At 39.7% G+C, this 72,089-nt stretch overlaps 1 protein-coding gene across 4 annotated transcripts; it reads right to left on the reverse strand.

Annotated features, from left to right (window-relative positions):
- Window positions 1–17,072: 17,072 nt before the first annotated feature.
- CSNK1E (casein kinase 1 epsilon) lies at window positions 17,073–53,516 on the reverse strand. Of its 4 annotated transcripts, none has more exons than XM_063309485.1 (11): window positions 53,308–53,516; window positions 49,745–49,832; window positions 36,958–37,068; window positions 36,642–36,790; window positions 35,656–35,884; window positions 24,478–24,648; window positions 23,023–23,171; window positions 21,954–22,146; window positions 21,217–21,356; window positions 19,967–20,050; window positions 17,073–18,433 (listed from the first exon to the last, which is right to left on the reverse strand). In XM_063309485.1, the coding sequence occupies exons 2-10, from the start codon at window positions 49,818–49,820 to the stop codon at window positions 20,000–20,002; spliced, it is 1,269 nt and encodes a 422-aa protein (XP_063165555.1). In that variant the 5' UTR covers window positions 49,821–49,832; window positions 53,308–53,516; the 3' UTR covers window positions 17,073–18,433; window positions 19,967–19,999. The 4 variants fall into 4 exon arrangements, with proteins under 4 accessions (XP_063165555.1, XP_063165554.1, XP_063165556.1 ...); XM_063309484.1 differs by having other exon boundaries at window positions 17,073–18,527; XM_063309486.1 differs by having other exon boundaries at window positions 17,073–18,527; window positions 19,967–20,032; window positions 53,308–53,515.
- Window positions 53,517–72,089: the final 18,573 nt, after the last annotated feature.

Here is a 72,089-nt window from a genome sequence, read left to right on the forward strand (position 1 = left end):
AACTGACTTCCCCAGGTTCTTGGAAATTGCCTACTGAATTCCAACCCCAAAGCCAAATTATATCTTCCTAATGTCACAGTCCTGTCCCAAATAAACAGCACTCTCATACAGTCGGTTACAAGACAGTGTCTTGTATTGGCAGGTGACACAAAACGGATCAAAGATCAGAGTAATTCATGAGTTACAAGCAATGATAATAAGTACATTCCCCACCCCCACCCCATCAAAGAATTCTGTCTCTTTCTGTCTCTCATTTTTGGTGCGAATCCATTGATCTCAAGGCTGCCTGCTCTGATCTGTCCAGGATGCTGATCGCTGGTAATCCACACTCCCCTGTCTGCTGCTTCCCTCCCGTCTGTCCATCGAGTTGCGTTGATGGGCTGATGTGCGTTTCCTCTCCTGGTGCCTTGTGCAAACAAGTCAGTGGTGAAGTTGGTGTCAGGTTGGTGCCTGCAGGGGTTGCCTTCCTGACACGTAAACTGATTCTAACCCCGTTTATACAGCAAGTGAAGGTTGTATTTACACATAATGGCTGGTAGAACAGATTTCTTCTTCATGGAAACCCCAGTGTAGGTCACAGAGATCTCCTGCCTGCCTTATGCTGCAGCATGTTTCACCCACTCCCAAACCACAGTGTTTCCCACTGGCTTCCGAATAAGAACAGGGACTCGAGTTCCTCTTCTCTCTGGACATGTTCTTTCTGCCAAATCTTTTGTCAGCCTGCCCCTGATAGCCTCTCATGGGGCCCTCAATTCCATCCTTCCCTGGTTGTCCCATTTTATTCAGATTTCCCTCTAAACCAGCTCTCATTTGATTGCTGTCACAACCTTGGATTTCTCCTGATTGATTAGCTCTTAGTTCTGTCATTTCATTGGACCTTCTGCTTATTAACAGGCCAACATCTGCCTAGAGTTAGTTTTTGAATCAATTGCCAACTGGCTGAGATCAAGTTTTCAGTGCTCTGAATTTGTATATAAGGATAAGTAAGCCCCCCTCCCCAACCCCGCAGTATCTAGTATATTCTGCCCTCAGCATAAACTCTTGCACAATGATTGACATTTGCACTTAACACTAAGTAACATAATTATCAGGTGATTTGGGGGGGGGGTGCCTCCTGGTAAGTACCTAAACAGGTCCATTGCCATTTTCAAAAATGGTTTAGAATTGCCTGTTTCCTAGGGCTGAGAGAGAGTGACTGGCCCAAGGTCACCCTGCTGGCTTCATGTCTAAGGCAGGACTAGAACTATAGTCTACTCATTTCTAGCCTGGAGCCTTAACCACTAGGCCAGCTTTTCTCAACCTTTTGACCCTGGAGGAACCCTTGAAATATTTTTCAGGCCTGGGGGAACACCTGCACATTCAGGCTCAAATATAGGCCTGAAGTTACAAAATTATTGTATTCGCTTCATGTATAGGCATATATGCATTACCAGTATTCTTAAACTAAAAATAAAGAATGAAACTTACCTCTTTAATGTGAAGTTGCCTGAATTTGAAATAATTTTTAAATAAATCGTGATCTCCCAGGGAATCCCTAGTGACCTCTCATGGAACACTAGGCTTCCACGGTACCCTGGTTGAGAAACCTTGCATTAGACCAAACTGGCTCTCCATCAGATGATTAGTAAATTATATTCTGTTCACAAAATATAAAAACAAAATACTAAAACTTAATTTGATCAAGGACAATAAAACCAAACTGCCACATTGTGAATTAATGTTGAATGCTCTCTGAGTAAGTTTTTTAAAAAGTAGAATTTATGTATTTAGATACATTCTATTATCCTTGCCATGGGGAGATACAAGATGGGCACTGAAGCCCCAGCCCCAACCCCAGCCCCAGCCTGGGCTTCCACATTGGTATTTGAGATTATATCATTTAAATATTCCAGGTCCTGAATTCTCCACCTGAGACTCAGTTGGTTGCAGACATTTGGGAGTCTATAATATTCAAGCTTCCGGTATATAACACCTCCCACAAGTATATTTGGATGTGTAACATCTGCTATATTATGAACATTATATCTGCAGAAATATTGTATTCTATTAAAAAGAAAAACCTATACAATGTATAAAAAAGACTCGGATTTACACTCAAATCCCAGCTGTCATAAAATAATTATACGATATTTTTCAGTGTTATTCTCCTATTATCAAATAAGAATAACTGTTGCTGTGAAGACAAAATTAAGTTTGTAGAGCATTCTGCATGTTGCAGATTATATAAATAGGATCTGAAGAATAACAGATATTTGCCATTGAAGCTGTTATAATATAATATAATTATTATATTATAATTATTATAAATAACAGAATAGAATAGAATATAAGTGTTTTTCATATCTTTTAGAATAAAATTCCATTTTGTTCTGGAGACACACACATGCATAACAGATTTTAGCTGCTTTGAATAGTTTTATAGAAATAAGGAAGTAAATAGGCAAGGTACATAAGGAACAGCATCTGTGTAAGTGTCTGAAAGTGAATATATTCTGCTTTCCTATTAAAAGATATCCAGTATGACCACGTTCTTAAGCAGTGTTGTTCTCAGTGTAGATCTCTGAAGACTTTCATTCATACTTCCACTGGGTAAATTTTTCACTTGTCACACAATTTTGGAAATTCAGCTTTAAATACCTTGTTTGTTAATACTCCAACCTTTCACAAAGGCTGGGCCGGCCCAGGTTCCCTTTGAAGCTATGTAAATTGGAGATGGGCAACTATAACAAATTTAAATAAACAAACAAATAACAATAAATTCCTCCTCATAGTCCTCTTTCTCTCTTTCTTTCCTTACATCTAAATGGGACCTTTTCCTCTCCTCATATCCTACAGTCCCTTGAACATCCTTTTTCTCTCAGTTCTGCATTTAGGCTTAAGAATAAGCTTCCATTCATGTGAATAATGTCAGTTATTTTGTGCCCCAAGCTTAATTTTTATGTGCTACAGATGAAAAGCAGAGGCTGCAGGCTGGAATCAAAGACTCCGCAGGTCTCATTTCTTCTGTGAGCAAGGGTTTCCCGCTCTATATCTTAACCATCTTGGCTTTCAGATTTTTTTCTACCAATTGACTGTAGACAACAGGCTTACAATTACTTGGGTGGTCCCTGGGTGACTTTTTAAAAGTTGTAGGTACAATTTCCTACTTTCCTACTTCCCAGTTCTCTGATAAAGAGGATGCTTTCATGGTAGTAAGCATTTTTGGTACTGCAAAAATTGGTAGTCCACTAATTCATTCATATTCATTCATTCATTCTTTAAGAATTCTTCAGTACTGTGGTTCAGATTGGTGGCTTATTTTTCTTACAGATTATCAGCTCTATTCAGCTTCCAAAATGAAAACTGTTTTAACACTTTTACAGTATGACCCTGTACATGTCTCCCTGTGCAGTCTTACAAGTCTTACAGTCTCCTTGTAAGTCTGCAGAGTTCGGTGGGATTTACTAAGATGAAAGTATCCTTAACTTGTAGCCTGGGGGCAGCTCCACACAAGGGTTATATGCCAATTCAACAGCAATTCATAACCTCTCTGATTCCACAGAATTTACCAGCCAAGCTAAGTTATAACTGGTTTAGCTGCAAAATAACCAAACCACACACAAAAAACAGTTACCTTTTTGCAGTAATGAAAACTGACAAGAGTTCCCTCTATTTACACCACTTTGGAAGGGACCAGTGGGCATACAGGAGGCCAGGCTGCTTTGATTTTTAAAAAAGTTTTCTTTCCCTTTTGGGTGGAGTTGAAAGTTTGTTACTCCAAAGGAGTGGAAACATTGGAAAGTGAGAAAGTGTCCTTAACAGTGATTTCCAGTTCCTACAGCCTAAGAAATATGTATTTTGTTTATACCTTTGAACCCCTTTCCCCCACTTCAGGCACTGCCTATGACCACAGTCAGAGAAGTTGAAAAAAGCTCCTAGTTGCAGAGGAAGTGACTGAATTTCATGCTACCTTGATCATACTTAAGAGAATTTTTATTATAATATGAATGGTGGTTCAATAGCTAGGCAACTTCATCTTGTAACAAATGCTCAGGTTTTTAATCTTTATTTATTTTTCTTTTTTGTGGGGTAAATAATACAACTTTAGTTTCTTCAGGGCCACTGGTAGTTTGGGAGAGGTGCAGTTCTGTGCAGATTTCTCATTGCTTGGTTGGAGAGAGAGCATTAACTGGTGCATGATGTTCCCAGCATTCCAAGATAGTCAGGATGAAGATGATCAGCAAGTTCTCTTCAAACTGATCCAGAAGGATCAGAAATAGTGCCTCATGGAAATACCATTCCAACCATTTTCCTGGCTGCTTTTCTTGCTTATAAAGGTTTCTTTTGAATTGTTTCGTTTAATTATTTTAATTAAATGCTGCTCAATCTTTCAGTAATATTATTTTAAAAAATGTGTTGGTGGTGTGGGAATGTTATATCTAAGGTTTTAATAAAAGAGCCAGAATACCTTTTGATAATGCACATGTGGAATATTCTGCAAGCTATAGTAATTTACATACAGACAAATTGAAAAGATAATTATAAACACGCTCAGGCATGTCTCTTGCACAAAACAAGAGCCTCTTCCATGCTGGATGATCTGATGCACACCATCCTGCTTCCCCTGAGAAATATGTAATCAAGCCTAGTGGGTTAAGAATATTGTGAGTTTTTAAAATGCAAACCTCTTTTGCATCTGATTAGAGAAGTCTTTATTCTTAAAGAAGGGCTCTACAAAACTCTGTCAGAGATATGTAAACTACAGTTAGTGGATCTCTTTTGTACAGACCCTGAGTGTTGCCTTTCTTTTTGCTGCTGCTTCTAACACGCTAGCAGTTGTGTCTTTCTGTCCTGCCGGACTTAACCATGCTTAACTGTGAGGCAGCTACCTCAGGCAGTGTAGAAAGCTGGTGTGACTTTTCACATTCTATGTGAGACATAACAGCTGTGGTGACACATTGCTCTGGGTCATGATTTGTTTAGCCATGATGTGTGGGATAGATCAAAACAGGCTGGATCCATGCAACATGCTAAGCCAAAATTAGACAAAAGGTATTAGGGGTCTGGCATGATCTGTGAACACAGCCAGTTCTGCCAATTAAATGAGCCTGGAAAAGGCTGGGTCCTCACACCAAGGCTTATTACACTGAGACATATTCACAGCCTATTCAAACATTCATACTTGTATCCCTGAAGAGGTCTACTGAGGATTAAAATGTATTCAAGCAAACATTATTTCTGTTGTAAACCATGCTGGATGTGAATTGTGAGAGTTTTAGTCCAGCATAGCTAGAGAGTGCCAAACTGAAGAAGGTGCTCAGCTTTAGCTCTTCACTTCAAAAGAGATGCTAGATCTAAATCCTCAGTTGCAGCAGACATTTGCTTCCCTGAGAGAATGTTGGCTTGATGCCACTGAATGCCTGGAAAAGAAATCTTGCTAGAATGACTGGGAGACACAACTTATCAAAAGCTGAATACAAAGGGAAGTGAGCAATATGTTACAGATGCACTGAAATGTTTGTCTTTGATATTGCATTATGAAAATCAGCAAAATTCTTGGTGCAAGTTTTGACTTAAAGAAGCATAATGGATGGGACTTCATGCATCATTTTGCATCCTTTCTTCTATCATCCCTTAAACTCAAATAAACGTGTCCCTGAGTTTACTGTTTGAATAACAAATATGACTAGCAGGAAACTTGAGATTTGTTCTTGGCCACTGCTGTCCCTGCATCCAGCTCCATCCATCTCTCTGCATTTCTAAATAAGTAGGAGAACCTAGACAGCTTTGCCTGACAAGGAAAGCTAAGCAGAGTTGGCCCTAATGAGTACTTGGAAAGGAGAGCAACTGGGAAGCCTAGGGCTCTAGGCTAGATCAGTATTTAGCAACCTTGGCAACTTTAAGATGTGTGGACTTCAACCCCCAGAATTCCCCAGGCAGCATGCTTGTATATTTTCTCTAATTCAAATGCATGTGCCAGGTCTGTGAGGAATAGTACATACAGAAAGCAGTTCTAAGATGATTTTGAAAAGCATTTATTCATGTATCCATTTCATTTATTTATTTATACCAATGTGCTACTCTGTTTTTGGAGACTTCATGGAAATAATTATTGCAGAGGCATATGTCACATGGCAAAGGATTGCATCTGACCCAATCATGTGAGTCTTTCCCACAAAACTGGTTTCCGCTCCTCGCAGGGCGACAATGCCACACAAATGATGCACACAATCTGCTCAGTAGAGTTGTATGAAGCAGCATATGTTGATAATGAATGCATGTAATAAATACACGTGGGTAGAACATGCAGTAATAAGGGCTCCATCTGTGGATAAATGGTTTCCATGAAACTTGAAGAAATGTAAAAGTCTTTTAAGGTAAGAGTCCTAGCAGTATCAATTTTCTATTTTAGGCAGATAGTTAACAGACAAAAAGCTAAACATGTTTGGTATGATTTAATAGAATCATAGAGTGGGAAGTAATCTTAGAAGACATATAGGCCAACCCCTTCTCACTACAGGATCCATTAGAGCACCTCTGACAGGTGACCATCCACCTTCTCTTTAAAGTCTTCCAATGATGGAGAAGTTGTCATTTCATGAGGCAGTCTCACTGACTGATAGCTCATAAAGTCAAGAAGTTGTTCCTGATATCTAGCCTGAACCTATTTCCTAGTATTAACTAAGTTCTTCTGGTCTTGCCCTGTATGGCAATAGAAAATAAGTTCACTCCCTCTTCTATGCAATAATCTTTCTGATATTTGAAGACCACTGTCATATCTCTTCTAAGTTGTCTCTTCAGTAGACTGAAAACACACAGTACCAAAGCCTATCCTTTGTAGGACTTGTTTTTCAGACCCCTCACCATTTTGATAGCACCAGTTCATCTTGGGGGTGGCTAGTATCATAGATCTCTCCCCAGCAAACAAGATCTGTGCTCCTTGGATTTTATATTTTATAACTATTTTATTTTTATAGATCTATTTATATTGTAATTTATATGTTTTAATTGTGATTTTATTGTAAACCGCCCAGAGTCCCCTTTTCGGGAGAGATGAGCAGTGATAGAAATTTGAAAAATAAATAAATAAATAAATAAATAAATCTGGATTGGAATTTGTGAAGTTGGATTAAGAAACAGAAGGAGCGGCATGGGAGACAAGCTGTCGAGGCTGCAATATGGCATTGTCCTTTGGCTTTTTCTTGGTCTGCTAAGCTAGGAACTATCAAAGAAGATAAGGTTAGTCTGGCAATAATTTATATATGACAAACGCATGCTGGCTCCTGTTAATTGTAGCATGCCGATCCAATCACACTGTTTAATAACCTGTTTGAGGACCTTGCCAACTACAGATGTCAGGCTGAGAAGTCTGTGGTTCCAAGTCCTCCTCCTTCTTGAAGATGGGACAGCATTTGCTCTTCTCCACTTTTCTAGACCTCTCCAATACTATATTTTAATTAACCTCCTGTTATAATGAGTCTGGAATCTTTTTTCTTTAAAAATGGATCTTTTACTGCCATTTAAAAATACATCCACTTAAAATTGTTATTAGCCTTCCAAATTCCCATGGAGAGCCAGGATATAAATGGCAATTTTTCTGGTGCAACCAATTCTGGATGCTTTAAACTAAATCTCTCCCCATTGTTGAGATGCTATACCAGTAGGATGAGGAGGAGGATTTCCTGGTGTACACGGTCCCATCAGGCTGTACCATTGGAACAGGTGAACGAAATGCCTTTGTAAATGCTGCTTTGGCAGAGCTCAGAGCTGATGTCATTTTGAGTCACACAGCCAGCAAAGGCTTGCCGGAATGTGGATCTTGCCAAGCCAGTCAGTTGTTCCAGCGTCATCTTGCAATAGTGAGACCTATACTTCAGGCTTAATAAAAGAGACACCATTGAGATGATATGTATAACAATCAGGTGAGTGTAAGGTTGTGTAGTTATAAATATTAAATTAGTTTCAAAATATTTAAACTTGGGAAATACTCAGTTGGCAACAGCCTATCTCTGTCTCTTGCATGTGATACCTTGTCCTTGTTGGCCATACCCAGTTCAAGGTTCTACAGCCTCCCTAATCAGTTTGTACGCACCAGGAATTCTTGCCAGAACTTTAGTAAACTAAATCCACTTCTTCATTATTTATTGTATTTCAGTGTTTTTGTACTTGCTTTATCAATAAACATTCCCATGCAGTGAACAACTTAGATAAATAGCAACCAACACTGGATTATTTGGCTGATACTGTTGACAGGATTATTTGGTTGCTATGTCTTGTGCACAAGGAGTAACACTATATAAACATTCAATTTATGTAAGTCTCTTGCTCCAATCTCCTTTGCATGGGATCATGTGAATGTTTAATTATATTTGAATACCAGCAGTATATTTCTAAGCCTCTGCTCTCTGTCTCTTTCTTGCCCCACATCCTTTCGTAAGATTTTATCATGTCATGCCCAGTGTTGGGAAGGTGGTGGTGGTCTAGTTTGCTCAAAGTTTAGTGATTTATGATACTATTTTGTTCAACTGAAGTTGATTTTTACAGTTATATTTTACTCCATTGGTCATATGTTGTCATTAGCTGAAAGAATGGACTAAAATACACACATGCACACAGAAAGCATATTGTCATGGATTATGATAGTGGTGACAGACTGAGGCAGAACACAGAGATGCCAATTCTCTGGAAAGTGTGTTTATTTTAAAAGAGTGTTGCTTTATTACAAAAGAAAGGCTACCTTTGTTGAAAAAAAGCCAACCCATTGCTTTCGTACTTACAGTAAGTTTCTATAGGCTAACAATCTTCTAAGATGTATTCTAAAATCCCTGTTTATCTCCCTATTTCCTGTCTTACCATTTTTCCCTTTTATGCTTATTTCATTTATTCAATAGCTTTGTCTTTCTAGCTACCTGCCTGCTGTTCTTATCCACGTGTTTCCTCTCTATAGCTTTCTGGAGTCTTCCCTTAGTCTTCCTTTTATTTCTGTTCTCTACATTCTGTTTGGGTCCCTCAGAGCCATCTTAATTCTATTCCATGTCTTGTCAGGAGAGCTGCCTGGCAATCAGCAGCCACCTCAACATGGCCTCTCTGGAGACAAGCGGTGGAAGATGAGTTGTCAGCAGGGACTCAGCTGCTATGGCATAGCACCACAAAAAAGAAGTTCCAAAGAGCTAAGAATGGAGAAAAGCTGAATAAAGGGGAATAGATCAGCAAAGGGAGAGGAGAGAGGAGGGGAGGGGAGGGGAGGGGAGGAGAGGAGCTTGTCCCAGGTGAGTGATGGCAACAGTGTTCAGTGGTGTGCAGGATTTAGTGGCAAGAACTAAAGAGCATCAGCAAGACTGTTGGTGAACCAAGCAGCTCCAGAGTCTGGGCACAGGCAGCCTCTACCTAGAGCAGAAGGTTAGTGTTCAGAGATGGATTCCCACATTAGGCTATATAATGTGACAATCCTCTAGTTTTTGGTTTAGCACTACAGGGCCACTTAAGGTATCTTGTAAATTAATCCCATTCAGAGGGCTGAATAGATAGAATTCATCTTTTGTTTCTCCAAAAAATTCCTTCCTATATAAACCTTATTACTACAGGGTTGTAACAGGTGAAAAGTAGCTGGTGCCTTTATCATTCCAATAAGGGTCATTAGAAAGAGAGACACAGCCACTAGATAATTTTCTGATTTGATAGCTTTGCCCATGACATCAGAGATGGAGTATCACTGGACCAATAACATTCAGTCTCACAGCAGTGACTGGTCATGAGATTCTTCCACTTGTATAAAACTGAGACTAGTCCAAGAGGAAGCAGCAGTTGCAGGAAAGCCTGCCTAATAACATCTGAGCAAGAGAGCCAGTTGATCTCTCTCCAACCACCATCTTTTCTGCAGTGTAATATAAACCTGTGCTGAAACCTAGAATCTTATTTCAGCAGGTAATCTTAACTAAACTATACCTTAACAACTCTACTGCTTTTATTTCAAATTCTTTGTGCATGGTTATTGCCTTTTTATTTTTCCTGTATTCCCCTTTTCCCAATACATCAGATTTATTTAATTTACAGATTTAGCTTCATTAATTAATAAAGGGATTTCTCATTAAAACCTTCTCCACATACAATACCACACAGTTATACAACTGCTCTTGTGTTTCAGAATTGGCACAATGTTTGTTTAGTTTTGCATTTCTGGATTTTGGGCTGGAAGAACCAAAATATTTTTCCTTTCTATTTTTGCTAGGGCTGAGTAGAAGGGAAAGTCCTCAGCAGAAGAAGTAAGAACTCAAAGCAGACAGACTAGGGGGTGTTGGTACGTTCAGCCTAACAGGTGGCAGCCAATTATAATTATCTTTTATTAGGGATGCCTTGAAGAAAAAAAATTTAAATTATCCTGCCTCCCATTTCATTACAAGCCATAATATAATTGCTTTGTTTTTATCTTACTATGTTGTAGGTACCAAGCCATTACGATTATAATCATTGTATATTATTAATGTAAACTGTGAATACAGCCAATAGTGGCCATTTCTTATCTTTCATGGTGAGATCAAAATTTAGTTATAATTGTAATTTATGTGTTTTAACTTTGATTGTAAACCGCCCAGAGTCCCCTTTTTGGGGGAGATGGCCGGTGATGGAAATTTGAAATATAGATAGATAGATAGATAGATAGATAGATAGATAGATAGATAGATAGATAGATAGAGTTGCGGGGGTGGGAGCGGGGAGAGAAGACCAACTACAGTAGGCATGCCTTCTTGAGCACAAAGAAAAGGCACAATGAAATGTAATGAAAATAGCAAAATATCTGGAATTATAAATTGGCTGGAAAATTGGCTGCTCTATGGCAGCCTCTTGCTATCACAATAACTTCAATATCCAGTAAATATCCAGTGGCAGAATGGCCATTGTCATCCAGGAGTCTGGTGGCCTTTCAGGGCCCTGCCCTAGATATGTCCAAATGTGACACTCTCTTCATGAGGTTTGGCCGTGAGAATCAGTTGGAACCCCTGCTAGCTTAACTTTCTCCCTGCAGTGTAGCAGCGTCCCTGCCCATGTTTCTCGACTTCATGGCTGACTTAGCTGTAGAGTTCCCCAGGCTTATGGTGCTGGGGGACTTCAACCTGCCTTCTTTGGGTATGGAGTCAGAGGTGGCCACTATGGCCACCAAGAGCCTGGTCCACTTATTTAGAGCCCAGTTCACAGAGCAGGTCACACATTACATCAGCTTTTTGTCTTAAGGCAGTGGCATGGTGATCTGGGATTGGAGAATATTAATATCAGTCCCTTGCCATGGACAGATCAAACCCTTTTGGCCATGGATTTCCCTGTGGCCACCCCCCCCCCCCACTGCAGGGAGACAGGGGCTATTCAATTTGCCTGCCCCAGGCGACTGATGGACTCAATGTAATTTCAGTCAAGGCTCTCATCATGGCTTGGAATAAACACATGGCAGGGGCCTTGGCCTGGATTGCACCCATGTGGATTCTCTGTGATCGCAGGTCCCATAGAACTCCTAGGCTCACTGTGGAGCAATGGGAGATGGAGTGACACAAGAAATGCCTAGAGAGCTGCTGGCAAAAGATGAAGAGCAAAGCTGACCAGGCACAGGTAAGAGCCTTTATTAGGACTTACCTTGTGATGATAAAAGTAGCATAGCAAGCTTACTTCTCCATTCTTATTGCATTCATAGATAGCCAGCTGGTGACCCTGTTTCAGGTGACTGGGTCCCTCCTAGGTAAGGAGGAACCAGGGAAGTCCTTGAGAGGTCACTGTGAGGAAAATTTTTGGCATCTGTTGGATAAAGTTGCTCAACTTTGCTTGCTTTGGAAGGGACCAAGATATGTCTGAGCTTGGGAGAGTTTGAACTGGTTGATTCTGTGGAAGTAGATTAGGTCTTTGCTGCTATAAGTTCTAACACCTGTATTCTGGATCTATGCAGCTCCTGGCTGGTCAAGGCCTCCTGGTAGGTTGCATGTGGTTGGGACCAAGGGGGTGGTGCTATCTGCCTTGAATGGGGCAATGATGCACCCCTTCTCAAGAGGCCAACCTTGGACACGACAGTGTTGGATAACTTTCTTTGAATCTCCAATCTTCCCATTTCAGGGAAGGCTGTAGAGTGGATGATAGGCACTCAGCTTTCGAAGGCCCTGGATGGAGTGGTGCAATGGTACATGGGAATGACCTTGGGAGACAGGAGGGATAGCTGCAGACTGGAAAACCCATGTGTAAAAGATATCTCAGCCCACAGAAGGAGGGAGGGTGTGGGAAATGTTTCAAAAGGGACCCTCCCTAGCTTTCCGGAGAGTAAAAGGAAAGGAAGGGAGAAATACTTTCAGGCTTGCACTATTCTGTTAATGTAACCTTACAATAAAGATAAAGTTAGTACTCCTGGTTGTGCTTCTTGTTTGGACTACCTCGCAGGGCTAACAAGTAGATTATTTTCAGTCAAGGTTCAGGCCATCTACAGTACTGAGGTGACATTGGTCATGCTTGTTGACCTTTGGAGGGCTCAGGATGGGGAGAAGGCAACCATCCTGGCCCTTCTGGATCTCTTGGCAGCTTTTGATATCATTGACTATATTATCCTTCTGGACTGGGTTCAGGTGCTGCGAGTGGGGGGCGTTGTTTTGCAGTGGTTGTCCTCCTTCTGCTGTGGTCAGTTCTAGTCACGTCTGGGGAAAGGGTCTAAACCTAGGCCCCAGCAATGTGGAGTGCCTCAGTACTTGGGTCTCTCACCACTCCTCTTTAATATCTACATGAAATTGTTGGGTGAGGTCATTCAACCTCATGGGGTGCAGTAGCAACCCCTACCCTATGGAACTCCCTTCCCCCCAAGATCTGGCAGGCCCCCACTCTCCCAGCCTTCTGGAAGGCCTTAAAAATCTGGTTCTTCCCACAAGCACTGGAGTGAGGTGAGACTTGATTCCAATGATTGTGTTTGTAATTGTTGATGGGTTAATTAGGGTGCCAGGATTTGTTTTTGACTGTTGGTTTTATTATGGTTTTGTGAGCTGCCCAAAGTTTTGACACAGGGAATTCGAATGAATGAATGAATGAATGAATGATAAAGTTAAGGCATGAGCTATAGTTTGTGAATCCAGCTGTCCCATTCTAGTTTTTTTAGTATGCCAGTAATAGAGACAGAAGAAATTAAAATCAGTGTGTACTTCTTGCATGCCTAAAGCTACGCTAGATGTTAATTAATTCAAAGGGAATTCCCTTACAAAGCTTTACTGTGTCATAATATAAATCACAAAAAGAATTGGCAAAATTACACTTATAAAATACTACACATGGTTTCCCTGCTACATTCTAAATTTAAGATGATCATCCTCAAGAAAAGGTTAGACCAAAAAAATGTTATATCTGTAGCTCTATTCTCAGCAGCGAGACAATTTATTTTAAAAGGAAATTATTTGAGCAAACCACTACATCTTTCTTTTGGGTAAGAGCATAGGTGTATATGTATATATGCATCTATGTATACAGCATTTTTGAATTAAAAGGGATAAAAACACTACAAATGTACTTACAAATATGGTATAGGAAACAGTTTGTTCCCTGCCCTTTCATCCTCTCTCTTAAAGCTTTTTTATTTAATCCATTCAATCATGTCTGATTCTTGGAGACTGCCTGGATAAGTCCCTGCAGTTTTCTTGGCAAAATTTTTGGAAGTGGTTTGCCATTGCCTGCTTCCTAGGGCTGAGAGAAAGTGACCGGCCCAAGGTCACCCAACTGGCTTTGTGCCCAAAACTCACAGTCTCCCGTTTCTAGCCTGGTGCCTTAACCACTACACCAAACTGGCTCTCTTAAAGCTACTGACGCTCTATCTTGGAAAGCAACCCCAGCCCCAGGAAACACACTCCTCTCCTATACACCCATATTCCAAGTCCAAATTTGCAATAGATGAGTTCGCGATAAAGGCAGGGTTGTTTCCCATGTCACAGTTCTTGCCTCCACCAGCTGATCTGATGGCTGTTGGGAGTCTACAGTAGCAAGGCATTGGCTGTATGTGCCAGTTAAGTACAACCAGTTTTGATCTTTCCCTGCAGAGGCTGCATCTGACTAGGAATACCAGATTCAGGTATTCAGATTTTATTGGCTTCTGTGCCAATAAAATAATTGCTTCTCTTGCTATACATTGGTAATGATGAAACCTGTACCTATTAAAAGCCTCCCTTTTCTCTTTAGCTAATAGTTAATTATTCTTATACTTGAAACTGTGGCATAGTTCACATTAAGGCCAGCCAAAATACAGCTTTTTTTTTTTTTTGCTTAGCATGTTATGTGGACCAATTGTGGGTTATAAATTACTGTTCATGGTGCAGCATGAAGTAAACTCAACCAATTGTGGTTTATTCAAACCATAGTTAAGTAGACTGGACTTTAATGTGATGCATGAAGCAGATCAGTGCTTTGCTATTCCAGGTCAACTGAGCAGGAATATTTGAAAAATTAAATGGCTTGTGCATTTAATCTCTCCTAATTCCTAATTATTTATACTTCCAATCCCTGTTCTAGCTTCCCATCATTTTACCCTTGCTCTACAAATTTATTTTGAATGAAGTTCAATGTTCTGTTTCACTACTGTGCCAATATTACATTGTACTTTCTATTTCGCTTGGTGGTGGGTCTTAGTCTGTGTATTTTTTATACAAGTCTCTCAGTGTATATATAAGCATACTAATCAAGTCTGTAACACAGTAGCACAGAATGGTAAAGCACATAGTGCCCATTGGGACAGCACTTCTCTGGTGCTACACATGCCCAGAAAAGACCCAGCCATTGTATACTTGAAACTCTAATATAGTTCACACATTCAGGCCAGCCAAAATATAGCTTTTCCAGTTACCTGGGCAGAAACAGCTGCAGCAGCTTCTTCATAGTTCAGAACATTTACTGTTGGAAGTCTCCCTTTGCAAGGAAGCCTCCTTGTAGAGTCAACAGTAGCACTGAACTCTAAGTAACAGTTCAGTGGTGGGAAAGCCTGAGGGGAGTGTATTTTGCTAGCTGCTACCATTGCCAAGCAGCAGCACCCGCTAAGGGATTGATCTAAGGCATCAGAAGACCTCAACTCTGCTATCTATCTGCAGGGAACATCTGAACAGGGAGAAGAAACTTGGTACCGCTTTCTCAAGTGTAGGAGCAACATATCCAGGCAGAGGCACAGAATGTAGATAGCCAAGGGGAGCATTATAGCATAGGAGGGCATGAAGAGCCCTCCTCCTGCCCCCCCCCCCCATGGAAGACATGGGGAAGGGAGGCAAAATGCAGCTACATGAAAAGTTTCCAATACCATTACATATGAACAATAGCTTTGGTTAAATATTGGCAGTGGAAAACAGGCTAAACAAACCAATATCATCTGGTGATAAGAGCTTATGAGCATTTACTATACCGTGCTATTTCTGTACTGCCTTCGATATACTAGACAGTCAGGGCGAAAGAGCAAGCTGCACTTAACATCTGATGATATGAAGCAGCCACAGCAGATCCATCTCTGCCTTTCAAAGAATACTGTTTAAGTCGGTGGAGGGAGCAGGATGTAGGTAGGGCGCCTTTCTGGCAGAGGTTTTGGACTATTCAGACAGTGGCAAAAAGAAAATCGCTATTAACCAGATCTGACCGCCATGGCTGGTCAGACGTTATCTTGCCTGTATCTGTACGGCGTTATGGGGGAAATAACAAAGTTGTGTTGGATACACAGCTTTGTTTGCCTCAGCAGCACCTTCTTCAGACAGTAGTATGTATAGTCAGCAGGTTGGGATTCTTCATATGAAAACTGCCAGATTCAATGACATGAACATTATAAATTGCTTTTGTTCTCAGGAATTAAGTATCATACAGAGAGAGAGACCTACATTATTTAAAATAGTCCCAATTAATGCCATGCTGGACTGTATTTGTGGGTTAACCTTGGCTACGCGGGATTGTGGGTTTTCTCATTTTGTTACTTGTTAGCCTTCAAGGTAGGCAAGGTCAAGAATCAGAAGCAGTAGGAATTCCAAGAATAATTTTTATTGTTACAGGGTAGGATAAAAGAATCTTGAAAGCCTGTCAAGAGTTTCTCTCAACCCCATTTTATATCAAAATCAAGGTTATTTTTTTTAGATGTTTTATCCTGCCTTTATTATTTCTACAAATAGCTCAAGGTGGGGAACATACCTAGTACTCCTTCCTCCTGTTTTCCCCACAACCACCACCCTGTGAGGTGGACTGGGCTGAGAGTGAGTGACCGGCCCAAGGTCACCCAGCCGGCCTTCATGCCAAAGGCGGGGCTAGAACTCACAGTCTCCTGGTTTCTAGCCCTGTGCTTTAACCTCTAGACCAAAAGTTTCTTTCTCATGCTTTCTATTTTCTCAGGACTGAGTTGCCGTTTCTTCTCCCTTAATGTTGCACTGTGTTCTTCTTCCTTCCCAAGGTGAAATCGACATTCTTTTGCATTCATTATTTTGTTTTAAACCTTATGTTAGTCACCCAGAATCACTAATTTGGAAGCTGGACTATTTTATAATTTAAAGTTAACCAAAAATGAACGCATACACAATTATTTTTGGGAGGTACATCAGAGGTCAGAGAAGATTCCATCTTACACAAGGGACAGGAAGCAATTAAAGCAGAATTCCTTGATTACGTACAATGGAATCATATTAGTTTAAGAATGATACATTCTGTACTGCTGAATGAAATTCCAAGAACTATTTTTATTTATTTTTTATTATTTAAATTCTAAAAGGATCCCTGGCTAATGTATTCTTATTATTCTTATATAATTCTTATATTATTTTTGAGTTAATTTGGATTGGCTTCAACATATTCTGTAAAAGAAATGTCAATTTCCAGAATCTGTATTGAGTCTAAAACAAAGACTGTGCGGTTTGAAGCATGTACAAGTTGCTCTTCTGCTACACCAGAATCAATTAAGAAAGTGAAAGCTATATCTGTTTTATTTTTAGGTGAGCAAATGATGAACACACTCTTCTCAGTCAATCATTTTCCTGAAACTTGGAAACAGAGCAATGACAAGGCTGCACGTAAAATGATATTTCTTGCCTACATCACAACAAGACTGATTGCAGGGAAGAGAAAGAAAAGGCAGAAACTTCTATCACTTTATCATTTTCTACTTTATTACTTCAAATTAACAACCACAATAAAGCTCAAAAAAGTCCAATATTTACACAGGAAAAAAGTACAAAATTCCCACCCCCCAAAGTTCAATTTTTTGTTTTTTTGTTTTTGTTTTAAAATTACAAAGTAATAAAAAGGTTTTTTTTTTACTTAATTAAAAAAAAAGAGGAGAGAGAGAGACACAGTAAGCAGGGTAAATAAATTAGGGGAAAACAACAACAAAAAGCTGTGTGTTAAACAGAAGAATTAAAAAAAACCAAAACGCCAAGGCTGATCCACTTCCAAACATTCCAGACTGCCCAACATGAAAAAAAAAAAAGTATTCCAAGCTACAGGCTGGAGGACAGGTGATGATGGTTGTAATGCAGAACCAAAGATAGATTGTTTTCTTGAATAAAACCTAAAATTTTAAAAACAAGAATGGGGCAAAAAGGTAGAAGAAATCTCTTACTGAGGAGGGAAGGCTGTTTGTCCTTTTAAAATTGATGGTACAAGGAGCAACCTCTGCAATCAAGTGGCTTCTCCCCCCTCCCCCATCATTCACGTACCCCTCCCTTTTCCTCAACTCCATCTGACTCCTGCAGGAAAAATAAAAATAAAAATAATAAAACTAAACACACGCAAACTGGTTGCTTGAGAGAGAGACTGCCATCCCCTGCACTAGAAGCAGGTTACATTTCTACGCCCTTCACACTTGTTGCTGCCTTGCACAGCAGATATTGCTACCCACATCTACACCCTTAACACACAACTGCTGCTGTGCCAGTCCTGTTCAGCTTATTGGTATGCCTAAAGCATCCCTACTTGCCCACGAATGCACACACAGGGGCAGTGGTGTCCCCAAAAGAAAGAATGCCTGAATGCAAATAGCAGCCTTCGTCCACTGAATCTCCCCTGGAGGCAGTGCCAGCTTGCCACTGTGGCCAATTTTGAAATGAGTGTTAAACCACCTCCTGAAGCTCCTCGGAGCTGGAATTTTAAAGTCTCCTGCAAACATCCTCCTCCCCACCCAAGAACAACAGAACAAAGATGTGATTAAAATTATGTTGGAAACCATCTTTTCTTAACTAACTAGACTTTCAAAATAATATTGAATAAGGCTTCTTTTTTTTTTTTTTGAATGATACATATAGATGGAAAGCTGGGTGGTGGCCATGGCCTGCCGGCATGAGACGGGCAAGGCCTATGGAGAGGAAGCTGCACACCAGCAGCAAAGGTGTTCCTGCAAGGGTCCTGCATGAGTGACTTGTCAAAGGCAATTTGGTTCGGGAACACAGCCGATGATCTCAGGAAAGACAAGAATGCCAACACAGGGCAGCTCCTCTCCTTGTTGCTGGCGAAAAAAAAAGTTGGCTTTTTTGTTTGTTTTTTCCTTTTAATTTGTTTTTTGTTGTTTTGTTTTTTAAAAGAAAAATACAGTGAAGACACTGGAAAAGGAAAAGAAAAGAGTGTTAAAAAGTGTTTTTCCTCTCAGAAATTAAAACAGTGGATATCTTCTGATAAACCATCTGGATTAACCCTAAAGAAGCTACCACACTTCATGAAGGATTCCCCATGCCTGTCAATCTTGGGAACTTTAAGGGCTAAAAACTCTATTGAAAGAAGAAAAGCAAACAGGAAAAAAAAACATTCCCAAAGTGCTGGAATCTGCACTTAGTTTCTAAAGCTGTACAGCAAAATTTTAGAATTTATGTAATATTGTATTATTTGCAAGAAGTGCAGAGTTACCTCTGGCGCTTTAACACATTTTCAAGTTTGATCATTTCACTGTTAAGAAATTTTCTACCAGTTTCACAGTGAATATTTTTTAAGAACCAAATTGAAACAACAGACACAGTGTTGCTTGAAGTATTACTTTATATATACTAGCTGTTTCCAGCTCCCACTGCTTTGAAATCCATAGTTGCATAGATCTAGAGCTGCATTTTTAAGAAAAGGAACATTTCATTCTAATGAACATCCATAAAATTTGCAGCAAAATTAAACAATGGCAGTTCTCCTTAGTCTAGGGCAATGTTTCTCAACCTCAGCAACTTTAAGATGTGTGGACTTCCCCCAGCATACTAGCTGGGGAATTCTGGGAGTAAAGTCCACACATCTTAAAGTTGCTGAGGTTGAGAAACACTGGTCTATGGTCATCATGTACCCTCAGCCCCAAGACAAATATCCACTATCATATATATCACCTTACAACTGGAAGTAATACTTCGTTTTATTAAATCTGTACCTGCTTTTCTTTCAGGAACTTGAAGCAGTAATACAAGTTTCTTCCCCTAATGACTGACCTGATATTACACAGCCAGCCTTTAGTCAGGTGGGGATGTGAACCTGGTATCCCCATCCCTAGTCAAACACCATAACCACTACGCTGCATACCACCCAAGATCATTAAGAAATGTTACCTCACAATTCTTTAGAGTCAGCCTTTTGAGAATGTCCCTGGTGAAACAATGCCAGTAAGTGGCTACTCAGGACTGAAGCCTGCAGTTCCTAGCACTTACTCTGCCAGTGGACATCAGTACTTTTATGAAATCTTAGTACAACTAGACTTGCACAATTCCACAGCAATAGATTACCATGTCACACTGTCTCATGCACACTACTTGAGAGTACTGGCTGTATTATTAGGTAGGCATAGAACATTATGTTCCTTATTGCAAGGACAGAAAAAACAGCCAGGTTTTCCTGTCATGGGATTTGATCATTTGGGCCTTTCAAACAACCTGACTATCCCGATTCCATTTCCATTTCTACTGCACTGGGATTTAAGCAGATAGAAAATATGCAGACCCTACACGAGCCACCATTCGCTTGGACACATAACAATGCTGTCCTGACAGAACAGGCTGCCACAGCAGACACTCACCTAAGCAAACACTGGTCTGGTGGAATCCACTCTTCATTTCCCCAGGTGATCAAATGGCACACTGGTCTGCAAGTAAACAGAGAACTGGGTAGACTGCAGAAGAGGACCACAGAAAAGGTACACTGGGACTGCCCTACAGTTTCTCTCTCTTCTTAACAGGTGAACCCATTGTGTCTCCCCTCCCAAAATGTATCTCTCTGTCCTCACCCCGAGAAAGATTTTCATCCATGTATACATGGATGACTTAGGATGAATGCATTCTTTTTAATTTTTAAAATGATATTCCCAAGCTGACTTTGCTATTCTTGAATCTACTGGAAAAGATATTTTCATACTTAAGTGGCAAGAACTTAATGATACAAGTAAATCCACAAAAGAGGATCGTGACGCCAATACAGGTAGTCCTCGAGTTATGACAGCAATCGGGACTGGAATTTCCATCGCTAAGCGATGCAGTTGTAAAGCATGATGTCAGGTGACTGCATCGCTTAGCGACAGCAATCCCTGCAGTTCCCACTGCTGTTGTTAAGTGAGGATTGTGGGTCGTTAAGCATGCACCTCCTTGCTACTTCCTGCTGGCTTCCAACAATCAAAGTCAGTGGGGAAGCTGGCAGGAAGTTGCAGGTCCCAGGCCGCTTTACAGCAGGCTGGCAGGCAGGTAAGTGGCTGCTGTGGGTGGGAGAGGGAGCGAGGGGGTGCCCAGGTGGCTGGGAAGTCACAGTGTGAGTGTGGCGGGGCTGGGGTGGCTGCTGCTGGGTGGGGGAGGGTGCGCAGGTGGGAGAGACTTATCTGAGCAACTTGCGACTTTCCCTGTTGGCTTTCCCATTGATTTCGTTTGTGGGAAGCCCGAAGGGAAGGTCGTAAATTGTGGGACACTGCAACTGTCATTAAGTGCGAGCTGGTTGCCAAGTGCCCAGATCATGATCACATGACCACAGGGATGCTGGGATGGCTGGAACTTTGAAGACTGGTCATAACCACCACTTGTTCAGTGTCATTGTAACTGAACAAGTGGTCATTAACTGAGGACTTGTTCAGTTACGACAGCGTTTGAAGATGGTTCTTAGATTCCAAGGAAGCTGAGGGATCACGTATCAATAACATTTATCCCTCTTTTTGGCTGATCAGATGGACAGTTCAAGGGACAGTTCAATTGTGCCCTTCCCTGCCATGATCATTTTTATCAGAAAAGGCAGTACATAAATATTCTTTTTTTTCCCAGTGAAATAGGATTATCAAGAGAAACTCACCTGTGATGCTGAAATCCGTGACACTTCTTGCCGTCCTGTGAGGTCAGATGAGGAGATGTTGGCAGGGGCTCCTCGGTGTAACCTCATGCTGACCTTGCGTTCCCTGTCTACCCGTGAAATTGCCCTGGGAGATGTGTTTCCTGGCAAGAGGGAGAAATTGTTACTATTTATAAAGTTGATGTTTTGCCGAGTAATATAAAGAAAAGAAAGAGAAAGAAGAAAAACGAAAAAAGTAAAGTTAAAGGATTGGAAAATGGCCAAGGCATACTAAGGCTAACATTCTATGGACCCCGGGAGAGTGGGTTTGTTGGATTTCCACTCTGAGGAGAGGGAGAGCTCCTGCCTCAGTGGTGAAAACCCCACATCAGAAATCCCACCTTAGGTGCTTAGCTAAGAAACTGCTGGTTCTTTCTAATACTGGAAAGGAGATGGACTGGGAGGGATCACTGATCTTCTGCAATTCTTCTGTTCTTCCTCAACAGGTCCCATAATTGGGACTAATCTATACCAGATTTAGAACTGGAACAGATGTACTTTTTTAATGGTTTTAATAGGAGATCCCTTTAATTTTTTTAACCTTATTTATCAGAGTACTTTCCAAAACAGCAGGTAGGGTTGACCAATCAGGGTTTTAGATGAAAAGAAAGTACTGCAGTGTGCAATAGATGAGCATGGTTGGCTATGCCCCTGCTACCACTCAAGACCACAGGCTCGCATACCATCTTCTGTCCACTCACCAGACTGCTGGATGCGGGAGGTGGGTGTGGAAGCCATGGGTTCAGCGACATTGCGGAGGCGGTTAGCAGTGGCCCCAGCAGGAGGGCCAGGAGGCAGCGCCCGTGTAGCAGAACCCCGGAGTTGCCCCATCCTTTCCTCTCGCTCGTGCTCTCGCCTCTCCCGGTCCATATCCTCAGGATTCCGGGCTGCCCCCTGAAATATTATAACGTCCCACAATGCTTTAATAACTAAGAAGTATCAGTCACTTTATATGCATGCACAAACAACTGCAACAGCAGCTGAGAAAAATCAGAGAAGCAAAACTCCCTGATTTCTGTCTGCTGAGTCAGAGTCTATTTCGCAGAGCTCTCCCAGTCACGAGTGGGACAAGAAGTATACGAGTAAGCCTGCAACCATCAGGCCCTTTGCCTACACATTCAGCTTTTGCTGCACGTAAGTGTTTATCCTTTTGGTTTTGCTGTCCTAAGGGAAAAGAAATGTGGGCAAGCAATATTCTGTCTGAAGAGTGAGTAAAATACTTAATGTCTTAAAATATAGTAAGTTAAACTTGTTTTAATATGGTAACTACTGTATATACTTAGAAAGAAGTAAAATGTGGGCACTCCCCACTTTTCTGTCTTACCACAAGATTTGTGGCCACAGGCCAATAAGAAAATACGCAGGACCTGGATCTGTCTCAGGCTATCTTTGGAGTTTCTGTGCACTTAGTCCTTGATGCTACTTTTTATGCACTATAAAAGCCACTATAACCAGTACTTGGAAATTCAAACCCTATGAAATGCTTCTTATTGCACAAGGAAACCTTCACCAATTTAGCACCCCATAAATGCAATGGATTTTGCCCCGCCCCCATCCTGCTAGTTGGAGATTACAGGAACTGCACATGTGGAGGGAACCAGGTTGCAAATATGAGCAAATTGCAACTGCAGGGATGCAAGAACATAATCCAGCATTAAAGAGAGAAAGGATTCATAGGCACTTCAGCCCCTCCCCACCTATCTGCAGTTCCCTGGTATGCAAATAATTCCACCATACCCCCCACCCCCCAACAAAATTAGGGTCACTCACAAACTTGAGCATATTCCAGTCAAATACATAGTCATAGGAGAAACCCTGACGGTGGAAGAGATTGCGGAACAGCTGCCTCAGATAAGAGTAATCTGGTTTGTCATCAAACCGCAGTGAACGGCAGAAGTTGAGGTATGTAGAGAACTCAGCTGGAGGAGGAATGAGAGACAGCAGCAAGGAACAACAAGCAAGAACAATTCTACCCTCTTTAGGCACTGTTATTTCCCCCTCCCCCCTGCCTATATACAGTTTCATGCTACAGATCCCAATAGCCCTAGTCCAATTCAGAGGGCAGTGAGAGCTTTCTGTCTGCAATGCACACATATACATTAACCTTGAGAAGTGAAATAGATCATCCTAGCCATCTAGATAAATTAGAAGCCTCCAAGTATCTGGGGGCAGAGGAAAAATTTGGAATTCTGAAAGCATGCTAAGGACAGTCCTTCAAAACGACTGCCGTGATGGATGTGACCCATCACAAAACAACCATTAATGAAAAGACAAACTGGGGAGGCTGCTCTCGACTGCCCTTTCTAGCCATCTCCACATAATTTGCCTTTCTTGTAAGCAGGTGGGTACCCAAACTGAGCTACAGGCCCCTACAATTTTTTTCTCTCTAGTAATGTCCCTGGTGTGTACGCAGACTCCTGAAGTATTCTTGGAAATATTTGTAATTCTCAATTGTGCCAGCTTTGTAGCATGGTATCTTCCTATTTACCTTTTTTTGGTTACAAAAATAGAAACAGTAACAGGCAAGCACCAAGACAGCTACCCAATAGCACATTGAGACTTGCAGATATTTACAAGGCTGAAGGCCCAAGAGATGAATGTTCATCCCGCTTTTTAATTCCTTTTCAGATTAGGATGAAGCTGGATGTGTTGGAGACGTATGTCCAGCTATTAAAATCCTCCCTGGAGTTCCCCTTTGTCTCCTTACCACTGAAAGAGGATCTAGCTTTTTTGGCTATGGCTCCTTGGGCCTTCTCCAAAACTGAGCGCAATGATTTACCCCCTCCCCCCACCCCAGAAAGCACATTATTTACTTACCCTAATCCTTGGTACTATTTTCACCTTTTTTCCCTCCAGTCCACCTTACTGAACCATCTAAACATGCACTTTTCCCTTCTAAATTCATATAAACTACATATAACCTGCATACCACCTTTTGAACAGCTGTTTTCCTCTTACGGTTTTTACAGTACAATCCTCCCTCACTCAGGGGCACTTTGGTAACTACTTCCAAATTACAATTGTTACTAAATGGCTACTAGAGGTAGGATTCATAGGAAAACATCTAGTGTTGTCTAGTGTTTTGCATACAGAGGAAAGAACTTCCTCTTAAATTGGTAAGATGGGCCATACAAAACAAGATTAGGACTATAAGTCTGGGAATGCCAGCCACACACACCACTTAAAGTAACCTAGAACTTGAGAAAGAGTACAGGGAAATCTTACAAGGATAGCCTTTGCAGAGCACTTCGATGGGTGTCGACATCTTCTTTTCACTGATGCGTTCATATTTCTGTCGCTTTGTGGCAGCCTTCAGGCCTTGCCAGGGCAAGGAGCCAAGATTGAAGTACATTAACACATAGCCCAAGCTCTCCAAATCATCACGGCGACTTTGTTCTGGAGAAAGACAGATCCAAATACAGGCATGGCTAGAGAAATTCCAGCAACAACCCAAAACAAGGGAAAATTAGTGTGATCAGCTCAAAACAACAACAGGGAAGGAGAAAAAGACAAGAAAACTACAGAATCTACTATTTGGTCAAATCTGCCAGGAATTGAGGCTTTTATTTATACTCAAACTTAAAATGCATGTTAGTGTTCACTGCTTCTTAAAAAGTCCTGCAAAACTGTGCAGGAAGTTACAGGCAAGGCTTTGAAGGTTGTACAATTTCATACAAAGGCAGAAAAAGCACTGATGCAGAAATCATCCTTAACAGCTTAGTGTCCATAAAACAGAACAAAAAACAATTAAACCCTTATAACGACATCAAAAATATATGTGCAAGATCTAGTGGAACTGCTACAGTTGTAGCAGGAATGTCAATAATTGCTTCCCCCACAACAGAAGCTAAATTAATTATATAAACAAATGTTAAAAATCCAGATTTCTCCAACATTTTAAAAAATTGACTAGAGTTTTGTATATGATTTCAAAGAAGAGTATAGGCTCTTTCAGTTTCCTATAGGTACCCTGTTGTTTGGCACTGACTGCAGAGCCAGATTACACAATACAAATATTTAGATTTGGTCCTACATTTCACTTCCCACTTTAAATTCAGATTCTCTCCAACATCCAGGGAGTGATTTTAATCAAGACCGCTATCTCCAAAGTTGAGACACAAGGAAAAGCAAGTTATTTCACCCTCATAAACTCTGAGCTTCTAACCTACTTTTTCATATAGCTTCCTATCCCAAGATTGCTATAAGCCACACCTTTTTTCCAGCATGTCTTCTAAAACTCAGAAAAGGACCCATAATTTGAAAGAAAATAATTGTTTTATATTTAAAATGTGAGAGGTGGGGTGTGGAGGTTAGTGGTAGAAATGAGGGGGAAAATGTAGTATATAATTAAGCATACCAGTTCAATGAATGCTTGGTCAACTATGATGGATTTTGACTCTAAACTTTAGCTCATGGCCAGAAAAGTGTATCTTGTCAAAAAAAGAAAAAAGATCTATCTTGTAATCCTGTACTTTGGTTTCTCTGTCTACTGCATCTATACCATTTCCTTATTGGGATTACATCCAGAACATTGGAAGAAATATTCTTAAAAAGAAATAAATGAGGTTTTTTTTTTCATTTATGAAGGGAGGCTTGTAAAATTGTACACATTTTTTTTACCCATACTGTCTAATAAAAAATCTATTTGATGAGACTTCAAAGCAAGATTCAGGATATGTTTTATCCAGTTTTATCTCTATCGTCTATCTGAAAGTCAAGAAACAACAGCCCAAGTTAAGTTTTTAAATTAGTAAGAAATACTCTTGCCATCTCCAAGATAGTGTAATAGTATCTTTGCATCAGTGCTGAATTAGGTACTAGGATACTCTAGCTCAGGAATATACCCTCTGGGAAATGTTGGGTCAGTCACTCTCAGTCTAGCCTACCTTTTAATAGTTGCTGCAATAACAAACTGGGATGGGGGGAAAAAACCAGCACATCATTCTAAGCTCCCCAGAAAAAGCTCCTGATATAAATAAACACATGTATCAGCCAAAGCCAGTATCCTAATTAACTATACCAGTGTTTCTCAATCTTGACAACTTGAAGAGGTGTGGACTTCAACTCCCAGAATTCCCCAGCCAGCAAAGCTGGCTGGCAAATTCTGGGAATTGAAGTCCACACCTCTTCAAGTTGTCAAGATTGAGAAACACTGGACTAAACCATGACAAAAGATGCTACAAACCAATGCCACAGCCTATCTAAGAGGGCTGTATACTAATTAAAAAGTGCTTCTAAGCACACAGAGACACACTTAAGTCCCTTTTTGTAATTACTGAAACTAAGCATGCCTTTTCCTGAGATTATGCTGCAAGGGGCAGCCCTGCAATCCCAAGAAAAGACATAGCTGCATTAAGGAGCTGCAGGCAGGTGTGATGTGAGCATCTTTCTGTCTTTAACTCTGAACTCTTGTGTAGCCCTAATATCAAACAGATCACTCAAGCTTAAAATTGTATGTTTTAAAAACAGAAAACAAGGCCCAAACATTGTCTCATGCCAAATTCTAGAGGCAGAGCCATGTTTTATATTTTGTTCCACACTTGACTGAATACCACTCTGAATGCTACTTAACAAACAGAATAGAAGTGTCAAATCTATCAGAATTAGATGTGCTGGGACAGGTAGGTTTCTTTAAAGCAAGCCTGCCAAATCTTTATAAAAGCAGGACATTGGCAATCCATTTTAAGTAAAGGGGCACATCAGCATGTCTTTCCCATCCACCCTGGCATGCTGATATGTACATTTCTGAATGCATTTTTTCCTCAAGATAAAGTAATTTTGTTTAGAATGTTCCATGTATCTGCATTTTAACGTACATTTTCCGCTTAATGTACACATCTTTGTGCAACACAAAATTCAGGAAATACAAAGGGTTAATGCATTGCAGTTTTCACATCCATATTGGTTTGGAAAGTTCAAATTAGTTAAGCCCACACTAGTGGGGGCAAAAGATCAACCTTTCTTCACTTGCCTGTCCCTGTCTTTTAAAGTCTCTCCCCACCTCTAACATACATACCTCAGGCAGATCTGCATTTTAAACACTCTGCCATTATTTATTTGGCACTATACTGTCACAAAAAACAAAGTCCCTGTAGTACATTAAAAGAAACTAATGCATTAATTGCAGCACAATTCAGTCATAAGGTTACTTCAGTTTAATCAATGCGTTTACGTCAGTTTAATCAATGCATTTAACAATCTGTTGATTCTGCTCTGTAAGAATTTCAGAGACCACAGAGCAAAACTGCAGATTTCTTGTTTAAAAGGCAAAAAAAAAAAAAAAAAAAAGGAAATCACTAGATTTCCTAAAAGATTTGTTAGTATTTACACAGCTTCTGTCACTGACTTTGCTCACAGCTGAACTCATACGGAAGTGGATACACAACCCAACCAAGAATCCATTTTTCATTGCTTCCCTCAACACTGGAAGCCATTTTGCATCATTAACAGGAACAAAACACAGGGCCGTCATCCTTATCCTTCTAGTGCTCTCCCTCATACCTGCCATCTTCTTATGCTGTATCAGAAGCTTAGGCAGTCGGCTCTTTGATATTTTTTCTTGCCCTAGTTTAGATCAATGAGACAATGAAATCTGACACAAGCAGATAGCTGTCTTCCAACGTAAGTTGCCGTCAAAAGGTTGGAGGATGATTTATTGCCAAGAAACAGCACTGAGCAAGGTAATGCTGAAGTCCTCTCTTACCCACAGCTTTTACACCCACCTTTTGCCTTTGTTTTCCCCTGTTTAAATCAGACTGCGAGCAAAGTGATTTGCATTTGAAGATGTGAATCTGCTATGACATTTTATTTTTAATTCCTTGGCTATCATACCCACCTTTTACTAGTTCAGAAAATAAGGCACATATTTAGCTCCCTACAAGTTCAAGATATTCTTGCCATCTAATGGATTCTGACCCCAAGTTAGCCTTCTATACCTGTTGCTCTGGCCATGCCCCTGGACATCTATGTGTTAACCTGAATGGCCTTCACACAATGCTACTATGTGGACAGGTCATCAACATGACTGGGTGATCTTCACTGCAAGTTGGCAGGAGCAGCAGCTCAGCTCTGCTCTGCTCACTGTAAGCCTCTCACATTATTAATAACGTGCAAACAAAGGGGACTGTGTTAGAACATATAGCAATGCATACTTCGAAATGCAAGAAGCTACCTATGTTACAGCACAGAAAGTTTTTACTTTTCCACAAATCCATAATGGAGCAGATATTCTATTTTTCAAATTAGGTTGAGAGTTAATTCTGAGCTTGTAGCCAAATTCAATTTCATGGTTATTTATTTATTCATTTATCTTGGTATGATGCTGACTACCAAAGTTCCCATGGTTTAAATCCTTTTGCCAAACAGTTAATTGTTAGTACTTCTGAAACCCTTTAATGCTATTGAAACTACCCACATTTGCATGGCTACTACTGAGGGACTGAATCCACAACTGCTAAAACTGAGCCTTACTGCATTTTACATTTTCCCCCGACTCCCACTTCCAATTCTTTTTATTACATATGCATGAAAAGTTCACGGGGATAGTGCTTTATTTCAGTATGAAGTTCAGTATGGGTTCTGGAAAAAAGAATCAGCAGGACTGGAAAGATCTAACCCCCTTGCATATACAAAGGTACTCAAAAGCCAGAGGGGAGAAATCACTAGTGTATTTTTATCCTCTTCCAGCTATTTAGACAGAGCCTGTTATAGCCCTTCTTCTGGGCACCTTGGAGTGTGCATTTCAGATATCTTGAGCTCTGAAGGGGGCAGGATATGCAGGAAGTCATCATCTGAGCATGTGAAAATTGACTGGAATGTATGATTCAAGAGATGCCTTTTCACGTTGCTCCTCCCAATTCTAAAGTCTCTGGCTGAAGTACCAATCCCAACTGTCCTCCAGACCTTAAACTTGTTCTAGGAATTCAAATGTAGGGGGGTTTTTTTGTGCACAATTCAGAAAATCAGAGACAAATAGATAAAACTAACTGCAGTCCATTCTTCTCCTCCCCTAAATCCTATTTTAAAACAACAGCGTAAAAGCAAAAGTTGGGCAATCCCAAGGAGGAAAAACGAAGCGCATTTGCTTAAAATTTATCCCACGCTTAAGAAGGGCAGAATGTGGCATTTTAAAGTCTAGAATTTCAGTCTTCAAATAATTCATTCTCTCTTTTTGTCAGTGGTCTGAAAAACAATATTTTGAGGCATTGTAGTTAATGCCTTGACTTCTCACAAGATTTCCCACTATTCTCTGAGGGCCTGTCCCCACCAAAACTCTCAAGACAATTTTCTTTACAATGTTTTCAGTAGTAAAGGACTGATCTTTACATGCAGGTCAGCGCAGGAAGACGGGGGCTCTGAAGCATGAGACAAATAATGTATGATTAACATGCTGAATTTACCCAGGGCTATTAAGTTGGTAGGCTGTGGCAAAATATTTTGCAGGATTTTCTAGAAGCATTTTCTACCTGAAATGGATTTTGGTTTTTAAGTTAAAAACACCATTTCTGGATAGAAAAGTAGTCAGAAGATACTTTATTTATGCCCTATCAGGTCTACTACCTCCTCTCAAAAGATCAACAAAACCTTTTTAAGTCCAACATCTACATAGTTGTTTCAGCTTAGAACCTTTAATTCAAAGGTTTGCCTTTTGCCATCCAACAAATTCTATTCTGTGATTTAGAACACCTCATCTTAGTTTGGTTTGAATCAGGACAAGGTTTTCATAAAGAAAATTCCACCAGGTTATTTCATACAGAAGAAACGGTGGTTTACAACATTTGTTAGTGATTACTTTGCAAAGAGTGTTATAACACTCATTGCAATACACCAATCTGACTGCTAGGAGTGAATGTTCTTCCTATTAACTAATCTGAACATAGTTTATCAGCTCATTTGCCCAAGTCCAAAAGAACCATCCATGCAAATAGCAGACAGGATTGATTGATGTGTAGCTGTTCCACAGCAGGTATAAAATGATGGAAGAACCTTGACTAGGTGCAAGGTTCTTCCAACCTTGCACCAAACTTCTCTTTAATAGGAAAAGAGAATCCTCCATGAAAAACACTATGTAGCATTGGTATGTGTCTTGGATATTGTCACTTCCTTGCCATGCGTACATATGCATGTCTGTCTATTTTGCATATGCAAAGATTTATATACATTTTATCAATGCAGGCATCATCCTAAATAGGAAAATAATGCTTTGTACCAACTATACATTAGATCTTAAACCAGGGTTTCAGTTTCAAAGGTACCACCAAGCCATGGCTTGTAACTGCTTGTTCTTATTTTGTACCTATTTAGCATTCTTATATTTAAGGGCAATACAGGTAGTTTTCATTTAGCGACTGCCTCGTACAGCAAACATTCACAGTTACAACAGTGATGAAAAAGTAAATTTGTGACCAATCCTCGCATTTATGACCTTCAAGGTCTGTAAAGCAAAGGAAAACTGAAGTGAGATTATAAGCACAGTCATGGTTTCACTTAGCAACCACTCCACTTAATGACTGAGTTGCCGATCCCAACTGTGGTCACTAAACAAGGACTACCCGTAATCAGGTTCTGTAATAGTCATGATTATTGTATATTAGTCTCAATATAGTATCAAACCTTTGCTAATACAGCTGAAATTGCAACCTATTTCAATTCTGGCTTTTGGTTCTAATTTGCCAGTTGATCAAATCACACTTGCCAATTACCGAATTAGAAAAGATGGATATACAAAAGATGATTTTGTATATGATAACTGCAGCAAGATTATTGCATGTACAACAATGGCAGAATAATGAAATCTCCACAGTGGAGGAATGAATTGTGAAAATGTCAGAATTTTCAGAAATGGCGAAACTGACTTGTTTGGTCAGAGAAAAAATAAAAACTTTTTGGAAAGGCTGGAAACCTTACGTGGACTTTTGGTGAAGAAAGTAAGAAATGACATGATGATCTATGGATCTGAAGATTAAGAAAGACATGGATTAAATGAGGGGCTGAAGGGACTTGTATAGTATCTAAGAGGGAGGAAGGACAATAAGGTTGTAATAATCTGTCGAAAAGAAGATCGGAAGTCATTTATATATACCTTTAGTTTCTTTTTCATTTCTTGCACTTTTGGTTTCTTTTTTTTCTGTCTTTTACTCTATGTGAAAAATCTAAAGAAATATAACTAACTAACCACACTTGCCAATTACCAATCCCTACTTTAACTCTTTGGCTATAATTTAATATAATATTATATTAATAATCTAATATAAAACCCAAACTCAATCCCTGTATGCTATGAGAAATGCATTCCTTGATAACAGCTGAAGTGATTCAAGTAATGAAAGAATGTGCATGTGTAACACAGTAGAGAACTATCAACTGATGAGATCAAAGACAATTTGCAACTACCAGTGTGCAGAATAACGTAAGCTAAAATTCTTCCAGGTGAAAAACTGGCTGTTCTGACTTTGCTGGAAGTGTTTTGGCTCCATTTTAACCTTACCAGAAGTATTCTAACCCTCAAATTGAAATGAAGGCTTGAAATGAAGTTGTTTTGAATTCTGAGTATTTCTGAAAAGGCTGAACTGTTTCAAGCTTGAGGCATTTTGCACACCTATTGGTAGCCACCTTTTCCAAGAATTAGGACTAGACTCATAAATCTTGCTAAGCCACAGTTTGTTTTAACTATGGTATGAACAAGCCTCAATGTTTAGGTTCATAAACACGCTAATCCAAAATCAAACAAATCAAAGTATGGCTTAGCACACTATGTCAGTTTAATCAAAGAGAAAGGGGTCATACATTAATTATGATGTTTCTCATATTCATCTTTCTAGGTAAGAATTTTCCATGAAGACCCAAGGCTGATCCTTACTTAAATATCCAGAAAGGAGGATGATAAATGTGAACTTTATCTTCTACAACTGGAAGCCTCCAATATGCGTGAAAAGCAACTTCCATCATTCCCAGGCCCAAATGTCCCTAACCTGGGGCTCTTTAAATGCAACTGTATTTTCCCCCCAAGTATGACTGTTGTTTTAAGTGTTATATGTTTTAAAACCCTTCATAGCCACTCAGAGTTGTGTGTAAGTAGATGGCTGTAAAAGCTGACATTATAAATTTATTTATTAATGTGATATATCTACCATTTGAAACCTGTACAACTCTGGGTGGCTTACAGAATTTACAGTATAAAACACAATACAAAATCAGTATTAAAATTAATAAAATCCATAACCTAATTTGCAATTCAAATACTAAAAATACTAGCTAAAATGTAATTTGATGTTAGGTATGGGCCATTGGTTGCAACTGATCCCTAAAGACCCCCTGGAAGAGCCATCTTTTCACCAACTACTGGGAGCTCATAAGGGTGGTTGCCATATATGCTCCTGGTAGATGGGGACCCTTGGCAGGCATTCCCAGTTGTTTCAGTAGTATAGTCAGAAACTATCAGGAAAGGCAGCTGGCTGGGGAATTCTGGGAGCTGAAATTCACATATCTTAAAGTGGCCAAGGTTGAGAAACACTGCCCTAAGATATTCAGGCCCTGCACCATGGATTATAAATACATTTAATACAACTCTCATATGGAATGACCTAGCCATGATGGCTGAGATTAAGAACTGCATCTCAAAACATCTGCAGAACACCAAGCTGGGCAAGACCAGATCAGCCAAAGAGCAGACAAGAACAATTTTAAAACCTACCAGTCTAACTACATTCTTAGGAACCCAGGGCTCCCTAGAAGATATTTATATGAGAACCAAACTACAATATAGTTTAATTTGGGTTTAATTTAATATATAAATCCATTCATTATGTTCAGTCAACCACATTTTCTTTTTTGGGATGGATTTATGTAACATGTCATCACCATAACAGATACCCAACATTATGGTGCAGCACTGGGAACCAAGCCAGTAGTTCCTTGTAGCAAAGGGTGGAATGTCTGTCTTACTAATCATCCTCCCACTGCATGCTGCCTAAGGGGGAACAGTGAACACATCTGAAGATTATACAGCTTGGTTTGTATAGACAATAGCTAAATCAAGGAGGTAAGTTCAAATTCTTAGCAAACCAATTGCATTCAAGTAACATGAACCTACTTTTTTAGTAAGAAACTTTTGGGGAAGCAGATCCCTGGAAGAGGATTTTTTCAAAGTTGGAAAATCACCCAGTCAAGTCAAGCCCAACAATGTGAACTAAAAATCTCAACCAACTCACCCACTTCTCCAATTACACTCTCTCTCAGAAGGTATTATGCTCTCATATTTGTGAAATTAGGCAATAAGAAAAGTCAAACTGAATGTTATCACAATTTTTGGACTAGGGTGGATCATTCACACAATTCAATTAGATAATTACAAATACAAATGCTGAGAAAGATCTAAGATCTAGTCACTCCTGCTGCTCAGAACTTTCCAGATAAATAAAAGTGTGTCCTGGATCAGATCAATTATTAAAAATATAATTATTCAAGGTAGAGAGTGTGTGAAGCCCATCTCTCACTCTTTCAACCAGCTAAAAACAGAAACTCATGAAGGAAATGCAACCCAGTATTTGTGGGCAATGTTCAAAATGCAGAGCATGTGGAACACTCACTGCCCTCCCCATCTAGGTGTGACGTGGATGTTTACAACACTTCCCATTGAATGTTTCTTTTATCAGTTTCAACACAGTCAGGTGAAGACATCCTGTCAACCACAAATTTCTCTGCAGCTGCAAAAACTATTTCTATATACAAAGCATACATGTTGTGCTTTGTTCATTTCTAGTATTTAGCTGACACAGGTATATGGTATCTGAACCTAGAGATTTCATTTTTAGTTTTCCTAACTAATTACCATTCAAGATTCACATATTTGTCCAACCCTTTAAAAAAAAAAAAAAGCCATTCAAGCAATGAATCCTAAAATATTTAAATACACATTCACTTGTTTGACTATATAATTATCTGTGTTGGATTCATTGCTTAGATCCCTTTTTACCAACCAGATCACAAAAGGACTTGAACTTCAGAGCTCTGAAACAGAATCAATTAATCCGTATAATTAATAATTCTGTAAGTCTTTTCCCCCCACTAAAACTAAAGAGTCTAAGCACCTGACCTTTTCCTTGGACGGGAGTTGTACTTTGTCCTCTTTTCATCCTTAAGCTTCTCTGTCTTCATTAGAAGAGGAGCAGCCAGTAAAGAGTACAGAATATGCTGGCTGATTTTTTTAACACTAAGAGTACATTGGTAGGATGTAAATGCAAAAATCCCTTTGATTGGCTAGCAAGTTCACCTAAAATTTTAACCAGAAATTATAATACGTCCCTGAATAACTGATGTCGCTGAAAAGGCCTCTGGGACAAAGGGCAAGCCAATGAACAGCTTGCCACAGCCAAATTTGGTCAATATGGCTATGACTAAATAAACTGTTGCCTTCTTTAAAATGCATAAAAAAGCACTTCTGAAATGCTTCAAATAGCAAACTTTTATCACAAGAAACATCTTTGAACACTCACTTCATGGCATGCTCCAATTTACAGAATTTTTATAAAAGCTGGCAGCACACATTTTTATCTGTTTCTGTAAAAACAAGAAACGTGCTAAGGCAAAATGTGATCCGGGGAGGGCAGAATAATCAAACAATTTAGGGTTCATGATACAGTGCTCTAGTCCATTTCAAGTCAGGACTCCAACATATTGAATTTTATCAGTGCTTCCAATTAATTCATAGTTTTTTTTGTTTTTATTCAACTAGTTTCAAATGTACTTATATATAAATTGGTTCCATCTGTAACTGTGGTAAGGAGTTCACTACAGTAAGTCCATCCTGAGGCAAGAAGTATACTGCAACTGAGACCTGATTTACAAAACTATTTATTAAGTCTGGGAAATGCAAATCAAATAAATTTATCTAGGCTAGGTTTGCATATTATGCTAAATCATGGTTTGCTTAATGGTTTAACGGACCACAATTGTTTGGCCTGCACAGTTCAAAATAAACCATGGTTTACATGTGGTGGCTGGGTTCAAATGACACATTAAGCTACAAACCAGCAAGCTGCATTTTGGCTTAACTTGCTATATAAATTCAGTCTCAGAAATACAACCTGAGTAAAACCCAAGACTCATGTTTCTGAACTTGACTCTTCACAATTTCAACAGAACACTTAATAATTTTCTACATGTACAGCTAATCTGAAAGGTCCCTTGAGGACAATATAATCATTTTGCACTGTGGTAGGGCAAGATACCACACAGTGAGAACAAAATACCTCAAGATTAAAGGAACTATGCTTCCGTTAAATTAGTAATTAGTATATCCCACCCCACCAAAATTATAACCAACATAATGATACAAGTTATAATTTAATTGACCTCTTTCCACCATATCAAATTGTCAACGAAGTGGGAATATAAAATACTTACCAATCCCAAGATGAGTGTTTATAGAGGCATAACGGGCTGTGCCGGTTAGGTTTTTGTTTTCCCGGTAGGGAATGTGCTGGTGGGTACGGGCGTCTCGGTACTTCTTGGCCAGACCAAAATCAATGATGTACACTAGGTTGCCTTTCTTGCCAAGTCCCATAAGGAAATTGTCTGGTTTCACATCTCGGTGGATAAAATTCTTGGAATGAATGTACTCAATACGGCTGATCTGGAAACGGATTGGGAAGAATGGAGGAAGGATGAGAGAGGAGAGGAAGGAGGTGCCCTAGAGTGTTCATCACACACATGGACTGAGTTAGATCATCTGCCACTTGGATTTTATTCTTATTTTTATACTTATTGTCTATTTGTAAGTGTATTTTTATATATTGTACTTATATTATATGCCTATTGTTTTAATTGCTTATTATGTTGTAAACTGCCCAGAGTCCCTCTGGTGGGAGGAGATGGGCGGTGACAAACTTGATAGATAGGTAGATAGCTAGACAGACAGATAGACAGATAAATTCATATACATTGTAATCTCATTAACTGGAAGACTCACTGTAACCTCAAAAAAGAAATCAGGGGATCTCAATACCTTCCCCAGTTTAGCAGTTAAGAAAGCAGAAGTGAAGCCCTACAGGTAAAAGTGGAACACATGCCCATTTATCCAGTCCTAGGCTGGGAGCCACAAGACAGAAACTTTAAGTGGAACAGGGAAAAAAAATACTGAGGGTTCTTTAAAGGTAACCCTCAACTTTGGCAAGAAGTCCCAGCTGCTACTCTCCTCTCATTAGTACCTACAACACAGCATTGTTCCTGCCTTTTGTTCTACAACAGCTAGAGAAGTAAATATGGACTTGCCAATGTTTTTCAGCCTCATCTGAGTGCCCCAGGTTTGGTTATTAAAGGGCAAGCAACTGCTGTGAAAGAGAACCAAGAAGAGCACAAGGAACAGGTAAGAATCAAGTAAAAGAACTTACCATCTGATCTGCCAGAAGCAGAACAGTCTTGAGACTGAACTTGCGGGAGCAGAAGTTAAAGAGGTCCTCTAGGCTGGGTCCCAGAAGTTCCATCACCATCACATTATAGTCACCCTCTGCCCCGCACCACTTAATGGAAGGGATACCCACTAAAAAGAGATGAGAAGATTGGGCAAGGGGGAAATATGCACACACTTCATTCATTCATTCATTCATTCATTCATTCATTCATAAATCTCTTTAGACAGTGCCAATGCCTTTATGAAATACTGAGATGCAGATATCAAGCATCAGGCTCTGAAACCTATGAACTTACCTCCGCCTTGCATCATCTTGTAAAATTTGCTTTCAATGTGGAGCTGTGGGTGCTTGGTTTTCACACATTCCAATTTAATGGCTACTTCTTCCCCTGTGGCAATATTGGCACCTGCATATGAAGCAACAGCAAAAAATCAAGCCTTTGGTATGTTTGTCATTTCATCTTTCCTCAAGGAGCTTTGGGGATTCTTCTCCTTTTTACCATTCTAGTAGCTCTGTAAAGTAGATTGAGCAGACTGGGCTTAATGAGGGTCACATATTCATGAACCTCATGGCTGAGCAGGGATTTGAACTTCGATCTCTCTAGCCCTAGCTCAACAGTACTCAATACTGAGGGAGTTTGAAGTAAAATGTGTATGAAAATAGAAACAAATTACACTATTCCAGCAAGCATTTGGGTGCCACCCTAAATATCTGTCTCCTGATGTAAATAAACAAACAGTTCTGTAATGTCACAGATAAAGTTGCCGGATGTTTTTAAGAAATGGTACTTTTTTCATCTCAAGTACACGCTGCCACAGCAAAAGCACATCAGTTTTGCAAACGATATGAATCAGAATGTTACAAGAAGCAGGTATGTTTTTCCTTTCATTTGTTCACTTTGCATCCTGAGTGGCTGAGACTACTGCTAATACCACTTCCAAAAGAACAAGGTACACACCGATAAATTGCAATGAACAAGGCAACAATCAGCTAGTTCTTATTTCTGAAAACCATGCAATCCCATGTGAGCAAATCCCCCCACCCCCTTTGGGTGCCACTCTCTTCAGCTTTAGTTAATTACATTGGACAATATAAAAACCTTTGCAGTTTAATCTTTTCAAAAATAAACCCTTAAAAAAAGGTAAACTACACAGAGACTACTATACAAAAGCTGCTATTATATTTCTGTTTTAATCAAGAGTTGACAGGGAGCCAAATTTAGCTGCTACCAAATCCAGAAACTGTTTTAGTATAGTATGTAACCCTATTTTTACAAATAAGGGGTTTTTTTTTAATGAGGGAGGCGATGTGCCTTTTCTTCCTTGTGCTAAGAGATTTGGCTCATATATATGTATAAAAATGACAACAGGAAGCAGAACACACAAGCTGTAAGCAATTACACCACAATCTCTTTCCTAATGTCAGAGTTGTGCAATGTGTCTCAATGGTGACTTTTTTTCCCAGACACTATAGCTTTTATAGCAGAGGAGTTAATAAGGCAGTTAGGGCCCAAAGTAGAATACACTCTGCAAGAACAAATACAACACAGGGAACTTCACAAATAGTGTCATGAAGAGGGTGAGCTATAAAAATTCATATCCTTTGGTATGCTGGGATTCTGATATGCCATTCCAAGCTCAAACATAATTATGCCCCTCTGGCCAGGTGAGAATATACTTATTACCCATACTTGAGGTCTGCTGTCATGCAGAACCTGGTGTAATCTAGCAGCAGTTCTCCAAAATACTCATTCTCCAGTTCTCCAAAACTGCAAAGATTTTTCACACTTATTTCTAAGACATGAGGCCACATTTTCCTCTTTTTTTCCCCACCCCCATCCCTCACGTTCTTTGCTCAGCACTGTAACCCTGTCTTAATCTTATCCAAGCACCTCCTTCAGTATGGAAATGCAGAAGGAAAAGGCTACGGGAAGGGATCCTACTCTGTATACAGTTTCAGTCAAAATGGAATAACGTTTTTTCACTTTCAGTGATTTTAATTTTCTAGGCTTTAATCAAGATTTATTTTTTTCATATAGCAGTCTTTAAAGCACATCTCTATGCTTTCACTGATGGTTCTTTTAAAAAGATGTTATCAATCATATTACAGTATAATCTGACAAGTAGCTTTTAAAAATGATTTTATGCTCTAGTGCAGTGCTTCTCAACCATGGCAACTTCAGGTTGTGGACTTCAACTCCCAGAATTCCCTAGCCAGCAGTCATTCCATCAAGCTATAGGAAGGGAAAGAATAGGAAGCTGGGTATTCCATGGGCTTAGCTGCCAAGTCAAAATTTCAGGCTGATCCTCTGTTTTGAATTATTTCTATTCCAGTTAATCAAGGCAAGACTCCCAAGAACTTCAGCTACAAAACTGATCCTAATAACTGAGTATTCTTTTTTTCATTTTTCCTCCCCATCCCGGAAGGCACGGTATTTTTTTATTTACAGCACTTATGACCCACCTTGCTCCCCAGGCTTCTGGGCAGCATACCAAAACTACAATAACTACAATAACAAAATGATAACAATAACTACATCCAAATCAGTATCTAAACCACGCCTTAATCATAAAACAAAAGATCAAATCCAAAATAGGCATCATGGCCATTCAGTTGGGACTGAAAACACATTGGTGTAGAACAACATGGTTATAGAATTGCACCAAAGTAGGGGCTGCCCCTATTTCTACAGTAAAAGTATTCCACAGGGCACGAGTTATTATAGAAATGCCTTCAATCTCACCTATACCCTGTGAACCTTACAAAGGAGCTCTTTCAATAACTAGACTAAATGGAGAGATTCAATTCTGGCAAAGGATTGCTTGGCATATCCCAATCTTGCACCATTTAGGGTTTTACCAGCACTTTAAATTGGGCCTAGAAGCCTATGGGAAAGCAGGGCAATGACTTTAGTATAGGTGTAATTTGATATTGGTGGGGCTGTCCTGCCAGCAATTCTGCTGCCAGCTGTAGCTTCCACATCATCTCCAAAGTAAGCCCCACATAGAGCATGTTGTACTAGTCCAATCAAATGGTGATCAAAGCATGAGTTTCTGAATTCAGGACATCCTGGTTGGGGTAAGCAAAGGGCCTCCCTAACCATGAATTCTCCTGCTGTTTATGCATGGTTGCAAGCCCAGGAAGCTGCTTAAATCATAAAGCACTTCCTTCTGGGGAGCACAACTCCATCCAGAGTAACTGCTGGCGCCAATGTTATCAGAGTGCCCAGATGTCTCCTAACCTCCAGCAACTCTGTCTCGGTAGGATTTAATCTGAGCTTGTTTTGCCTCATCCAGATTCTCACAGCCTCCAAAGACCAGCTCAAGACTTCCAAAGCATTACCAGCTCTTTAAATAAACAAGCACACTTTGGAACTCTACTTTTTTAGTCCTACAGTGCTACAAATCCAGCAACAGACTTTCTGTGCAGGAAAAGGCATTCTTAGTTCAGTAGAATAGTATGCAGCAGCTTACGAATCTTTAAAATACCACAGCCACACAAAAATTAGAAACTTGCAGAAGATGGGCATCAAAGAATGCAACAAGCAAAGTGCCCTTTCAATATTCTACATCGAAGGCACCCTTTTTCTCCCAGTCAGCAGACTGAATGATCTTTGAGAACTGCAAAATTATTTTCCCAGTGCCACTTTTAGTTTCAATATGGGTAATAATGCAATGTTAACAAGCTGAATGTTATCACTATGCTGAACAAGCAGAAAAAACCTCCATGCATTTTTCTTCATAATTGTTATTTCTCTATTGCAGGGCTATAGTTTTCACCCGTTTTCTTCCCAGTGACACCTTCAAATCAAATATCTCACTAGGGAATATGAAATTATCAAAGCATCATAGCCCCAGACTTTGCTGCGTTACATCTCTAAGGCAAACAGAGCCAGCCCTTTGCTCTCAAAAGAGGTAGCATACCTGTTGCACAGCAACTGCACCATGTGAACACTGGGCCCAGCAGCATTAGCAAGACAGACTGTTCTTGTCCTGTTCCACAGTGCTGTATCAGTTTGACTATGGCCTGACATACGATTAGCAGGCAATCATGCTGGCTGGAGTGAGAAGAGAAGTACCACCAAAAGATTTCCAAATACAGCTTATTCCTCAGGAACTGCAAAAACACAGCTCCTTCTTACAATTAGTTGAATGAATCTGGATTCCCAGGTCCATTCTTTGATTTTTTTAGTTCAAGATCTGCATTACCACAATTGTAAGTCTTTGGGGTTGTCTGAAAATGATTCTTTAAAAAACTTGTTTTTAAAATTCCCTGTGCAACTTTTTCTATTTTCTATTTCCATGGGATGGGCCTTAATTACTATAATAATACAACTGACACGTGGCATTTCTAGAAAATCTACTACATTCTCAGGAATTCCAATGTCTCACACTTGGTGTTGTAGAAAAGCTAAGTAAGGAGCAGAGAGGAGAGAGAAAAAGACTCTGGAATAAAGCTTCCAATGATCAAAAAAGCACTGTCAGGGTGCCAAATCAGTTAACTTTTTTGATAAAGAAAACTATTATATTCTGCAGCTAAACAACAGCCACAAATACGCACTAGGATTCTGGAAATATATGTAGAATGTGCTATGCAGAGGATGAGGCTGAAATCACAGGACACTCCCCCACCCCACCCCCACAAAAAAACCCATTCAGCAGAGATAGGCAACTTGATTTCATATATTGTTGGACTACAACTCCCACTAGCTACACTAAGTATAACCGATGATCAAGGATTGAAGGTATAGTCTTACAACATTAAGGAGGGGTATGCTTGCCATCCCTGCTCTAACATTCTAATGTCAGGTTGCAGACAACAGTGTCCACTGCTAAAGTCCACATTTGGTATCATTGGCAATATGCAGCTTGGACCATTTCTCTGTAACAAGCCTCCTTCGATTTGCTGCCCTCCAGATGGATTGGATTGGACCTCCCACTACTTCCACACAAACTCAGAATTATGGGAGCTGTAGTCCAACAAATCTAAGGAGTACCAATTCAGTGCCTGAATATATATATAAAAGCTCTATATATACTGGCACTAAAAGGGAGACAGGATGAAACTCCAGCACCTTCCTTTTAGAAATAAATCCCTGGCAAATGACAAATGAGTTACTGAGACTTTTGTACTTTTCTGCAGATTGGCAGACAAAGTCAGATATTATTACAAGGCTTAAATGATAAAAAGTTAAGCATAACGAAAAGAAAAGAGCCCTTTGCAATGGCTCCTGAAGCAAACATTTATTTTGCAATGGAATGAAGATCAAGACATCGCAACGTCAGCTTTGACATTAAAAAAAAACAGACTGGAAAAAAACAGGAACAGAAGCAAAGCTCTGAGTGAAAAAATGTAGTGAAGCAATCCCAGAGCAAAAGGGGAGGGGGAGGGAGCACGCATACATGAAGCAGCACATCACTAACCCCAGATTGAACTTTGTTCTAAGGTGCCATTATATTCCATTTTAATCACTGCCCTGAGGGCTAGATGTATATTAATTACTGCAATCTTCCAACTTAATCCCTTTCTTGAATAAGACAGAACATGGCACTTAAACAACTTTTATTTCCGCTACTAGATAGTCAGCCATTATCTATCATGCCCAACATGAGGAAGACAGGAGTTACACTACCGGCTATTTCCCTCTGCACTGCAATTCCCCCTCCTTTAGCTGGACTTCCATCATATATGAAGTCCATCAGCTGGACTCTGACTGCATCTGCTAAAATGATCAGCAAACCAAAGTTAATGCTGACATTTAAGTCGTGTTGTCACTCAGCTTTAGAGCTACAGCCCCAATGAGATTGGCCGGGCGGGAGGGGGGAGGCTGCAGGAACACCAGGAATGACATCTGACTCACGGTTTCAACCTCACTGTCTGCAGACTCAGGGAAAAAAGGCACCCATTTAGAACAGCAGTAGTTATTTTTGTGAATGGTTCTGGAATCCCACAAGCGATAAAAGTGTATGAAATCTAAAGACACCAATTAATACATCAGACGTTGTGAGACGGGCAGTTTTGGTTGGAGGCTTCACGTCTTTATGAAGGAGAGTGCTATCCTTCAATTAACATCTAACCTAGTATTATCTTCTCTCTCTCTCTCTCAGATGTCCTTCCCATCATCTGCAACTGAACTTTCCAGTTAAAGAGGTTTAACAGACAGGCATTTAAACCACCAAAATGAAGCACAAAATCAGTGATTTTAAATTTTAAACTTTGCCATCAATAGCTTTTCATGTATCTGTTAAGCAAAGATGCAGATATGGTTGCTAAAATGTGTTACTTTAGAACTCAGTACAGCATTTACAACAATGAAGTTATACACCCTATAATTTTTAGGTAAGTCATTCATTGAGAAATTTGTACATACAACTCACCTATCATCCTGCAAATTCAGCAGTGATGCCTTAAGCATGCCCATGTTCCTGTTTTCTTCTACTCTGCCTCCATTGGCCCTTTCCTATGTTGGGCATATCTTCACTTTATAAAAGTGTAATGTTCCTGCACGTATCACTTTAATCCAAGAAGCATAAACAGGCAGCCCAGATTAGCTAGGTAGGCTGAACTAATCCTGGAAGCTGGTTGAGCCATTTACATGACAATGAAATACAAAACCCATGCCCACGCTGATTACATAAGCAATCACACAGAAATCCAATGGAGTCATAATTTTTTTCATGATTTATTTATGTTTGTTTATATTTCAAATTTCATCACCACCCATCTCCCTCAAAAGAGGGACTCTTTAACTTGTTAGTCACATTTAATTGTAAGTCAAATGAAGAAAAAAATATTGCAATTTAAGTCAAATCTTTAAAAAATATTTGTTTTTATCCAACAAATGATCCTTTAAATTAGAGATGTTAAAGGCTAAAATGACAACTTTCTGCACACAAAGCATAATATTCTAACATTGAACTGCAGATTGTAGCACAAGTTGGACAAATTTTATTTAACCTGGATGCTCTTCAGACACGTATTTCAGATTGCATAAGAATTTTGGAAACTATTTGGGATATGGTTAAACAAGTAATAGTAAAGATCAGTAGGTTGTATAGTTGAGACAACAGAAGCCAACCCTTTTAGTTTGTACTATACATTAAATGCATTGGGACGCGGTGGCGCTGCGGGTTAAACCGCTGAGCTGTCGATCGGAAGGTCGGCGGTTCGAAACCGCGCGGCGGGGTGAGCTCCCGTTGCTAGTCCCAGCTCCTGCTCACCTAGCAGTTCGAAAACATGCAAATGTGAGTAGATCAATAGGTACCGCTTCGGCGGGAAGGTAACGGCGTTCCGTGTCGTCATGCTGGCCACATGACCCGGAAGTGTCCCTAGGGACAACGCCGGCTCCAAGGCTTAGAAACGGAGATGAGCACCGCCCCCTAGAGTCGGATTCGACTGGACTTTACGTCAAGGGAAACCTTTACCTTTTATACATTAAATGCACCTCAATTGTTAATAAAACCTTTCCCCCCTTACTGAGCTTGACTTCTGGTGACTTTGGGTAGACATCCATATTAGCAACAGTATGGAAATGGGTTGCCTTTACCTTCTTCTGGTAATGCTTTTTAGACCTTCTGAATCTAGTCTACAGCTGTGGTATTGCCTGATGGTCTTCAATCCAAGTGCTAACTGGGTCCAACCCTGCTTCACTTTTTGAAATTGGCCATGTCCATACAGTTACTAGAGGTTGATCTCAGCTCAATGGAGTATTTACTTAATAGAACTTTAGTACAACAATAAAACATCAATATATACATAGTCATTTTGTTTCTGGTAAAAGTATCAGATGCAGAAGAGACAGGAATGATTTTTTTTCCCATAACCAACCCATAAACCTTTCTGCCATGCTACAGAATTTCTACTGCTTGCACTAATTTTTTTTGTACTTCAAGAATTCCAAGTGTAGTTGATATTGCTGAATGACAAGTAAAACAATCCTGCCTATTAGATCCAATAACATCTTCATAATAGAAAGATTATATAAGAATTTCAAGCAAAATTTACCTTTACCTTTTACAAGACCAACAAACATAGCTTTTGGACTACATTTCAGTAATTATTTGCCATTGGCAAATTAAGTCCATAAGGCTTAGGTCCAAAACTTATGCAGAACACCAAGTACGTCAACAAGTCCTTTCCAACATACTTCCCTTCATCCTTATATTAGCTTGCACTCCTTTCACCACCTACTTGACCCCTTCTGATCTATCCCAGATCTCTGGTTCTTTGTTCAGACATGAAAAGTAGCATTTTTGGTATACAGTGTTCACAGACTTCAGGCCTCCTTCTCAACCAAAACAGCTATTCTAAAATCTGTATCATGTCATATAAGGCAGGTAAGTGGCTTTCAGTACTACAAAGAAAACCATGCAGTAGCTTGAGATACATTAGAAACAGTTCCTGTTTCAAAGATGCAAATGTTACTGAGAGTTCTTGATTGCTGATCTGAGAGATCTGGAAATGATCAAAAATCCTATGTGGCATCTACCCCATATCATTCAAGTGTGTGAATTGCATGCTTTGGAATCCATTTCTTTCAAATATATGCATATCTGACTGCGGTGTGTGTGTATGCTGAAGGTGGCAATCTCATCAATCTAAGTAAAAATGGTACTCCTGCAAAAATTCAGATGCACGGACAAGTTATCACAAACACAAACATCTACTAGTGTACCATAGTAGAGCCATGACATTTCTCCTTCTCCATTCCCCTGTCATTTTTTGTTACTGAATGGCAAATGAAAGGGAGGACAAGAACAGATGGGTGAAGTCAGGCGGAGATACAGAGAATTAACAGTCCAGGAAACAAAGGGAATGGATCCTCTGCCTGAAGAAGGAGGTACAAGCAATCAGGAACTGTCCAAGCAGATATCACCAGCATGCACTGCCACGCTGCCTTTGGCTGTCTTTTTAAAAACAGCTTGGTAGAGGAACAACTCAGGCATCTGTGATAATGACATTAACAGAGACTTAAACCAACTCCTATTAAATTCTTCCTTTGATCCAAGGGTGCTTTTCCCATGCTGCATCAGCTTCTGTTCTGAGAACTATACCAACTCTGTCATATTAGTCCACCAGTACTGCTCAGATGAGCCTAAAACCAAACAATCTTCACTACTGAAAGCAAAGTCTCCACATTCCAGATATCTGTTTACAAAAGCCATTCAGCAATAGAATCAGAGAATGCAAGAGAGACTTAGATGTCCAGCCTAACACAGGCCAGTCTCACCAGTCTGCCATCCAGCAGGCTTCCACTGCCATTCTTCCCCAGCAACCAGGTTAAGTCGCATGTAAAAAAATCAGAGATCTGGGTTGGAACACTGAGAACGCAGGCTGAATAATACATTTATGCAAATTGTGCAGATATTAATCAACTAGTATCTGACCCTTTTCCCAGTTCCAAAAATTCTGTAGTGGAACATTTACTGTTCTAATACATCTAAGTACTTACTTCATGAAATATATTTCGCAGGATGCTTTTTGTTCAAAAGAAACAAAAAAATCAGAAAGGTGAAAAGCAAGTTTACAGCAAGAAAACATTTTGTATTTCAGTTATCCCATAATCAGATCAGAATGAACCTGAAATAATTACTGGATGAGATGAATCAGGATCTTGGGAAAGCTCAAACCAGCCTACTCAAATATTGATGTCTGAAGCCTTCCCGAACTCACTACTCTTCAGGAAACCAGTGTCCTTTACATTCTTCAAACATACAATAGGATAACTGAGAATGAATCAAAAATAAACCAAAACAAAGACCTAAATAAAGCGTATTTGTCTTTGTCAAGATTGACCGCTGATAATTTATATGGAGAATCCCTGCAGTTTTCTTAGCATGATATGGAAACTGCTTGCCACTGACTTCTTCTGGGATGTTTTTATGAATTCCCAAACTTGACAGCACCTAGATTTTCCAGATCGACCCTCATCCAATATTAATAAGAAATGCCTTATGTTTAAATAGGAATTTAACATTTCATATCAAAGAGACATATTTTTCATCTTCTAATGTGAAAGTTTAAAACAGACTTTCCCAGCTTTGGCATCCCCCAGTTGTAGACCTGAACTCACAGAACTGCAAATCCAGAATGGTCATTGTTGAGAATTATGGGAGTTGAAGCCCACCTCATCACATATCTGGTAGAAAGGTTTATGAGTTTTATTTTGCGAGTTGCCCAGAGAGATTTGGTTACTGAAATACAAAAATGCAGTAAATAAAATAATTTAATACTATCAGCAACAGGTGTTCAATCTTCATCTAAACTCAACTTCTTACACTGAAATGAGATGTGCAGCACTACTCTTGATTCCTGCACAGCCTATAATACTCTTCCTTTAGCTCTAAATTCAATACAGCAGCATCCATAGGATGCCTGATATGCACTTTGGAAGCAATAACACAACTGCTGCATTTATGATGTCAGTGGTCAACATCCAGCTTTATATCCTGTAGGATACAAAGCCTAAATCAATAACAGCCATGTACTACTTAACATACACAGTGAAGCTGAGTTTTTACAAAAAAAAAGGTGAGCAAGTCATTTAAGTTACTTGAATGACATGATACTCCCTCCTAAGGACTTTGAAAAGACGACAGGTAAAGACAAACATCGTAGGAACAGAAAAAATGTGGTGTCTTAGAGAAAATCAGCTGGAATCAGCAGTGTATATACTGTATACAAGTAGCTTGACAAACATAGAGGAGTTCCTCCTGGTATGAGCAAAAAGGTATCTCCTTTGATATTATTGATAGTATTGGGCCAGGTAACCACAGACAAAAGCCTGGACTCATTTAAGCCCTTATATAATTTAGTAAATTTACAAACCAATTCAAGGGAAAAGATGTTCATTAAAACTCAATGTCCAGAAAATCCAAATGTACATAATTGAATCAATTTACATAATTTTTGCCAGTTTACATCATCTCTGTAATTACATAATTATATTAATTATGCAAATGATGTAAACTGATACAAACAATTTATATGTTGATAATCTGGATTGTTTCAGTTTGAGGATGAAGTTTGAACTAAAATTTGCTCCAGGTTGAAGTTTGCTGAATAGAGGTCTGTAAAAAAAATATTGAGATTTTACTGTATTCTCACAGTACCTAGATGTAGTTAGAAAAACACAATTAGCAACCCAATTAGTAATATTTTAAGGCTTTTTAAATGTGGAAAAGTTTGCTTTAAAAGCCGCTTCAGGGTCTTTTTACTATAGTAGGTCAGATGGTCTCTATGTTGCAGTCCACAGCAATGGGGCAAACCCAGAAAAGGCCCTACTCCTGCTCACCCCTCATTTTCACTGCAAAGGCTTCAACTGAAGTGCTTTCAAGGTGATCTGCTTCACAAGGTCATTCAAATATAGGAACAGAATATAGCAAAAATTAAACTTGCAAAGAGAGAGGGAGACATTTAAAGGCTCACTAACTTTAGCAAAAGGCATGGCTAATGGCAGAAGCAGCAAACCAGGCCTCTAACACAGAAGATGAGAATTTACTTGGACATAGATTTTTAGACATATAGAAGCCATAATTTTCTGAAATAAAAAGCAAAGAAATGAAATGGAAAGTTTAACAGATGCATATGATTTAACAGGCTCCTCACACATAAATCTATATCCAACACAGTCAAAATATCCCAGTATTTTCTACATTGTTTACTGTGACAGATGCTTTGATTTCCATTGTTTATGGAGAAATATGCATTCTCAAAATCAACAAAGAATTATGATGTCTAAGAGATAGGTTAATGTGGAGACGAAAGCAGGCATACTAACAAAGTCTGTCTTCACTGCTTATCATGTTTCTGAAATTGTTTTGTACAACAGCTTTTTAAGAGTTCTGTTGAGTGTAAAATTAGCTCACAAAAATTTAATATAACATCCAAAATAAAAGGACAGGTCAGTTGAGAAAGAAATAACCACAAGGTGCCATACTGATGAACCTCAGAAAACAGTGAAGGTGGTGAATCTTGTAACAATGCCAGGAAGCAAACTAGAGAAGGAGCATGCAACACGATGCAGTGTGGCTGGAGGTTGGGAAAGCCAACAACATGCAAGGGAGCCTGTGCATGCACACTGCAGAGGCATCATGTTACTGAACACTCCATGGGTAGCACTTTCAACACAGGACTGCAGCTTTCTCCAACCTGGTACTCTCCAGGTATTTTGAATCACAACTCAGTTAATCTCTGAAAAGTGTCACCGCTGCCACGATAGCAGAAAAACAGTCTAACACATGCAAACAGTTAGAGAGGACCATACCCAGAACACTTTGTTAGCTTCAGCAGCATAAAGAGCAAAGATTGCTCAAGCTTCATTGAAAGATTCACATGTTTTTAAAATGGATGGTCAAAGCTCTGACAGAAGTTATTTAAGGTAAATCCATAAGAGTGTAAAAGCTCCTTGTTCCATCTCCCCTTCAGACAAGACAATGCAAAAAGCAAGCATGCCCTAAATATCTGACTTCATTCCTCTGGTTCTTCAACATGCTGAGCAAGCAGTCAGAACTACATGAGAGATAAGTAATTTCTGAAATCAGCCTGCAACTAAATTGTTACTGAGGTAGCAACCACCCTCAACTCCCAAGTTTATTATTTTTTCCTGGTTATATGCCAGATGGTAAATCAACGGCTCCTACGCTGAGAATGGCCAAACATCCCAATCTTTTTTCTATCTCATCCCCTCATAAAGACCCTTACTTTAAGCCACAGACTATTAATAACATGTTTCATTAAGAATGATCAATATTAGCTCTCCAGGGCCTGCAAAAGTATTCTGGGGGTCTAACTCTTGAGAATGGGGAATTCCCTAACAAAGTTGCTGCAAGCTAGTAAAAACAGTTTTACAATTATAGAGCATGTGTACTCCAAACTATTCAACATCTGGCTGCCGGTATCCTCAGATGGCAAGCTGGAAACCATCAGGGACAAACAAGGGTTTTGGTCTACTCTGCCCTTATTTTTTTTTATGTTAACAGAAAATAACTTTGAAAGATCAGCAGAGTACATTCCATTCTCCTCCCTCCAGAGATATCAGTTCCTTAGCCTGAGATACATTTCTACAGTAATGGGAAACTCACCCAAATAAATATCTCCAAAGGATCCACTACCAATTTTTCGTCCCAGCCGATATTTGTTTCCCACTCGAAGCTCCATGATTCAGATGCACTGGAAATAAAGCAGAAAACAGGCAGGGTTAGGTTGGAGGAGGGCGTACCAAAGAGACCCAAGTTCATTCTTAGACATCCTCTATAAAAAAAAATTTCAATCCTTAGATATGGTGCCTGACTCTCAGAAAGCTCTTTGATATAATAAGATATATGGCCTCTGTTCCCTGACCCAGTGGTAGGACATTTAAGCTTTTAGTTTAGCAATCAGTGGCCTAATATCTCTTCAACAATTTGTGGAAAAAAGGGAATAAATCAGAGTAACAGTACAACCCAGTCCCCAAAGTAAGCTTAAATGCAAAGCCACAGTCAACCAAAATCTTAAATACATTTTTATTGAAGCAAACCTCAAAGAAATTAATGAAACTGATTTATAAGCCAATGTATTGATGTCATCATGATAGTTTCTGGCATAAACTTCATAACAGAGAACCTAATTATTAAGGAGATTAGCCCACTTCAGAAAAATCATTCTAGAATACTAGTACAGCAACAGTGACGGGTCCTCCAGAGTCATTCCCAATCATTAGATGAGACCAAGAAAGGATGGGAAATATAAATTAGTTCCCCAAATATACAGAACTTCTACTCTAACAACTATTCCTTCCATGCTTGCTCATAAACAGGTCAAATTCCTCAACTGCATTTTGCCACATTATTTACAATTAGGTTTAGGTCATAAATCCATATGCTTCTAAAATGTGACAGTAGGCCTACTGTCTTTTTTTTTCAAGCACACTCATCAACATGAGATCTAGCCAAATCTGAGCCTTACCACCTCTGGTGCATGTGGCAGGAGCAATCTCTTTGCATAGGCCTGTGCCAAATGGAGTTCTGGAGGTTCCCCAGCAATATTCCCTGATGGCCAGCATCTTGTGTTTTCTCCCTGTTCAAGTAACATGGATCTGTCTGAAGGAGGGAAGGAGAGACCATGGCTCCTTTTAGAGGATGCTGCCATACAGTTAATTTATGTAACGCATGTTTATTAAGGCACTCTTTGCTCTTGTGGAGTAGGCTGTTTGGAAGGGGCAAACATTTAGTCAAGGAGGTAATTTTGTTTGACAAAGCCCATCCAAACCTGTGTTGGCCACAAACCATGAGATTACAGAGAACCCCCAAAATCAAAACAGAACAGCAAGAGTCTTCTTCTCCTCCCCATCATTAATCTGAGGTTATAATCTATACATTTTTTGACTCATCCAAGCCAGGGTGATATGCTAATTATACAATGATTATGGGAGTATAAGAAAGAGCAGCACGTATCACAAGTTACTCTGGAAATGTCTCATCTCTAAAGATGAGCAGCTTCCAAGGTTTCCCTAACAGTACTATTAAAAGCACAACCAAGGGTTGAAGAAGACAGGATCCCGTGGCTGACCCATACAACAACCCATAACATACAGGAAATCATGGACCAGGTCACTGGAGGCCCATCTGGCCATTGCATTTTTTCAGCTAGTATGACCATGCAATTTCCTGGAAAAACACTAACACTTAGATGTGAGTTATCTAACACAGCATTAGAGGAACATTTCCAGCTGAGTCGCCTCCATAATACTGTTGTTTTTTTTTGAACAGGAGTTTTCATATGTTAAGAGAACCACCAATAAATTGGAAGGAGCTGAGACAGTTCACAAGCATTTCTCACTGGCAGTCACAAAAGAAGAATCCTAAATATGTCCTAATTCAGTAGACTTACTTTCCAGTAAGAGTGCACTGGATTGTAACATTAATAAGACAGAGCTTTAGGAAGAAGGTTTACAGAAGGCAGCAAGCACAGTTCATGGGGAAGTCTATGAACAGCCAGTCAAAAGAGGAAAAAATTGCTTCCACTCGTTATTAGATTGCTTTCAATCTCAAATCTTTGCTACAATTTGAGATTTTATAAAAAGCCAGTTCCACCTGCTTTCTCCAAAGTAGAACAGCCATTCTAAGCAAGAATTCAATCTTCTAGGTTCATCCCTCCACCCATCAGCTTAACAAAGCATATACTCTGTGTGAGTAGATGCTTATAATACACAACTATCCCCTTTTTTCTGTTATTCAGAAAACTACCTTCAGCATACACAACCTATTGTGCATTATAGAAATATACATCTTACATAAACAATTCTACATATTTAACCCCTACATATACACAGGCCCCACACATTTCACTATAGTGCTGAATCTACAGGTAAGCAATCTACCTCCGCTTCCAAACAATGATTGTAAATTAAAGGACTTTCATATTAGCCTTACTTGATTTGCTGGGAGTAGAAAATACACATAGGGTGACTACTGGCCAAACTGGGTGAGAACTAGCTTAATATATAAATAACACTACTAGGTTGGCAGACAGGAGCAGGGAAGGCAGGTTTTATATTAGCTTCAAATACAATGGGGGAGAAAGTGATAAATAAGATGCCATTTTTTTAAAAAAAATCTTAATGGGCCAGAACAAAGATACTTGTTCTTTTCTCTCCCACCCCTTTTGAACTGTTACCAAAAAGAAAGGAGCCAAAGGCAGCAAATCAACTGAACAATAAATGCAAGCATTAAAAGGAGATATTTAAAAATTGATAAGATCATCTCATCACTTAGCTACAGGCACAACTCAGAATTAAATCATGTTCACCTTATATGTGTAGGGCCAAAAATGATTGGGGGGGGGGAGGGGAGAACAGGGCAGCAGTCCATGAGAAATAGCACAAAACTTCTATTTGCTACATAGTACAATCCTATGGCAAGGCTCTGAGCCACTACTAAACAGCAATATTTTAGAAGAAATGCTGAAGGGGAGAAGGAGAGGGACAGAACCCCTCCTTGCTACCCCCTCCCCAATACCCTGCCTTGTCTGTGCACAAAAGGAGATGGCTATTTACAATAACATCCCCCCTCACCACACACACACCCTATTTGCCAAAGGCAATACTTTTAGGGACACGGTGGTGGTTACTAACTGGTTCTCCCCATTAAAAGAAAGCACAGATGGGGTTGAAAAAGTGGGGGGGACACCAGCCTCACTGCTGTTTGGAAATCACGAGATGTCGAAGCAGAATGGAAAAAAAAACAATAGTCCCCCTTCCTCTCCCCCAAATTGGACATGATGGCGATCTCAACTCCCCACCCCCCACCCCCGGTAAATCAACTGAGAAGAAAAGGATCGGGTCTCCTTCTCCCTATAAGAAAGGGCAGGAGAGGGAAAGAGAAGGGGAACCCATCCTGAAATTCAGGCGCGCGCGCGCGCGCGGGGGGGGGTGCCTGCGATCCTTTGTCTTCATCAAAAAATCCGAAAACAAAACAAACCTCTTGCTCCCCCCCTCGGTCGCTGAGCCTCAACTCCCCCCCCGCCTGTGGGTGAGCGCTGTGGGTGAGCGTCGTTCCCCTCCCCCGCCTAATCCCTCCTCTCTCAACAAAAAAACAAAGAGGCGGTGGGGCCGCCTTTCTCCCCGGATTTGCACCTCAAAACTTGCCCGGAGCCCCCCAATACTTACCCCGCCTGGGAGGAGCCTTTCTATCGCTGCTGCTCCGGGGGCTGTCAGGGGGGGGGGAAACCGGGGGGGGGAGGATGACGGAGGATTGGGAAGGGAGGCTGGTCGCCGTAGCCAGCGCTGCGCTGCCACCACCGCTTCCTCTTTCTCCGTGCTCTGCCTGCTCAACCGCCTCCCTCCTTCCCCTTCAGCCTCTCTCTCCTTCTGTGTACAGCCGGAGCGCTCGCTCATTGAGTTTCCATTGAGCCTCACGGCCAAACCCACTGATGTCATCCTACAGATCTTTGGGCCCTCCCTCTGAAATTTAAAGGGCCAGCATCTTGTTTTTGTTCCTTCTGCTTCTGGTTCCTTGTCAACAGCCGATTAATATTAGCGCTCGCTGAAAAAACACCAGTATCCAACCCTCCCCCCGCCCGCTATTTTCATCATTACACACATGCACAAAGTTTGCTAACAAACACTGTAAACACAAATGCCTACCGATGTCACATCTGCAATGCAAAACCACTGAATCCAGCAGAACTGCCAGAGGCTTGGGAGAACGAATGAGGGATGTTCACATTTTTCAACTAAGCACACTAGAGGCTACAGTTCTGCTCACTTACTTGGGAGTAAAAACAGAGAACCTTGAGGCATATTTCAGACTAAGATAGTTAGTCTAGCATATGTTTTCTTGACTATATGGCTTCTAAATTTACCTATTTCAGACAAAGGATAGCAGAGGGTTAACAACAGTGGAGACTTAACTGCCCAGGCAAGGGTTTTTTGTTTTTGCGTGTGTGCCTTCAAGTCAATATTTGACTCCTGATGACTGACTGGACTAGTCCCTGCAGTTTCCTTGCCAAGGATTTTCAGAAGTGGTTTGCCATTGCTTCCTTCCTAGGGATGGGAGAGAGTGACGGGCCCAAGGTCACCCAGCTGGCTTTGTGCCTAAGGCAGGACTAGAACTCGCGGTCTCCTGGTTTCTAGCCACTACACCAAACTGGCTAGGTTATTAACTCCAGTTACCTGCTACTAAAAAATCATTAATGTTAACAAGTGTCATATATCCCACTATATTTTTTGAAAATCCAAGTTTGGGTTAAAACTGCATCTTTCTTTTTGTTTTCAACATTTTAAAAAAATGATAAATTCAAGGCAACATTCATCTACTTTTATCTTCTTGGGCTCCAAGCCAGTGTTGCAAAAGTTGCAAGTCCTGTTTTCCATTTATGCAGGCATTAGGATCCATAAATACACATCTGCCTCTATTAAAAATATGACCTATCACAATGATGTTATAAATCAATGATTATGCAGCTAAATATGCATACTCTAATGAGAACTGAGATTTTTACAATTGTTTTATGAATCGCGTGATACAATTAATAGTGCAATTCTATTCTCTACTAAATTCAACAGACATTACTGAACATGATACCTGGGAACATGATACCTGGGAACAGCTTAAATTCCACACTTCCACAAACTTTTTTTTCCTGTTGGACTCCAAATATTTATCTCTTTTTACCTATCAAATTATGTTTATGTTGTAAATCTCTTATATATCATACTATAAGCATATTTACTCAGATTTTGTGCTGCATATATGAAATAATCAAACAAGCATATTTCTCATGAAGATTTAAAATCAAAATAACACTTTAAAAGCTCTATCCTGTCAACTAGATTAATTGTGAAATTATTTTTCCCCTAATCTGCAGCAACCAACAGTTTTTGCTAAATATTTATTACTGTATTGCATGTATATATTACCTTTTGTCTGGAAGCTCACGGCAGCAAATGTAGTGGAGTCCCCTTTATTTCGCCAGCAACAACCTTGTGAGGTAGATTGACTGGCCAAAAGCCATCCAGTGACTTGAACCTGGACTTCATCTTGACTTTTCTCCTTGAAATCCAACACCTTCTTCTTTACTCTACCCTGGCTCTTGATTTTAAGCATAACCTTTGAATAATAAAACTGCATGCTTCTTTCATGTTCAGGGACAATATGCCTGACAGTTGCTAGGGAACAAAAATAAGAGAGGGCTATTGCCTTTGTGTCTGCTAGGGAGCTTTTAAGATGTTTCTCTTGGATTTCTGTGGTAAACAGGATTGATTTTGCTCTGATACAAAAAGATTCCTGTTACATTTGAACTGGCAAAACCAGGGGCCTTTCCCCAGTTGCATCTAACCCCAGATCAAACATGGCCCAGCCACCTCTTTTTTTCTGTCATGTCCTCATGACATTGCCTTCATCTCATCCCCGACCTGTACCTCAGACTGCTTCAAGTGGCCTTAGCTCTTCTGGTGTCTTTAAGCAGGCAAAAAGCCATGGCAGTTTTGCTGTGGGTGCAACTGGATGTGCTGATGTGGTGTCCCTCTGGTGACCCTTAGGAGGTGGGATCATCCTGGCACATATTGCCTACTTTTGACTGGTGCAGGCTTGCCTCTCCCCTCTGATCCCTGGGTACTGTTTGCCAGGGCCATTCTATCTCTCCTGAAGCTAGTGGCTTTTGGTGGGAAGAGAGGGAATGAATCCACCAACCTGTCCTATAAGGAAAGCACCATTTGCCAGCATTGTTCTGGAGGCAGATGAGGGTCACCCACAGGGGCAGAAAATTTTAAGCCCGTAGAGTTTACTGCCTGCTCAGAAAATGTGGTCTTTAAAAAGTCTCTATGTGTCAGGATTGCTTGTAAGCAAAGTTTAGATGAACTAACCAGGAATTTTCTGATGAAAAATATTAAATTACATCCCAGGATTAGTTTAGTAAGATTAGGAGAAGAATGGTGTTGAATGGAATTTGCGTATCTTCAAACATGAATTCCCCCTTTTTGAAAGGGTTTCAGACCATGCTTTTAGGATGCCTTCAGATTTGGGGGCTTATATGGCATCCCATGATCTAACATGGCAGAATTAGTTTTACTTGCATCTCAGAAAACCTTGTAAGTTATTCAAGAGGCAAACTTTTAGTAATATAGTATGACTGTTCCACTGTGTTCCATTTTTTGAAATTTCAAGGTTTGTATCTATGGAACTCCCTGTTAAGATGGTTTTAAAAAGTTTTCAGCAAGACTTCAGAAACATCTGCCTCCACTGTAAAATAATTGCCACAAAAAAACCAGGAACTCTGACATTTTAGAAATTCTATATCTTGGTTCCTGGAGCATGCAATAGGCTTGGGACTGAGACTACTGCTAGAGAAAAGCTTACAAAATGAACAAATTTATATATAGAATAATTTACATTATAGAATGTAGAGTTGTTCTTCTACTGGTAAGATGAGATTGCTTAAATATGTAACTCTTAAATAAGCATTTAGTTCCTAATGCATGCACTGGGTTCATATATCACATTAAGGCATGATGTGATTTCATTGGTTTTGACGTAGTTTAGTGTATATCACATGCCTTAATGTGATATATGAACCCAGTGCATGCGTTAGGAACTAAATGCTTATTTAAGAGTTACATATTTAAGCAATCTCATCTTACCAGTAGAAGAACAACTCTACATTCTATAATGTAAATTGTAATTTTTAAACCATGTTTATGGCTCAGGATGTTGTGGCAATCCTACCCAATGATAGAAACTATAATTAAACAAACCATAGCTTAGTGCAATGTATACATTAGGTAACTTTGTTTCCCCCAGCTAAATAAGCTCTCAGGGCAGTAGCTTTTCATTCTAATTAGATTCTCTTAACCTTTACCCCTATAATGTTGTATTTTTTATACTGGCTTATATCCAACCCTTACTATATAATCATCTGAGCTTTTAAAAAAAATTTATGGCACATTTCCAACATTCATTCATTTTACTTTTGTTTGCACATTCCTCAGCAGAATTTTTTTCAAATTTAATCCTACAAAGCCTTTTTTTTAACTAGAACAAATTTATTGAGGAACATAAATGCCATCACAAAAATTCAACCTTTATTATTCTACTAGGGTGAAATTCAAAATTTAGCACCACCTAGAATAGACTTATTAAATCCATAGGATTTAAATAAATCAAACTAATCATAATTAATCTACTACTATATAAAGAAAGCTAAGTTTAAATTTCATTGTTAACCAGAGTGCTTGTCTATTTTTCCATAGAATATAGGTATACCCTTTTCAGTCAGTCAAATATTTTACTTTCTGCTAACTAAAAAACTATTAAAGACAGCAGTAATGACATCAGAATTATATAAAATTATATCTGAAATAATCACAGGAAGCCATCTTTTCAACAACCAGGTAAAGGCCCCTCCAGAAATGCAAGAGAGAACTAATTCTTCTAACTTGTTCTGGGAGAAGGTTGAACATTTACAAGCACTCAACTTTTATAGACACATGAACATGCACACAGAGAAACATAAAAAGCTTGCTGACCTAATCTCAGTTGACAAGTTGTATAAAATAGAGATGTAATTCAGGATTCTCACAGTGATGTTAAAACAATTTTAAAACACCAAATCACAGAACTTTTCAAAGTACCGATACATACAATGATTAAGTCTACTTAAGTTTTACCAGAATTAATAAACAAAAACATGTCAAGACTTTAAAAGAAAGGGGCAGAAAAAAAGCTGGTCCCATTCCAAAATGATAACAGAGAAAGAACGAGATAAATGTTTATAAATATTAAAGGAAGGCCTTTAATAGAAACAACCCTGCTTCTCAAGATGATTCCAGGCCTAGTATAAATTAGATCCCTAACAGAGGGTCACAGTAGAGGAATTTGAATTGCCATTTTGAACCAGTAAGGGCTTTAAACATTACATCAACATCTTGATGATGCTTCTGGTAGAAGAAGATATCTCCTTGCCCTGCTCTGGAGAACATGAGTTCCCACCAGCTCCACTTAGGACTCCTTTGATATTGGCAGATCTTTTTTCATCTCCCTGTCATGGCTACCAAACCAATGAACAACTGTTGGCTGTCTGAAGATATATTGTAGGATTTCTGTGATGACTGAGGCCAAGCCAAAGGCTTGCTTCCAGAGACACTCCAGTGTGCCCTTCTGCTTCTCCACCACATTCTCCTCAACCAACACTGAAGCTTACAAGTTGTGGGTACATGTGTGTCCCATGTGTCCATAACAGCCATCAGAAGACGTATTGCTATTCCTTGTGGGAGCTGGAAAGCAAGAATACCAGAATAGATAGAAGCTGACAGCACCAGTTGCCCAATCCCATCACCACTCATCAATGAGTGAACAGTAGCCAACTTACTCAATTAGCTCTTCCAGGCAACCTTCCCCTCAAATCTCCCCAGAGATCCCCAGGAAGATCACAGCATATCAAGTTGGCCTGCTCCCCATCATCCCTCCTTCTACCCAAAGTCTTCCTTCACAGAGACCCTCTATCAATCCATAGGCTCAGGCCCATGTCATCCTTATAGGTAGATGAACCAGCTAACCAAAACGAGAGGTGTACCCAGTCTTCACCTCATTGCCTGTGACATCTCCTTTCAGAATCATTCTGATATGGAGAAAGTAGAGCTGTCTCTAGACAAAGAATATGAAAAAAAGCCGGTCTCTGAATCCATCTGGATCCTCCAAACATCAGAGTTCCTGCAGCATGTCAGAAAAATCTACAACACTTATAGAGTGTCAAGGAGACGACCTTGAAAGAAATAGGCAAGAACTGTTACATAAGCAAAGATGGCTGAAACATTCCTTAAATCCTAGGAAACAAGATAGTATTTGGAACAGACTAAGGCAGGCTCCTCTGTGATTCACTGGGGTATAAGAGGGAGGAGAAGTAAAACACAATCAGGTTTGCAAGGTTCTGTTAATATAGCCTATTCCAATAAAGTATCTCTAATTTTCCTGTGTAGTTGGTTTCCTTATCTGGTCTACCTTGTAAGGCTGACAACACTCTAAGCCTCAAGGAAGCAGAATCGCTTCCCCATTGGACCTGCTCATGGATTCATGGGCAGCAGAGGTGTTCCTTGGCTAGCCATTCCACCTTCTGTCTTTCCCTCCTTGAGGCCTTCAACAAAATCCCAGAGGAAAGGTGGGGTAGGGTGGTGGGGAGAACTCAATAGTGAGGAGGATTCCTTTTTGGTTGCTTTCCCTCAAACATTATCACCTCAAAATCCAACTATTGATGTCCCTATGGTAGCACTGGTATTGTCATGAGTAAGGACAGGTATCAAGGACCACAGCAAAGAAGAATGGGGAAGACACATCCAAGCACCCAGAGGACAGGCAAATAGAGGTCCTTCAGTGTAGGGCCCATGAGGCCACAGCCATAACCACTAGAACCACCACCTCAGTTTTTCCAGAGCATATATTCTATGGGCCACACAACTAACTCATCTCATCCTTCTTAACTGTAGGGAGCTCATACAAGAGTTGAACACACTGGCCAGGGCTGCTGCTTTCATAGCAGATATTAGTCTGGTCAGCACCCAATTCTCAGCCAAAGGTATGGCAACCTAGGAGCCCGCTATGGCTGAAGAATGGGAACATACTTCCAAATCCAAGTTGATCCTAATATCTGACCCATTCAAAGGGGGCAAGCTGTTCAGACAGCCCTTAGATTAGGACAAAATAGAAACAAAGGACAAAAAGAAAGCCCTGTTAGCAGTAGTCTTTGCACAGTTGGCAGCATATATAGTAAATAACATAATAAAGAAAGTAATAAGTATCCAAGAAAAAAATATAAAGGCAAGGGCAGCAGAACAGTCAGTTACATGTCCCAGTTCTTTCACACTTACTGCATTTGAAGCAAACCCTGGGACCACAAGAAGCACAGATCATCCTGGGGGAAAAATATCCCAAAGCAAGACATACCAGCCTAAACCTCAGTCTTGAGGAACAAAAAGTGGAGGGTGTAAACAACAACAACATCTCAGCCTCCATGTAAACAGGAGGCTAATGCATTTCACAGGCCTATAGACCAGATAACAGACTGATGAGTCTTAAAGAGAGTTTCACATGGTTATAGTAAAGAATTCACCAATACCAGTTGTGACCCCTCTTGGAATGGGAGCATATATTCACTGTCACTCATTCCATAGCCATCTCTTGCTTGGATTACAGCAATATGCTTTACATGGGCCTGCCCTTGAAGAGCATTCACAAGCTGGAGCTGGCCTAGAGAAGAGTTGCACAAATAATTGTGGGTGTGGCTTGGGAGATACACTGGTTCACTCTGGATCCCTTCTCTCTGGGACTGCCTTCCACAGGGACTGTGGAAGTGCTTCTTTTTAGTTGCAGCCATTCCTTGGGAATAGCTTGGCTCCAGACACTGGAATGACCTCTTCCCTCCTGGCCTTGAGAAAATATGTGAAAGTGTGGCTGTTTCATCAGGCTACCAGGGCTAGAATATTAAGACTTGTCCCTCTGGTGAGGAAGAGTGTTTGAATTTTGGTACCAATGATTGCAGTATTCCCATTTTTTTCTTTTACATTTTTTCCCTTATTATAGTATAGTATAGTATAGTATAGTATATTAGTAGTACAGTAGTATTCTATATACTATATATACACCCTATATTGCAATGTTTCACAACCTTGGCAGCTTGAAGATGTTGGACTTCAACTCCCAGAATTCCCCAGCCAGCATAGCTGGCTGAGGAATTCTGGGACTTGAAGTCCACACATCTTCAAGCTGCCAAGGTTTTGAAACATTGCAATATAGGGTGTATACTGTATATTGTATATATATCCTGCTATATCCTATATGTTCTATAATAATATTAACAATATAGTATATTTGTAAAAAATCAGTCGCAACAAATCTTTCTCCTATTTTAGACAGTATTTTAGATTGGCTCTGACATTTTAAAGAGTTGTATGGTGAGGAAGAGTTTCCTTCCTCCTGTGTTCATCTCTAGCAATTCTTTCATCCTCTTGTGCCTTGAAGTTCCTTTGCTACTGACCATTACTCCCCGTTGATCAACACAGCTTTTATGCAGAACATTCATCTGACAGTTCTATGGCTGTTAAGCAGATGCCTGCTGTCTTATTTAATATCTTTGTTTCAGGGCCTGTGTCCCTCCTGCCAAACTAACATTTGATGATGTACTTTTTTCACCCTCATCTAACAGCACTAAATTGCCCCTGGACTCTAGAAGGCACTTATCTAGGTTAGGAGGCTGTTCTGTCTTGTGTCCTTGGGAGGCCAGCAAAAATAAGAGATAATTTAATTATTACTGGAAATAGAAGGACAGCACAACAATTTTACCAGGCAATGGCTTTATTCTAGAAGGAACCTCCTTTTAAAAAGAGATCCTAACAACAGGTAAGAATACTTGAATTTGACATTTACAAAGTGGGTGGCATTTTCTCTCAGCCCTAGGAAGGAGGCAATGGCAAACCAATTCTGAAAAACCTTGCCAAGAAAGTTGCAGGGACTTGTCCAGGCAGTCTTTGAGAATCAGACATGATTGAACAGATACAAAAAAATACTAGCAACACAAACTGAGCCACTATATTTTCTAGAAGGAAGGAAGGAAGGAAGGAAGGAAGGAAGGAAGGAAGGAAGGAAGGAAGGAAGGAAGGAAGGAAGGAAGGAAGGAAGGAAGGAAGGAAGGAAGGAAGGAAGGAAGGAAGGAAGGAAGGAAGGAAGGAAGGAAGGAAGGAAGGAAGGAAGGACACCTTTCTCATGTATATTAACTTAGTTTCCCAATATGGGAATTCAAGATATTCTGTATTATAACTCCAAATATTCCCATCTAGTGGCAGTATCTGTGGGCACACTGGTGTTTATTACCTAGTCATCCATAATACATTATAAACTACATGAAAAATTGCAGCTGACTTCCTAAAGTGGGGACACACATTAATCAACCCACTCTACCAATACATTGCTGTCAGTATCAAAACCATGCCTCTTCAAAAACAAAAAAAGTAATGCTGAGGTAATATATACCTGTGGAATCTTCACTATTCTGTTTTTTTCTATAACAGCTGGATTTTCTGGAGTCTGGAGGAGAAAAAAACAATAATACTACTAGGAAAATACAGAACAATGATTTAATTATAACATTTGTGGATGCCCTATTTAAAACATAGTGTAAACATCTACAGTAGAAGCATTTTAGTCCAGCAAAGAAATTGCCCTCTCTAGATGGCAGATTACTAAAACTTGGTTTCATTTAAAAGATGCAACGGTAACAAGTTTGAATTAAGTTCTGCAAAACATTATTCCATACCATGTACAACTGGTTCACGACACAGCTGAGCTAGGCAAACAATCCAGCTTAAGCAACCTCTTATCCTCAAACCTTTTCCATTTCAAACCTATTGTACCTTTCTCCAGCCTTTTGTCTTCTGCAAAGAGAGCTTCTGGATTCAGCAGTATCCTATGTAGTCCTTAAAGATGAGGAAAAAGCTAGGCTGTCAATGACCCACAACTTGTCCAGATCGAAAAAGTGGTGTCATAAAGGCTAGAAGTTTACTTCATCAACAGTTTAGGCTTCAGCCATCTAACAAAATGTCTCTCCATTTACAAGGCATTGATAAAGTGCCTCTATTTCTGAAGACCTCAGTTCTTCCATTGTAATAAAGAAAAATCAGGAATGGGACACCTCACATGCAAGGTAATTTTGTCAGAGCAAAGTTTTCTTCTATTCCAGATTTTTCATATCATGGACTCTCTCTTCAGACCGAGCTCATAGACACCCACCTATCTAGGCTCCAAGTCACAATTACAGTCCCTATGGCAACTGTGGTACTTAGTGAATTTGTACACACAGCTTAGATAACATTCAACACACTTTTTCTCCAAGGTTTGTCTCTTAAGTGAATGAATTCACGCCCACCCACCCCATCTTTGACTACATAAATTCTCTGCCATGTAGGATATTCCTTTTTGGCTTAATTCCCATATTTTCCTCAGTGGAGACACGTAGGTTACTGTTTATAATTTGGGTTCCAAAATGATACAGTGATAATTCTCAGGCACTATGTTTATAATCTCAATTTGAAACTTTTTTTCCTGTCATAGAAGAGCCACAAATGAAATCTTTCTCAGGGTAACACAGAATTCAGTCTTTAGATCTGAGTTAACTTATTTCTTCCCAGGTGAACTGAGTAAGCTGCTACCTCAAATATGCTTTTTTATAGGGTATCAGTCAGTAGATCTTTGGCCTCACAACAGCTTCTTGGTAGCAAGTTCAGGCTTGAAGCAAAATGGAAGCTACAGTGGTGACACCAGCCTTAAGAAAATACTTGCTATCAAGTCCTTCTTCAGTCTTATCATTCCAAGTATTCCCTATAGACATTGCAGGGGACTTTTGTTTACAGGAATTTGGGAGTCATTCATTGCTGCTTTCTCCTAGAATGCTAGGTGGAATCTTATGCTTACAACATCTACTAATGGCTAATACATATTCAGTCACAAATGGAAACTGGTTCTATTATACTAAACTATCTTGTGATTAAGCCTAGTGTATTATTTGAAGCAGATCATGGATTAAATTTTGGTTAAGGAAGAGTGCCTTAACCACAGTTTGAAACCATAGTTTGCTGCAGATCTAGTGTAATTGTATGTGGGAAAGACCTTGGGAGGTGGGGTGAAGAGATGCTGCGTAGAGAATGGTCAGATAAGAGAGGACATAGCCTGCAGCTAGATAGTGGGTTGAGCAAGAGGCTCAGAAGGGACCCCTCCTAGTTTCTCGGGCTGTAAAGGAGACAGCTGGAGATTTGTACTTTCAGACTTGCAAGATTCATGTCAGCCTTACCAGGTAGACCAAACAGGAAACATGACCAGATAAGCTAATTCTACTTTATTGTAAAGCTACATTAAACAGAATCTTGCAAGTCTGAAAGCATAGATCTCCTGCTGTCTCCTTTACATACTGAGAAACTAGGGGGGGTCTCTTCGGAGCCTCTTGCTCCACCCACTATCTAGCTGTGGGCTATGCCCTCTCTTATCTGACCATTCCCTAGGCAGCATCTCTTTGCCCCATCTCCCGAGGTCTTTCCCACATACCATTACATCTACTCATCTAGCCACAGCCTGGTATATCACACAAAGCAGGAAATGGAGTTAATATGTGGTTAACTCATCTCCAAATGAAGTTGTTCCAGTCACATTGTCCCTTCTAGAACCTAACCCCCATAAGCATGCAGAGAATGAAACCTACCCCATCTGGACAGAAGTTGACTGCAAAAATAGAGAGTGGTGGGTGATGGTATGAAAGGAACTCAGGAAAAGAAGTATTAATGGAGAGGGCAAATCCTGTTAGAGAAATAGCTGCAACACAGGCTGGTTAGGGACTTAGACAGAAGGGGTGTATCTGTGCCTCCTAACATTCCTCAAACACATCTCTGGTCACGCCTAAAACACATCAGTTCTTTACACCAAGATAATGGATGATGAAACACTGCTGCAGGTTTTACAAATGTGAAACTATCATAGGAGAGGGTTGGCTTGAGGAGAAAAAGACCACTTCTGTTCCTGTTTACAAAGAAGCATGTTAAGACTGTTTAATTTATGAGCTGGGGATGAAATGAAGACAATACTATGTGGTCAAGGGAGAAAATTGGAATTGACAGGGATGTCAGCTGCAAGTAGAGGAAGGGTGACATTCTTAGTGTTCCATATCAGTGAGAATTTGGGGTTTTTTCAAAAGGATTTGCTCAAGCCGTCAAATTAAATATATTAGAATATACTTATTGAGTAAGATGCCACAATATCAGAACAACCTGGTGATGGTATTATATACCATCCAACATCTTTGTTAAAAACTGATCCTTGTGTAAAGAGAAATATTGAGCAAGTTGGCCAAAACATGTAAGTTGGTAGGAGGAGCTGAAGCAGGAACCTGTTACTTTTAGCTGTAGTCTTTGGTGCCATAAGGGCAGAAAGATGGGATATAATTATAAACCTACAAAATAAATAAATCTCCAGTACCTTTAGCTTGCCAAACTGTGGCTATCTGCCCTTTACTTTTACTTTTCTTTCCTTTTTTGCCTTCACTGGGCAAAGATGATTAAGACACTGACTCTATGAGCTTAAGTGTTGATCCATCAGGCTGTATGTGAGCACCAAATAGAAATATCAATCAACCCAGCTTACTGATTTCAAGCATTTTCACTGTGAATATACACAGCAAATTCTTCTGCTACAACGCAGCAAACTTTTCAGGCATGTTTGGCTTTAGTGCACATATCTATATCTTGGGGAAATCCCCAGACATAGGATTTTGACTGTGCTGAAGAACATTAAGGACAAAATCCTTTTACTCTGAAGGTACCATTATTACTTTGGTTTCATTTTTAACCCATAGGATCTATAACAAAATGTTACAGTGCCCTTTACCTAGCCATGTCCTTCTGAGGGATATTTCTTTCATTTCCCTTCCCTGCCATTTGGTTTCCCTTTTCACCTACAGTAATCAGCACTCTATAGTCAGTGTGCATTCTCAAACTATTTTGGAGCATCCCTCTGTATAAGGCTTTTCTTCCTACATATTTTTGTACTTTTGCCAGTCTTGGTGTTATTGTTTATTTATTGGACATATATGTTGCCTTTCCAGCCAACCAAATGATTAAAAATGAACAGTTAATGTAGAATTAAATACATATACAGTATATCAAATCCATGCAACATTTTTTGAGAGTTGCAGAAATACTTGGTTCCATCATTCCTAACAGTCTCCCAGGAAAATATATGCTTCTTTCTTTCCTTTCTTTCCCTTAAAGATGGTTTTTATGCAAGTTCCAATCTATACATTATTTAAACTCAAAAGAATGGAACTAAGTAATACTAGGAGGAATCAGCTATTAAAGAAAACATTCTAGTCTCAGCAGTCAACTTTTTGTGGCTTTTGCCATATCCAGAATCTCTGATTTTTTAGAAATGTGATAAATATTCTTTACTGGCTTTATTAGAAACAATTTAGTCAGGATTCCTTAATATTTTGCTGAGTAATCATGTTATTTAGTATTTAATTGTTTTAACATATTTTCTTTACAAATAAGAAATTTCCTTACACATTTCCTTACAAATAAGCTCATATTACTTGTTAATCTGCAGAAAATTTTCCTAGTTTGCCATAGGCTTGCAAAGAAGGGACAGAAGTTTTGCCATTCTGCAATGGTGTGTGAATGCATTTACCTGGTCATAGGCTGCAGATCCCAAAGGAAGCCAATGAGAAACCACATCCCTATTGTTCCCAAGAAAATATCATGGATGTGTTTATGTAGTTGCCAGGAGCTGAGTTCAACATAAAGGAGATGTTACCTTTTAGAACAGGTCAGAGTATTTTCTCTCTTCTCCATCAGCCCATTAACCTGTATACAATTTTGTGTACTCACAATATGAACTTCTTTATCACCAGTGGCTACCAAGGAAACTTTATAATACATGACCAGTTTGTGGATTTGATATGTTTTATTGCATTGCTCTCATTTTAACCAAAGTATACTTTAATGTAGTTGCTATTCTTGTTGTGGAATAACACACCTCAAAGACCCTTCTTTGTACAGAAGAGTGGCATGCACAAATTAAATCAAGTTTTGCAAGAACTGGCTACAACTTATGTCCACAACTTTGTATTTAAATTTTCAGTGAAACTAGTCTCTATATTATTTAAACGTGCTCTGTATTCAGGAAAAGTGTATATGCATTCAATGAGCACAGAATTCATGCTTTTGCAGTGAGCATCTGGGTAAGAGTGTGGGCTGTTTGAGTAGTGATCAGTGGTAGCATAGATGCATGTTATGCATGGGCGAGCAAGGTTGTACAATGCTTCAGGATGGCTTGTTTGTTGTTTCTCACAGGCAGGCAAGCAAGCAGGCAGGCCACTGAGCAGGAAAAATTCCAGCAGCTCTCTGCCCCCATGTGGACCCAAAGGTGTCAGCACATGCTGTTATGAAACTGGAGTTGCAGTAAGGATAGTTAACAAGATCCATGCAAAGATGAGATAGCAGGGATATTTTTGTGGGTTTTGTGTGTGTGTTTTTAAATAGAGAGAAAGAGCATGAGGAGAGAGTAAGAGAACGGCTTCAAAATGTGACTTTCCAGCATGGCTTCAGTCTATTAGAATAGCATCAACCCAGAGTAGCTTTAATTGTTATGCAAACAGTTTCTGCGCAAAGACAGCTTTTCTTGGTTAGCTGTTTTAGCAATAGGAAGCTATAGGACGCTGATTAGTCAAGGTTGCAAGGTGTAATTTTTTCTAATAAAATCACAAGGAGATTATTTTTTTTCCTTCATCCAAAATAAAGTAAAACAAAATAATTTTTAGGATACTTCCCCACTGGGTCTTTGAGACAGTTCATAACTGCCCTGCCTGATCATCTGTTGTTAGTTGTATCTTAGAGCTGAGTCAAATGACTGCTAACTTTGCTGAGGTTTAAGTGAAATTCTAGCAAAAGGGAGTTGTTTCACTTGAAGCACTGCAGCTCTGCAAAACTTGTGGGAGGTCTGCTTCCCCCACTGTCCATAACTTTGTCCACTGTAATTTGAGGTTGGTGGGAAAGAAAGTGATTAGGTGTTACTTCAAAGTGCTTCTGAAGGATTGAAAATGATAGCAGCATGGAAGTTCCTTAAGTTTAAATAATGGAATGAATGCTTCCATATGTACTATCCTTTGGATTAAGGCTAATCTTGGATCCTTGTGTATCTGTATTGCAACCATTTCCATTCCCCAATCCCTAAAACAGTTTGAAGACTATCTCTTTATCTTATTATCCTCTGACTTCACAAACACAGAGCAAGGGGTAAAGACTACCCTCCTCCGTCTCCTTTCTCGCTATAGTCTGAACGCTGTCGCAAACCAGTTGTTTAGAAGGGTATAAACAATAATAGGCAAAGGTTTGGCAGCATGATTATTTATTTGTTATACTGTGAGGGATATTTATTGTTTAGCAGCCTTGGGGGCAACACAAGTATGCTAGTGTCTTCTTCCTAGATCTTAAAAGCCAGAGACAAAGGTATATCTCTGCTTTAAGCCACGTCCTTCAGTTGGGCTTTTTGGAGTCTCTAGCTCAAGGTTTGTCCGAAGTCCAGGTTTGTTCTAAAACTACAGTTCAGGAATATGTTTAGCTTCAGGACACTTGCAAACCTTTTATTTCCTTCTTTGCTTATCAGTTGTGATGGAGGAATCTTATCACTTTCAGAGTACTATGGACTCCTAGAAAAATAAATTTTAGTCTGTGAGAGTTTATTTTGGGTTTTGTGAAATCTATGCAATTTTTCTTAAAGGAATAAGGAAGAGGGATGGAAAAACTCCTGGGGGTAGGGTCCATAAGAGTTCATACTGCACTGCTAGCCCAACTAGGATAAGAAAATAATGAGATTTTCTTGGGAACATTGAGATTCCATAGTCTTATAATGAGAAATGTATATCTGTTTAAGTGGAATTTCTTCCTTTGTTTATTGTTCTTGATGACACTGGAGACAAAAGATTTTCACCCATATTGAGAGTTCAGTATGGGAGGAAATGTGAAATCCTGCTCAGTAAGATTTAGCAACTTCAAACGTCAGACTTATTAGAATTTCCCCCATACTTGTTAACATTTCAGAATCAGAAAAAGAGACATGATTTATTCAATGTGTGATGCATAGCACGCCTTGCGGAAATGTTACTGATTTAGTTTTGCTCCTCTATGTCCACCCCTCCCAGGATGAATTCTGTCTCCCATGCCCTAAAGAACAGAACAAGGAATAAATAACTGGGATGAAGCAGTTGTGGGAGTGCTCTTCCTTAAGCTTAAACCCAATGTATATTCAAATAATGAATGAGGATTAGTTGAAGCAGTGTTTTCATATGGTGGGAATAATCTTTAAGCCCAAACTGTGAAATACCCCAAGTAATAAGAAAACTAACTGCCTATCAGTTTACTGAAATTGTCATTCCTTGTGAAATGGCAAATTTAGATACCGTAAGAAGTCCTGAAAAAGTAGCCCTCCTTATCACTGCGTTATATGGCTTGCACCAGGAGCTCATCAGCGCCTGGGAGGAATGTAAATTCTCTGGATTTTCTGCTCTTGTCCTACACTTGACAATAGCTGTTTATTCCTTTCCACATCATGGGATATTGAGAAATCACAGAGCAAGTGCTGTGTTCCTAGCCAGGGAGACATATCAGAGGTAGAGTCAGCCATGACTACATTGGTTTGAGTTGAGGAAGCACCAGTGGTAGTGCCCATTAGCCCCATCCTTCCATGGCCATGAGGATGCCACCAGTCAGCCAGAACAAAAGCACCAGCCCAAAAATTTACTGTGGGATCTTTTTCAGTGGGATGAACTGCCAAAAGCCACACATTTTCCAGCCAAACTGAAAGAGTTTGGTTAGATTTTGCCTAGCACATAAAAGTGAATGCTTACAACCTTTTTTGACACACAGATTTTTCTCCCAAGTGTGTGATTAGAACAGCCTTTCTCAACCTTTTGACACTGAAGGAACCCTTGAAATATTTTTCAGGCCTCGGGGAACCCCTGCACATTCATGCTCAAATATAGGCCAGAAGTTACAAAATTATTATATTTGTTTCATGTGTAGGCCTATATATATGCATTAACAGTGTTCTTAAACTAAAAATAAAGAATGAAACTTACCCCCTTAAGGTGAAGTTGCCTGAATTTGAAATTATTTAAAAACTTCCCTGTGTTCCCTGTGATCTCCCAGGGAACCCCTAGTGACCTCTCCTGGAACCCTAGGGTTCCAAAGAACCCTGGTTGAAAAACTCTGGATTAGAGGATCTGCTCTTGCAGACTTTTTCATTTTTAGCATTTAGGCATGCATGCATGCCGAGGGGAATATATGCAAACCTTGGATAATGTTTTCTGATAACATTCTTCCTTGGTTTTACTGCTATAGAGACTTTGATAGTCAGTGATACAAAGAAATAAAAATGATTAAATACTATTCCTGCAGCTTTAATTATTTTTAATGTTGAACTTTAAGTTTATAGTTAAATTTGTGAGAGCTAGTTTGGAAACATGTAGTAGATTAAGAAGACTGTGATTCTGAGTGGCTGGCTGGCTGGCTGGGGGACCATTAAGTAAATCAGAGCCACTGTCCTCTCCAGTGAAAGTGAGTAGGGGGAGATTGGGGGCGTGTAGAAGAAGAGTTCTTTTGTTCTCAGAGTTTTAGGCTGGAGAAAGAGATTGGCAGAGCCTAGAAAACACAGGGAGGATGGGAATTAGTAAGGTAAAACTGGCAGGGAGGGGATGTTTATTTAGTTGTGTGATTTTTTTAAAAAATATTTCTGTTCAGTTCTGCACACACTCAGCTATTTTATATCTGCTTCAGCCTTCTCTCTCTCTTTTCAGACTGCTTACACAGTGCTGTTTGGAAATGCAGATCTCAGCTTCATTCATTAGTTGCAGTTCAACTATTCTCTCAGAACTCTACTTTGTCACTTCTGTTAAAATAAAAATCCTTCTTTTCTTCATTACGCCATGTTGAGTTTGTACCGTGCTCCCCTGCACACACATTTAAAGTCAAAGTTTATTTCCATGAAAGAAAGAAGTCCAGCTGAAGAATGTGCAGGATTCTGCAGTTTAGTTTTTGTTCACTAGATGGTATTCTTGGGACGATCAACAAGACCAGTTTCAGGGACAAAATCTTTATAATAAAACACTATGTTTTTTCTTTTTTACATTTTTGTTAAGTGATTACAAGACAGCGAAGCTTCTTCCAGCTGGAGGAAAAAATTACATCTTATTATGCCACTATTGTAAGCGTTTGACCTGCGTGGGAATTTTGGTGGGTGGTAAAACCGTACAGTCGCCTACCATAAGCCTTATGCTGAGTCAGACCATTAATCCATTTAATCCAAGGGGGAGGCAACAAATTGCAAGACAGCCCACAAAAAAAAAACAGTATATCATTTTGTTTCCAGGGTCTAGAGTAAAGGGAACAGTGATATCATAATACTGTGCAAATAGGCAGAGCCAATTTCCAGTATTGGGGAGGTTTTTTTTAAGAGGGTTTGTTGTTTTGCTTTTAATGTGTTAACCCTTTCCAATGATACATAACATATCTGTTTCCCATCAGTTTGTAGCTGAACTTCAACACTTCAGTTTTTGACGGCTCTGGGCATCACCACTTGCTGCATGCTGTGTGTGGACTGTATTCTTGGCCTAGCTGGGAGGTGGGTAACTCGTAGCCTCCAGATGTTCAACATTTGAGCATTGTCAACTTTCCAGAATTATCAGCTGATCAAGCAGTATAGTTGAGTGGCAAGAAAAAGATTGGGGCTTCCCAGAGCTATTAATTACATTTGTATGCTGCCAAATCATCTAGACTTATAGCAACTAATAGTAGGAGGAAAAATTATCATGAGCAAGATAACTTGAGGGAGTAGCATAAGTGTTTTCCCACTTTTAATGACCCTGCTTAAAATCCATGATTTTTTAACTGCTAATTGCATTGTGCATGTGTGTGTGTGTGTGTATTTGATTGCATGTATTCATGAACATGCATCTTTCAACAACTATTATCAGATACCGCCTTTTTGTTCAAATGCTCTCCTACTCTGGTTTCACAGAATCATAGAATGTAAGATTTAGAAGGGATCCTGGAGATCAACTACCTATCCAGCACAGGAACCCACTGCTACAGTGGCAACCCCAACAACCATCCAGCTTCTCTTCCATTGATGAATAGCTCTTACCATTAGGAAATTTTTCCTAATGTCCAGCTGAAATGTACTTCCTTGTAATCTAAACCCATTGTTTCTTGCCTTTTCTTTTTGAATGACTCTAAATATCTTCTATATTACAAACCTTTGGATCCATGAAGACAGTTATTGGATCTCCCTGTAGTCTTTTGTTCTCCAGGCTAAATGTGCCCAATGCTTCCAACTGTTCCTCATCATTTTTTTCCTGCCAGGCTCCATATTA

The sequence above is a fragment of the Candoia aspera genome, chromosome 7 (assembly GCF_035149785.1).
Source record: "Candoia aspera isolate rCanAsp1 chromosome 7, rCanAsp1.hap2, whole genome shotgun sequence".
In the NCBI taxonomy this organism is placed as follows: domain Eukaryota; kingdom Metazoa; phylum Chordata; class Lepidosauria; order Squamata; family Boidae; genus Candoia; species Candoia aspera.

Bases quoted from the DNA above. Each gene is read 5' to 3' on its own strand.
- CSNK1E (XM_063309483.1), bottom strand. From the start codon at position 49,820: ATGGAGCTTCGAGTGGGAAACAAATATCGGCTGGGACGAAAAATTGGT. The intron at 37,069-49,744 runs GTGAGTTTCCCA...CTTCATATGCAG, and splicing joins CTTTGGAGATATTTATTTGG to GTGCCAATATTGCCACAGGG. The intron at 21,357-21,953 runs GTGAGTGGACAG...CCCTCTTGCCAG, and splicing joins CTCCCGCATCCAGCAGTCTG to GAAACACATCTCCCAGGGCA.